Consider the following 71,368-nt stretch of genomic DNA (forward strand, 5'->3'; position numbering starts at 1 on the left):
GATTTTGCAGGCACCTACACCTCTTCCGTCCCATCGAGGTGGGACTTCTGTTTCTGCAAAAAGTATGGGAAGCAATGGTTTATCAAACGACTCTGAGTCCTTTTCAAACCAAGGTCCTTGGTACTCTTCTAGTGCAAAGTTGGCTGTTCATCGTCCTAGGAGGACAGTGATCCTAAGCAAATACAAGTTGAGCCCTTATACGATGCCTCATTCGAAGATAACAGTCTCCAGACTTGAAACTGACATATATGAGGTTGTTTTGAAGATGGCAGAAATTGAACATTCCAAGTAAGTTTTCAATGTTTACAATGTCCTTACCGTTTTCACCACTCTTGAGTACACTTGAATCAAGTAATTATAAATTGTTTTCATTTGTCTCAGTCTTGCAGTAATCGATTATGGGCAAGTGGTTGTGAAATTAAGTGCACTTGCAAGTTCTCTTAAGCCTCAAGGAAAGGTCCATTACTTTGTAGTGAATGTTTTGTGCAGATTGTTATTCCATAGGAAACACCCTAAGAATTCTTACAAGCATTATTTCTTCTCTAAAGTTGGTGTAAGTGTCATTTGTTTCTCTTTTTTTTCTCAATTACGTGTGGTAACTATATCAAATAAAATAATATTAACCAATCTATTTTTGTAGGACTATTTTATTGGAAATCACGGCCCTAATGATAGCAAGGAGAAGGAGCTATATGATAATGCAGTGAAATGCTTTAAGGGTGCTGGTCGTGCAAGGTCATTAGCATACAGCCAATATGTGAGTAACACATCCTTTTAATATTGACCAATATGTTGTGTGCATTACAGTTGTGCTAATAATCCCTTCTTTTTCATTTTGTGTTATTTTGTTAGCTTTATTTTTCAATTCTCTTCCATGATCGGTGGTATGTGGTTGTTGTGTATATCACTCGAAGATTGATTGTAATCTTGGATTCCTGTACTCTACATTTTGAAGCAGACTCACATTTCCATAAAGCTGTCCATGATGAATTTGTAAGTGGCAGCAGCACATGGATTCACATCATTTTGTTTGAATGCAATGTGAAATTTTGTTCAAATAAGAAAAAAATATATATCTGCACTCTAATTATTTCCTCTACCTGCTTTTAGATACCAAACTTGACCACAGTCTAGAGTGAAGTTGTTCAAATTGACTTTGGGTTCCATGGATATGAAGTTATCTATGCAGATGTACCTCAGCAGACTGAGAAGTAGGTAGTGTACGGTCTTTTTTTATTTTTTTTAGATCATATCATTTTGTGTGGTGCTTATAATATTTTGTCTTGTCTTTCTCATATCTTGTTTCAGCTTTAGCAATGATAGTGGTATCTTTGCGATAAAGAATCTAGAGCTTTGGGAGCTAAATGTCTATTTGATGGATAAGTTTTGTGAAGCTGATATTGGGCATCTTCGTATCAAGTATGTCAATGACATGATTTTCAATGAATACAATAGTTTTGAAGATGGTCGATCTAAAGTGATGAAATATGATGCTGAGGTAGTACTAGTTGCAATGTCACTTTGTGTATTGTTCCATCATGTACTCAATTGATTTTTGTTTCTAATATTTTTTTCTCAGGTCTACGAACAGTACTATAAGAGAGCATGACCTGCGTGTTTTGTTTGGATCTTGTGTTTAGGTTCCTGTCATGTAGTGTGTAGGTTCATGCTATGAGTGCATGGTACTTTGTAAAGAAGCAGCTACGTTGATGAGAATAGTTGGTGCTGAAATGGTTGTAAATATTAATCTACAGTCAAGAGGCTAAACTAAAGTGGATGATAATATTTGGTTGGATGGTTTGTTTGGATGCTTGATGTTAACTGTTTTTTGAACCATTATTCTAAGTTTATGTGCTTCTTTGTTTGTTTGTTATTTTTGTCCACTATGTGTCAGTGTAGTAACCTTTGATAGCGAAGACAAGGACAAGCTTGAGATTTGTGGAGGTCCCTCTTGTTGTTCTAAAGATGATGTCTGATCCGGTTAGTGTGTGGTTTCTCTGTTATTGTGTGCTCCAAATTATCTCTTGTGACTTGTTTGTGCTAACACATCTTGAAATCTGTTAATTGTGATTTCTGTCAACACACACCGCCATGCTCGGTGCTGTCCCAGAGCGCTACTCATGGACTGGAGAAGAGATTGGGTTTGACACCTACTTCTCCATGGCCAGGGGCAATGCCACTGTCCCTGCTATGGAGATGACCAAGTGGTTCGACACCAACTAGTAAGTCCTTTGCCTGCTACTAATGGTAATTTCAGTTTTAGATTTTATATTGAATATTTTTTCTAACAAACTTTGTTCTACTTTTACAGCCATTATATTGTCCCTGAATTGGGCCCTAACACCAAGTTCTCCTACACTTCTCACAAGGCTGTTAACGAATACAAGGAGGCTAAGGTGGTACGATACACTCATTATATTTATGTTATCTTAGTTTAATGTGCTAACCTATTCTCCTAATGTTAATTTCCTACTTGTGTACTTGATTGTCTGATGGTTGCTAATACATTCGTATTTCTTTTGGCATCATAATTACCCGATAAAGTCATTTGATAGTTTAGCATGCTGGCTTCAGCTAATTGAACCTCAAACTAGTAGCTAATGGTTTTGGATAGGTGGGCTGTCTTGTGGCTGTTGTAGTAGAATATCATGAACTCACATCTTTTAACTCTATTATACTATACAAGAAAGCTATGTTTAGTATCCATTTCTTGATTGCACATTTATAAGTAGTAAATTGCAATAAGCTATAAATGTAAATTGCAAGTATCGGGCACCGCAATTGTAATTCTGAACGTATGCAATATGCTAGCGTTGAACTATTTGCCTCCTCATTTTGTCTTTTTCTGCTAGCTGATCTATGCCGACACATTTTAGATATTTGTGCTAGAACACACCATATTTTTGTGATTCTGTTTTATTGTAATTTATGCAAATAAAGACCCCAGAAGCTAAGCTCGTCCTTGTTTGTTCTATAGAAGTTTTTATGTTTTTGTGCATGATATTTTCTGTACAGTGTTCTCATCTGCGCTTGTGTTGGGCTGTGTGCGAGGTTATATTCAAAGACGAGCTAAACTATAGGAGTATGTATGCTGCTACTACTCCCCACTCATTCCTAGCCACCTCTGTCCCTGCACAAACACCATAGTCCACAACACTAGTAGGGCTTTTGTACCTTGGAGGAGGCTGGTGAGCAGAACCCACCAGAATTGAGGAAATAGGACACAGGAGGAAGATAAGAGAGAGAGAGAGAGATAGAGCAAGGAGTGCTGCTATGGGCTGTGGCTGAAGGCCCTAGGCCCTGCAGGTGTGGCCCTTGTTTCTTTCTTGTGAGGAAATGCTAGACAGGAACTGAGATTGTGGCAGCGGGGGCAGGATTGAGGAATTTATGGTTGATTAGATAATTGGGGCTCTTGAGATTGCATGTGCATATGTGACAGAGAGTGACAAGAGAGGAGGGGCCGTGCCTGCTTTGAATTTGATGCCGAACTGAAGCTTATAATGATGGAGGGGATTGTTAATTCGTGAGCACATGTGAATGTGATTATGTTAGTGGATGATGATGATGTACTGATGAGGCTAGAGCGAAGTCTTCATTGTCTTGTCATTCTATCTTTGTTGATGCTGATAAACAAGTCATGCTTGCTGGCTTTCCCTGTGTTGTGCATGTCTGCTTCATTTCCCAAGATATTTTGTGTTTTTTCCATAGTAAATTTTCAGGGAAAGACAGCACTAGTTTTTGTCATTTTTGTGTTTTCTAATATGGTCTCTAGTAACTTTGATTGGACTATTTGCAGGAGGATTTTTTGAAGGTCGAGTTATTCTTGCCTGAAGAATATCCAATGGCTCCACCAAAGGTATTTTGTTCTTACTCTATTCTTCAGTAGGATTTCAGTGCTATACTTCTATGGTTCTTCAAATTGGTAATAAGTACTAAAATAGGTCAGTGTCCTAGTTTGTGAATCCTGATTGTCTTTTGTTGTATTTGTGAAATGTCGCTAAAACTACTAGTTGTAATGATAGTGCCACGGGTAGCAATCCTTAAACAACTTTATTCTCAGCAGGTTTCACTTGCATGAGCCAGATTTTTTAATTATATACATGTATAGTATAATTGCATTAACAGAAAGTACTAATTGCACTATTTCAATTGTGCAATTTTGTTTTTACTCGGTTTTTTTGACCCGAACAATTGTGCAATTCTTCATTAAGCACTTCTCGCCTTCTCTTTCTCACCATCTCATTAGCTCGCTTTATTCATTATTTCTGCACACACTGTCACTACTCTCACAGCCATACTATTGTATTTGTGTTTTTGTGTATATATTAGTTTTTTTTGCCATTTCTTGTTCACATTTTAGTGTCTAAAGGAGAGGGCTGGGTATGGAAATATGTGTGGCTAGTTATGTCAAGCCCCTACCTTTCATGATTTATATGATGAGGAGGTGGATACTACCTTCCATGGTTTCTCAATGTCTAGGTGGAAGCTTTGTACAGGACATGGAACAGTCAAGGTGTTACAGAAGATAATAGGTGATGATTTTACCATGCTTGTCATTCTCTATAGTACATATTAGGGGTGTGTTGTCTTCTTCCACCTTCTAGACCTTTGGTTTTATTATTTTCAGGTTAACTACATCGTTTGATGAAGTTAGAGTTTACCCCATTCCTGCAATGCTTTACCTGGTGAAGAACTTATTGTAGGTATGCCCAGTTGCCCAGTCCTTCGGACGTAGGATTTTTGTCCTTATTTCGTTTGCCCATATTTTTGTCCTTTATTTATTGTGATTTGTGCCAGCACACAACACATTTTTGTCCTTGTCCTTTCATAAAAAAAATTGTTAGTTGTGATTTGTGCAACACACACAAAACAGATTTGTCCTTGTCCTTTGTTTATTGTGATTTGTGCTAGCACACACCGCATTTTTGTCTTTGTCCTTCCATAGAAAAAAATAGTTTTTGTGATTTGTGTAACACATTTCAAATATTTGTCTTTATTTTTCTGTAGTAAAAATTGTATTATGTTAATTGTGATTGTGCCAGCACACACCTAGGACCTTCCTTGTTCTAAAATATAGCTAATAATGGCATAAATGATCCTGTGATTTCAAATAGATGTTCTCCATCTCTTTGTTTTGCAGACTAACTCTTAAATATTAAGTCTTAAGTCACCACAGTCACCATTTATCTTTATACACAAAACCAACTCTTAAGTCTTACCTTCTATTTTTGCTTACCCAGATTAGAGCTCTATACATTTGTATGCTGGCTTTGGGGTATGTGTGTGAGTGGGGTTGTGTTTGATTTTTGTGGGTGCTAGATTTGGCTTTGGGGTATGTGTTTGATTTCTGTACAAATGTTGGATCAAGAGGTATCAAATTTCTTTTCTTGTGGTAGCAGTATTACCAGAAACAATTTGGAAGCAATGTCACATACTTATGGCCTAGTCTCTTTGTAGCACATTCTTATATGTGGAGTGTCTTCATTTTAATGTTTGGTTGATAGATGCCAGTAGGCAGTAGCACACATGTCCTCTCCCTATCCAGTAGTAGATGGATCTTTTCCAAGAGTTCACTGAATTTTTCAAGTGCTCTGTTACTATTATTACTTGTTGTTGATGAAAACAAGACAAATATAAAATTCGGTTACACAATTGCAATCACCGATAATGTAAATTACAAATATTGGGCACTGCAATTGTAGTTCTTAGCATATGTAATTTTAGATCTAGGCATAATTTAATTTAATGTTTGTAACATCCTACTCATTACTTAAATTACATAAATATATTGGCTACTTAAATTTTGCTTCTATCTACTGATCATCGTGAATTGCTGCATGTCTTTGATCACCGTGTCCTTAGTGTGTTGTGGCTTCGGGATCAGTGCTACCATTTGATGTTTCCTTCCTCTTCTTTCTTTTTGGCTTCACCGGGGAGCCTACAAAACATTATTAGTTAACATAAATAAGAATTTTTGCATTTGGATTCAAATTGTATTTGTATGTACTTAAATTCTATTTGTATGTCCTTAAATTTTATACCTGCACTGTCTGTGTCATTTATTTTTTTCTTTTTCTTCTTTTCTACTGCCACCAGTTTCTTCTTTATTTCTTCTATATGCGTCTTCATTCTGACAGGTTTAGGTGGCCTTCCCTTTCTCTGAATTCTTTTTGGATCATCTATTTCAGTCTGTGGATCTCCAGCTTGTGCTGCTGTAGTTTGTCCTTCTTCATTTCCTTGCTGGTCATTTTGTGCTTCACCTATTTGCTGAGCACATAGCATTCTATCTAAATTGATTTCCATCTTGTCGAATTCTGCCATAAGGTATTCCATGGCTTTCTCATTTTTTGATCCTTTTGAATTTAGTTTTGTTGATCTCCTAGATAATATGTTGAATCTCAACAATGAGCTTGTTTCAACTATTTCTTCTTCTTGTCTTTCAACATGTACCTTCATATCCTTTTTTCTCCACCTGTCTAAGAAGTATTTGTCTGGAATTGTGCTGATTTCCTTTTCAATGACTATTTTTAGGATATGAGAGCAGAGTATGCCATCTTTGCTGAATTTTGTACATATGCAGGTAAATTCTTCTTCGCCTTGTGTTAGTTCAGTGTTTACTATATATCTCCTGAACCTATGAACCTCCTGAATCTGGTCACTTTTTTGCCACACCTCAAATTTTTTTCCATCTTCAGTTTCCCTATAGTTCAGCCTTGATGTTGCCTTCAATTGTAGCTGGAACTTTTTGAATATGTTTCTGTTGTATAGTTGTTGTGCCTGCTGCTCTATTCTGTAGCCGAATATAAATTCCTTTGGCCTTTTCTACTTGCTATAGCTGTCCTCTAGCCTTTCTGCTCGATTTATGGTATCAACAATCCGATTGTACTCTTTCAGAAAGGTGATGATACTATAGGTTGGCCCTACATTGTCTTTGAACCTCGCATTTGTTGCCTCACTCCTGGATGTGGTCTGTACGAAAGGGAAAAGTCATTTTTGTAGTAGACTGGGATAAACCTTTTCCTCATTTCCCACATCTTGGAAAAGTAGTGATTCCCTTGAAGGTTTCTTTCCTCAATCATTCTCTTCCAAAGTCGCTCAAATTCTTCCACCGTTAGACTATTGTTCACTATATCTTCGAAGTCTTCATATAGTCCTTCGTTTGCTGCAAAGACCTTGACATTCTTATTGTAGCATTTGGTCTTTATGTGGAACAAGCAATTTCTGTGCTTTGTGTTTATGAAGACTTGCTCTATTGCTGATTTCATCACCATGTCTTGGTCTGTGATGATTGTTTGAGGCTGTTTTCCTCATATTGTTTCAAGGAAAGTTTGAAATACCCACTTAAAAGTGTCCACTGTCTCATCATGCAGGAAAGCACATCCGAAAAGGCAACTTTGCCCATGTCCGGTGATTCCAACAAATGGTGCAAAAGGTAAGTTGTATCGGTTGGTCATATATGTCGTGTCAAAACTTACACATTCTCCATAATCTGCATAATATTTCATAGAAGAACAGTCTGTCCAGAACAAGTTTCTTACTCTCTTGTCCTCATCTAAATCAAACTTGTAAAAGAAAGACGGATTCTCAGTTTGTTTCTTTCTGAAATAATCCAGTACTTGTGTCATATTTGATCCTTTAACTTCTCTATTCAGCCTTGTCCTGTAGTTGCTGATATCTTTCTTTTTCATCGGTAGAGCTGTAAGCCCCCCTCTAAGATACGATAGAATAGAAACCATCTTCCTAGTTGGGATATTGTTATCGTTCAGAGTCTTGATAAGTCCTTTTTCCATTTCTATCATATACTTGTGAGCAGAAAATAGCTGATCCCTGTCTCCGGGACATAGCTCATGATTATGCTCTAAATCAAGAGTTTTAACCTTCCATACACCTCCTTCTTCTTTCACCATCATAACACAAGGACAATCTAACTTCTGCTGAACATTTGTTTTCCTTCTTCTTACCGGTTTCTTTCCAACATCCTTGTCTACTTCAGCTTCTTCTTGCTCTAAACACTTTGGTTCCTTTTCTTTTCCTTGACGAGTGCATCTCATTGTCACTTTGACTACCTCATTATTTCTCTTCTTACTTTGAGTTCTTGTATGTGTTATGGCAACTTGAAATCTAGCTAGGAACGCATAGAAGTTGAAGAAATGGTGAGCATCATCCCTACTTTTAAATTCCATCGATAGCTGTGGGGTGTACTTGCTGTTGATTGGTGCATTGTTGCCTTCAGATGCTGCAACCTGCTCATTTTTTATGAATTCTTCAATCTCTTTGTCCGTCAGTTCCTGGCTGCCATTAACATGTTCATTATCATCTGTTACTGTTGATGTAATATCTGAACTTGTTGGTTCTACTGCTATGATCCTCAAGTCATTTTCTCCTATTGTTGGTTGGTCATCTTAATTTTTATGCTGCACCTGTAAATATATTAGCAGCAGTCTTAGTTTCTGAGTAATGCGATTTATAATACAAATATTTTTTTAGTGTGGACTGAAATAGTTGAAGAGATCATTTTTTATGTACCTCATCAATGTCCATGTTATTGAATACATCAGTTTGCCAATGGTATTATTGAATTTTAGATCTATCATCATAAGCTATGCTTGTCATTGCTCCATCATCATCAGCGACGATTGCCATTTCTCCATCCTGTTTTTGCAAAGATAAGTTTTACTTTGATGCTAGTACATATTTGTATTGCTTATAAATGTAATCAAATTGGCTCAGCTGTCTGTATGTACCTCATATGACAGCCTTGACTCTGATATTGACCAGTCAGTTTGTGGTCCAAAGATTCCATCTAGATCTTCAAGTCTCATATTTTGTTTTATTTGTTTGATAATGAGAATGGTTACCATTTATAATATAAAACAACTAGTCTGACAAGCATATATAATATAGTTTTACCTCATTCCTGTCATTTCCAAGTATCATCTTTGTAAATGATCCTTGCATCTCTTCATGTTGCTGCACAGTTTATAATGAAGCATTGAAATTAAAGTACTGTTATGCTGAAATTACATTGCACATATGTGTGTAATTTACATATGTCTGAATTGTAATTTTTGTGTACTAGTATTATAAAATTTTACCTACGTATTCCAGTCAGTCTGATTATCTTCCTGAGAGTTCCTGATCTGTTCCATTATCAGTTCAGTGTAGCCTCCCTGCATTGAAATATATTCTAGTCGAAAAACAACCTTCTTATGTTGGCATTTTTTGATTCTAAGCAATGATTTTGCTCACCTTTTTGTATCTGTAGGTATTTGAAAGGTCACTAGAACAATTTGTGCCTGCAAATATTTGGTAAGGAGCTGACTGCACTTCCTTAATTGCTTCTTGTGACTTCACTGATGTTGGATAATCATCACATCTACTTGTTGTGACATACATATTATTCTGCTTCATAAAAAAAGCAAGCAGGTGAGTACTTACATAGCTTTTCATTGCATCATTGAATTGTGTTTCTTACCTCAAGTAGTTGATCAAACTCGACTGGTGCTTGTATTAGTTGCATAAGGGAAGCAATTGAAACCTGCAAGAAAATGAAGAAGCCATTAGTTCTCATTTATTTATTGTTTGTGTCAACTATTTTGAATTAGGAGTAATTTTACATCATTGTTGCTTTCTTCTTGACGAATCATATCCTCATAATTGTGAATCTGATATTGTGCCTCTGACATTTCCTGCAGCCTTGTTCTTCTTTCTAGATTCATGTTCTGTTAAAACATCTAGATTTCATATTTTGACAGTTAGAAGGTTTGTCATCATTACATATTCCATGCATCTAACACACAGTAGGGCTATTGTAAGTAGTTAGAATCAGCTATAAATAGAAAGCATAGTTTGTAGTGTTATTCATGCTACCATCATTGGCTTGCATATTTGTTTTTGAACACAATAAATGTATAGCACTAAAGGAATTACTAACTAAACTTGCAGAAGCTGTTGAACTTGATTCTACGATGCATAAAGCCTACTACCAGAAATGGTTAGTGGCACTCTTCTTTTTTCAATAAAAGTTATATATGAACACTCGCATAATTCCCTCTGCTACATTTTTTGTCTATGTACTAAGTTATTTCTTGCTTACAGTGCTGCATGCATTAAGCTTGAAGAATACCAAACTGCAAAGGCTGCTGTTGAGTTGGGTTCTTCCTATGCATCAGGTGATTCAAGGTTTACTCGTCTATTGAAGGAACATGAAGAGCGTATCGCTGGTGAGCAAAATAAACTTCAGCTAGTGTTAACAAGAAATAACAGTGTGCATGTGGTGACGGGGGGGTTTAAATTGGGAATGCAATGTGGCATATGCTATTTTCTAATGATATTTGTCCACTTAGCTGCCTTGCCTAAGAAATGTTTGCAGCAGCCTTGTGCACTGGAGAATAATTATGTTTCAGTTCAATCTCATACTGTCTGCCCTGTTATTTGGTTTATGTGTCCAGAGGAATCTAGCCAGGCACCAGTAAAGAATATTGAGCCTCCTGTGGCTCCTACTGTTGAGGACAAGGAGGATGTCGCAAATATAGAGAATACACCGCCAGTGGTAGAACCGCCAAGCAAACGTAAATACAGGTAACTAGTGTAAATTCGTAGAACTCTTTGAATGCTATTTTGTTTCTGTTACTACCTTGTTGGTGAGGCACTTATGGATTTGCTGGGCCATAGCCTTTACTGCCATAAGGGAAGTGTTTCTCTACGACCTCGTGAGGTTTGTAGCTTTTGCTGGAATCTAAAAATGTTGCTTTAGCGACGAGGAAACATATTTTATTTGGCTTCCTTTCATCCTTCAACCTAACATATCTAGATGAAGTAATATCTAGATGAAGTAATTGGTGTGACAAGAAGATAATCTCTTCTTGCCTTGTCATCAAATGTCAGATGCATTAGGTACATTAGTCTTCTGATTAGTGTGAGCATAGGATTACAGGATCAGGTTAATATATTAGGCACCTGTGATTTGGGGTTTTGCATATATAAACCCATGTCTTCATCTAAAAAAATGAACCTGATCCAGATGGTACTTATTGTCTTGCAGTTATGAAGCAGATGGCATGGCTAAAGATTTTATGCCTCTCTATTCACTAAGAGGTAATTACTGTCCATTCTATGTTGATGTTGCTTTTCATACTTGTTTTCTGTTACTAAGGTGTAAGTCAACCTATAGCTAGCACCTTGCCTTCAAGACAAGGGTCAGATACAGAATATAAATTTATTTATGATTTCTAGCTGCTGAGTCTCAATCAAAAGGTCAAGAGTGGAAAATTTAAATAACTTTAGAGAAACAAAACAAAAACACATATAAGCTTCACTTTACCTTTTTTCAAAAATGCTTGTTTAATCAGTATAATTACATTAGCAGCAAATACCAGTTGCAGTATTTGAAATATGCAATTTGTTTTTAGGTATTCTGTATTTTTGTTTCCTGAGTTCCTTAATTTGTGAATCTGTATTTCTGATTCCTGAATTTGGTTGCAGCAAATACTAGCAATATTGGATTACATCTTTACGAGGAAGTCGGTGTGCTTACCTTGGCTGTTGAGGTTAGTGGTTCCCCTTCAATCTGTTGGTTGGTTGCCCCTTTCCTCTGGTCTGCTTGCCCCCACGCAGAGGAGATCTTCATCTTTGATCTGCCAGTTGTTTTCTCCTTTCTCCTGCTCTGATCTGATCTCATCTCCACGCAGAGCAGTGCTTTGCTTGCCCCCACGAAGAGATCTGTTCTCCACAGAGGGCAGAGGCTTCCCCTGTTTGTCTGGCTTGTTTCTCAAGTATATAGATTGTTGTTTTTTGGTTTATGTGCTGGCATGTCTTTAGTGGGCCTCTCTGTCTTCTTAGTTATTGGGCTCTGGGCTGAACTACTCTTTGCTGATATTGGGCCCCTCTGTCTTCTTAGTTAGTGGGCCTCTCTGGCATGTCTTTATTGGGCTGAACAACAATTGTTGGCCTTGTTTGCCTGATGAAATTTGTGTGTTGCATTCTCTTAAAACACACGTTTTTTTTCCAGTGTTTCAATTCGTGTGTTTCTTAGGCATCTAACAACCATGTGCTAACTAGTCCAAAAACACATGATTTTTCCTATGTTGAAATCTATGTGTTTTACATACAGCCAACAACCATGTGTTGACTTATGTTAAAACACACGTGTGTACAGTAGACAGACTCTTTCAGTATTCGTATACAATTCCAGCTAAGACTGCTAGGAGTACAATTTTTGTGTACGATTCAGATTCTTGTGATAGGGCATGAATACACGTTCAGAGCATATCGGACTAGCTCAGTAGGCTTCGATGGACATATCATTGCATGAATACACATCTTTCTGTTGTCAAGTTGGCAACGCAAGCAGCTATGTTTAGGGGGAGGCTAAATAAAACCAAGGTGAGAGACCATGGCGGGGAACCACGAAACCCAAGGAAAAGCCGAAAAGCCATGGTCAAACCTGTGGCCTCGCCCATTCGCCTCTCCTATATAAACTACACGCCGTTTGGAAGTAGAACCATCAGCCTGTACATTCTCTCGGCCTTCGCGTCTGTTTCTTAGACCACCGCCCTCTACACTTCTCGTCATAACAATCGAGGGCGGTCAAGATAAACGAGAACGGCAGACACCATGGAGAGCTCGAGGATCATCGTCGCCTCCCTCCTCCTCCTGGCCTTCGCGACCACCGCCGAGGCCCGCGTGGTCCGCGAGCTGATTGGCGAGGACGCATGCCAGCAGACATGCAATCAGGTAAGCACCGCCGCACCACATCCCCTTTTTATTGTGCTGTGCAATGCATGAGAATTTTTGCATAGGTCGATCGATCTGTCTGTCAGTCTGTGGATGGCACGGGATTTGCTGATCGATGCTCCGGTTTCTTTTGGGCCGCATCGCGCGCATGTAGGTGCGCTTCAAGAAGATGTGCCAGAGCTTGACGAAGCTCCCGAAGGTGACCACGCCGCGCGAGCTCCTGCTGGCGTCGATGCGCGTCGCGGCGGAGAAGGCGAAGGAGGCCAAGAGCCGGGTGGACGTGTACGCGGCGAGGTCCCACGAGGGCCGGCCGATGGAGTCCATCCTCGGGGCCTGCAGCACCGGGTACGACAACGTGGTGCAGACGCTCGAGGAGACGCAGAAGATCGTCGCCAAGCAGGGCACCCAGGTCGACATGAACACCCAGCTGTCGGACGCCGTCACGAGCGCCGGCGACTGCGACAACGCCTTCCAGGACTTCCCGGAGATGAAGGACCCCTTCTTGGCCATGCAACGGAACGTCTGGCGCCTCGTGGACAACGTCCTCAACATCGCCGTCGTCGTCAAGCAGTCGGGGGATGCGCACGCGCACGGGCACTAGCCGCGTCCGCGTGCGCGCTGGCCGGCCGGCCGGTTGTAAAAGCAGGGGTGGTGTTGTATCGATCTCCCGCACTTGAATATATATGAACAAGGCTTGGGAAAAATCTGTATTACTAGTAGTGTAACACGGAATTACAGGTTGAGCTTCTATATCATGTACTTCTTGTTCTTGGTTCCAAAAAAAAAAAAAACAGTCCGCATCTTGCTTTTTTAAGTCAACTAATTTCAAATTTAACCAAACCTATATAAAAAATGCTAGAATTTATGATATACTGATCTGCCTTCCTCATCCTCCTGTCCGTGCGCATTTTAGAGGCTTGTGAGCACCATGGTGATTTCTTGATTACGACTTGTTGGGCATTTGTTTACTCGATCCATTGTTGGTGCTGATTGTCCAATCCTTGGATTGTTCTCACCTTGTTGTTGATCGATTTCTTGCTCGTCTCGGTGGTGATCCTTGTAGGTGGATGGTGCGCGGTATGTGGAGCGGTGGGAGGGGAAAGTGGACCCTCGACCGGAGGAACTGACCCTGATCGGTGACCAGGGGCCAACACGGTGTGGCATGCTTGCCGCCTTGGTGCTTGGCGAGAGAGCGGTTGGGGGAGACAAGAGCTCGAGGAGAAACAAAGAGGAAGAGGGAAGAGAGTAGAGAGGCACCACTGCCTTTTACCATGCTCCGATCTATGTCAAGCCACGCAAACAAGCAAGGATGTAGCAACGTCTTCTTGTTGGCACCCAAAATAGGTATGCTCGGGACTAATGCTTACTTTTCTCTTTAAATTTGGCATGCCAACATGTTTTGCATGTCATATTCAAGGTACTAAATAGCGTACAGTGGGTCGGTAGCAAATTAGTGCTAAGGTAGCGGATCACGGATAACGGGTGCTATTGTAGACACTAAGTTTCAATAGCGGCATATGATAATTACATGTAAATTTAAGCATATATATCATAAATAATGGGTATAAATGGACATTTAATTGTACAAAGAAGTAGATTATAAGAGTCATACATAGTTCGTAAGACCATCATTTGTTATTATTGTTAAAAAATACCAATCTCATTAATCTCATGACCACTTAAAACATCTGCATATCGTAAACAAGCTAGGATTATTTATTTATTGCATACCATACCATACTACTGCGGCCACTACAAAGAATGGACTGCTACTAACCTTTTACACACATGTTAGAAATGCCCCATTGCAGGAACCAAACCAATTCAAGTGAATATTTCTCACAAACCTATAATGCTTAACAATTTTTTTCTTGTGATTTATTTTATCACAACTCTCGAGGCAAATTTCAAAAATTAACCTTCGCTCAAAACAAGTCACCAAGGTGACTAGAAAAGCTGTTGCAACCGCCAATACACCAAAAGCGTGACCTAAGCGACTATACATGCTTGTCCTCAATTGGCTAACTAAAACACCTATATTTTTTTTATGTTGAATCTCTTTTTGTTACTAACATGCTGGTTACCACCATTGTGAGTGTTTCATACTCTCCCAAGCTAACCATCCGATAGAATATATTTGCCTTGTTGTATGCAGGTTTCCACCTCCTAGTCAGTGGTTCTCGTTAGTTAGTGGATTTCACCAGTGAGTTGATCTCATCAGTCAGTGGTTTTCATCAGTCAATGGTTTTCATTAGTCGATGGCATTTGTTAGTAAGTGGCTTTCACCAATTAGTGGATTTTCACCCGTCAGTGGTTTTCATGAGTTAGTGGATCTCATCAGTCAATGGTCTTGATCAATCAATGGTTTTCATCACTGTAGTTTTCATCGGTCAGTGGTTTATCATTAGTCAGTGGTCTTCATAGAATATTTGGTCTTCGCTATATCTTTCTCAAATGGCTCTGAGGTTTTCATCACTCAAGTTACCTTCATTGGGCAGTTGGTCTCAGATTTTGGTCTAATGGCATTCAGATTTCACAAATATTGGCCTTCGCATTGGGTTTTCATCAAGTGCCAAGTCGTTGGAAATTATCAGAATCTGTCAGTGATTGCTCTTCAGTGCAACGGTCGCTAGTGTTCTTCATGAACCATCAAACTCCATCAACTATCAACCATTGGTAGGTATCAAACCTCTCATCCCTCTAACACTAACACTTTGTATCTTTTTTTCAGGATGTATTGTTTAATAATTTTACACTTTCATAATACGCAATTAGCCAAAGCTTATTGATTTAAGCTAACCTTTGTAGAAAACTAATATTTATTACTTTCAATACTATAAGTCATATCTAAAATCATGCAGGTTCTTAAATAACAGCCTTCACCAACCATCCGAAACTATGACCCTTTTATTTGAGGGTATTATTCTTTATGTGCATAGTTTATCTTTTGCACAAGCACAACCATCATTTCTTGCAGAGTGCGTGGTATGTTTAATCTTCTTAATATTTTCATGCAAATGCATTCATTTGCATCATCACATACATACATACACTACATACATGCATTGCACTGCATGGCCTGAGCCACCTGGAAGAAATCCTGAGTATACATAGGCACCACCTGGAAGAAATCCTGAGTATACATAGGCACCAGGACTCAACAGAAACCTGGAAGAAGTCCCGAACATACATGGGCACCAGGAGGTGAAGCTAAAACCTTTGCACTACCCTCACATATTATATGAAACGATTAACCATCTTTTGCAGCAAGTAGAAAGCCAGTGTCTTTTTGAGTGTTGACAAACTTACCAGCAAGTTGATATTCGATAAAGCTATAGCGCTCAACTTAAGTCCCTAAAAAATGCACCCTATCAACTCAGGCGTGGTGCAGTTTCATGCTACTTATCCATCCTTGGCAAGAGGAACTTCAACGACACCTTCGCCAAACCGAAACAACTTGCCTCCTTCAACACATTGGGCACGAGGGGCTTTGTCGACACCTTCAGCGTCTACGCCAACATCGCCTCCGCCAAACACCTTTGCATGAGGGACTTTGCCAACACCTTTGGTGAAGCATTATGACTCAACTCTGCCAACACTTTGCAGCATGGGCTTCGACATCATCTTCGACCACTACAACGGCTCAAGACCTTTGTCGACATGATGAGTACAGGCCCGATCTTCCGAGAGGTAGCCGGTAAGTTCGATTTGTGGAGATCTCGACGTTGGTGATCCGGCTTCAAATCAGACACGATTCGAACCCTGCAACCGTTACACCACCGCTCCGTTGGTTATCAACCAAGCACAACTTGATTGACCTCGCCAAGAAGGCTTTTCCTGCAAGCGAATCGAAGAGCACAAGCAAGAAGGTAAAACACGCAATCTGAAATTGCAAATATGAATGACGCGAATATCAATAGAGGATTCTAGAACTCGGTTCCAAAGGACTAATCGACACAGTGGAGGAGATCAAGAACGGGGGCCCTGGATCACTGTAAAAGGATTTGTCACCACAGTTACAATGAACGATTCAGTTTCTCGATGGAAAACTAAACTCTAAACAAAACCCAATTGTGTAGCAGCGGCGGCGGCTGTGTTTATAGTCTAAGACTCGACCTAGGGTTGGGGACGGCCAGGGGTTGGGCGCCCACAACTTGGGCTTAAGGCCCGACACGATACATGGCCAAGTTGGCCTAAATAGGTGACGCAGCACCTTGCCGTGGTCACACAGAATGATCCACGGACCTTCTAGAGCTGGGACCAGATCCAAAACGACGGTGTCGTCGTCCCCTTTCCAACGCATCCAAGAACGGCCCGTTTCGACGTCGTATGAGGAAGTTATGACCGAAACAGTGACGACGTGTCTGCTGAATCCGAGGGTGACGTGGCAGCTGAGTTGGGAACGAATTGCAACTTGGGGAAGACCATGGCGTCGGTGTGTCCAGCGTGGCGATGTCCACATCATCCTCCCCTTCTCGAATTGGAGTCGTCCTCGACTCCAGCGTGGCGATGTCCTCATCATCCCCTCCTTGTAGAATTGGAGTCGTCCTCGACTCCATCCCATCATCAGCGAACTCCTGCAAAAGATTAGTGACAGCAGGCAATGCACCAGACATAAAAGGTTGACAAAACATAGTATAACATGGTGCATCAGGATTATCACATAACTCAGCAGTAGCAGGAGTTGTAGCAAGAAAAGCACCTCCTTTTAACTTAATCCCATTATTTTTAGCAATGTCTGTTGGAGGTTTATTTTTGATCTCATTAGCATGTTTAATAATATCCGTAGGAGACAAAGGCAGCAATGTAATTTTCTTGTCCTTATGTATGATAGTGTATGCATTAGTTCTACCATGGTGTAAAGCATCATTATCAAATTCCCATGGGCGACCTAACAAAATGGAATAAGCTTGCATAGGGACAACATCAAAATCAGCAGTATCATGATAAGAGCCTGTGAAAAAGCTAATGCGTGCTGATTTAATTACCTTAGTCTTACCACTATTATTGAACCATTGAAGTTTATATGGATACGAATGTTGTCGTGTGGTCAAGCCAAGCTTGTCAACCAAATCTAAACTCACCAAGTTGTTGCAACTCCCGCTATCAATGATAGTGAGAACACGACAACCCTGCATAATGAGATACATGTGGAATAAATTGTGGCGTTGGATCTTCATCTTTTCTTCATGTCCCACATGTGTACTCAACACACGCTGCACAAGAAGGCTAGGGTAGTCCGCGGCAGCAGCCACTGAGTCAATGGTGATGGTCTCCTTGTCTTGATCGCCCTCGGTGGGATCTGCATCAATGTTAGCAGCAAGGGCTAAATCATCTTCAACATCACTAGCACTTACATATCCATCCTCGGTAGCAATGAAAGCGCGACGACTGGGGCACTCCTTCATGACATGTCCCATGCCTTTGCATCGGTGGCAAATGATTTTAGAGCTGGACGAGGAGGAGCTAGTAGAAGCACCCGGAGTTCCACCTTTCTTCAGCTGTGGAAACTGCACATTAGACAATTTACTTACCCCGGAAGAAAATGGAGGTGTAGATGGCTGTGGTGCAACAGGAAGCTTGGGCGTCTCCGGCTCGGAACACTGCTAAAAATTCCTCCCATTGTGAGACCTGAAAGGCTGGTGTTGTTTGCGTCCCTGTACTTCTCGTTCTGCCTTAATAGCAAGATGATACAATTGGGAAAAATTGCGCCATTCTTTGTAATCAAGTATGTTCTGTATATCATGGTTTAAACCACCAAAAAATCTAGCACTAGCATCATCATCATCTTCATTTATACCACAACGTGCTAAACCAATAAGCAATTCTTGATAGTATGCTTCCACTCCTTTATCACCTTGTTTTAAAGTTTGTAATTTCAAACGTAAATCACGTTGGTAATAAGGAGGAACAAAACGAGATTTCATACGTTGCTTTAAAACATTCCAAGTTTGAGACACAGCAGCAGCATTATTAGCATTGCAAAGATCACTCCACCAGAACAAAGCAAAATTAGTAAACTCACTAGTAGCAAGTCTAACTCTATGCTCAGGAGGAACATTATGAGAATCAAATTTTTGTTGAACAGCAAGCTCCCAATCTAAATATGCCTCTGGATCAACATTACCAGCAAAAGGAGGTAGACTAAATTTAATTTTAGCAAAAGGATCATTATTACCATGATTATTACCTCCCATGCCGCGACGATTGAAGTTGAGGCGGCGACGGGCACCACCGTCAGCATACGCATCTTCATCACCAAAAGCATCCGCATCTTCATCATCAGCACGATAAGGCGGAGGGCGTTGCTCAAGCTGTTCAATGCGGGTGACCAGATTGTTCACGTTGCGCGTCAGCTCAGTCATAAGATTGCGTTGTTCAGTCATGAACGTTGCAAGCTCGCCCTTGGACACGCACTCATTGAAGTCCGTCGGAGTTCCTGCCATGGTTAGAAGATAAAAAAAGACAACACCAAAGTATTATCCCTATCAACTAAAAGGAAACAAGTGGTGGTGATGCTGGTGAAAGTGGAATGCAAAATCACAAGCGGCTTACCACCGTCTTGCCTGTATTCTTACCAACGCCAAACAGGAGCAAAACCAAAGTGGCGAAGCAATCTGTTGTTGAGCGTGGGTAACAGTTGCAAGATGAACCTGTGCTGACAGAAGAATATGTGGAGTTATGGGTAGGCACACAATATGACAGCAAGGATTAGCAATTAACGAGTGCAGAGTAGCGATTGTTCAATCTGGATCCAAAGTACAAGTCACAGGTGCTGGCTAAGACATGTCGACACGTAGCGCAACAAGGTGAAAACAAAGGACGATCGAAAGAACTCACAGAACAAGCAAATAGCCCGGATTTCTCCTTTTCCCAGATTTTTCCAAAAGGCACAAACTTTTTTTTTATTTTTTTTCACTAATTTTTTATACTTTTCTCTGAACAAGGATCACAAAAGATGCAACCACAAAAATTGGCACCTACAACTGAGGTGGGATGTGGTCTACAGAAATTCAGCACGTTCTCTGAAAAGCGTGCAAAAACTTTGACAATTTTTTTTCTTTATTTTCCTGAATTTTTTTGGCAATTTTGACGAAACCAAACAGGGCGAAGCCGAGTTTGGGTCGGCTCCAAATGGTGTCAAGAAGCTGCTCAAAAAATTTCAGATTTTTCTGATAAACGAGCGAAAAGTTATGCCTGTTTTACCGAAGGTATCTCAAAGTATGTTTTCCGGGAGGCACAACACGGCGGCGGCAGTTAGGGCAAAGCGTCCCTAAACTCTAACACCGATCACAGTAGTAGGTATTCGCCTGATGATGTAAGGAGGGCTGCGATGCAGGCAAAATAAGAGCGGCTGGCAACCTATCTAGGATTTGTGCGGCGGCGAGAAGTTACACAAGGCGGCTAGCGGGGCAAATCGAGTAATGTGGTGGCTTCGACTTGTTGTTTGGGAACGGTGGATGGGATAGCGGCGGAAAACAAAATCACAGCAACGGGCGATTGAACTACGACCACGAACACAATCCTAAACCAGCAACAAGACTCGACCACGGACACAAACTCAACAACACGAATCTGAAACGGAATTGCAAAGGCACAAAGGGTGATAGGACAGCGGAAATTAAAATATTTTTGGGCTTTTTGTGGACTCTAGGTAATGAACAAATATGAATCTAAGGCAAACGAGATTATACCTCGCGGTAAACCTGAAAGCTCTGATACCAATTGATGAGTACAGGCCCGATCTTTCGAGAGGTAGCCGGTAAGTTCGATTTGTGGAGATCTCGACGTTGGCGATCCGGCTTCAAATCAGACACGATTCGAACCCTGCAACCGTTACACCACCGCTCCGTTGGTTATCAACCAAGCACAACTTGATTGACCTCGCCAAGAAGGCTTTTCCTGCAAGCGAATCGAAGAGCACAAGCAAGAAGGTAAAACACGCAATCTGAAATTGCAAATATGAATGACGCGAATATCAATAGAGGATTCTAGAACTCGGTTCCAAAGGACTAATCGACACAGTGGAGGAGATCAAGAACGGGGGCCCTGGATCACTGTAAAAGGATTTGTCACCACAGTTACAATGAACGATTCAGTTTCTCGATGAAAAACTAAACTCTAAACAAAACCCAATTGTGTAGCAGCGGCGGCGGCTGTGTTTATAGTCTAAGACTCGACCTAGGGTTGGGGACGGCCAGGGGTTGGGCGCTCACAACTTGGGCTTAAGGCCCGACACGATACATGGCCAAGTTGGCCCAAATAGGTGACGCAGCACCTTGCCGTGGTCACACAGAATGATCCACGGACCTTCTGGAGCTGGGACCAGATCCAAAACGACGGCGTCGTCGTCCCCTTTCCAACGCATCCAAGAACGGCCCGTTTCGACGTCGTATGAGGAAGTTATGACCGAAACAGTGACGACGTGTCTGCTGAATCCGAGGGTGACGTAGCAGCTGAGTTGGGAACGAATTGCAACTTGAGGAAGACCATGGCGTCGGTGTGTCCAGCGTGGCGATGTCCACATCACGACACCTTCGACATCTGTTGGTATTTGTAAGTACAAATTAGAAAAATAAGAATTCTACAAGCATACAGATTACCATTGTAGCATTTCACCAGGAGTATTCTAGGTATCATTATTTATATTTTTATCATGCTAAGATCATACCCGTGCGTTGCAACGGAAACAAACTAATTTTAAGTTTAAACTTGTATTAACCTGTGAACGCCATTTTTTGTGCAATTGCGGCACTTGTCCTGATTACATTGGTAAGTGGGTTACCTGACACTAAGGATACACTTGCAATTCCAGACTCTTGCGGCACTTCGCCGGGTACAAAAGTCGTTAACATGATGAAGAATAAAAAGGTACACGAAAGATCATCCATTGTCATCGAGGAACAAAATATTGCTCCAAAACTTTGCTAAGTGCAAGTAAAATTCGAATGAGAAATAGTGGAACAGAACATACATTTCAGTGGATACGGTTTCAGGGGAAAAAAAAAAGGCAAAGATGATGGAAATAAGAGGTATGTCATATTTTGTAAAGTCCATGTACATCACGTTTTACCTTCAGTTTTTTATCTTAAAAAACAAATGTTATAGGGTACAATAATGCAAGAGATGGAGCCAAAATGATCAGCTTGTTCAGAACCCCTTCCATGTAAGACTGCACCCAAAACTCGCAACAAAAATTGTAATGACATCAATTTTGTAGTGACAGTAACTCTCAAAAAAAAATCTGCAGTAACTGTTTGATAAACTCCCTATGCCAAATCCTTCCCAATCAACCAACTGCCACAGCTGGTATCCATCATCACACTTTGTGGTTTTGGAGTTCAGACTGCTGCTCTGCAGCCAGTCTATGAACTTCTACCTTGATCCTGCAATCGCTGCCCAATTCTTTGTCTTGCTCTGTCGTACAAGATCCCTCTAGAGATATGTTTGGTGTCATCATCCACAACCAAAATCACCTAGAAATCAATTAAATAGTCTAGAGTTGTGCAAATATTTTGACAGAATTTGATGAGTCGTATAGGTTAGGAGCACACACCCCTTTTCGGGGGCGAAGCTAGCCGAAAGAATCGATGGAGTCTTCAGCATTACAGCATTAGTGTTGTTAACAATGCAAAACAGTATTTTTTCACTAATTTTGGTAAATTCCATCGGGGTCGGCTGACCCCAACAAAGTGGCCTAGCTCCACCCCTGTTTTCTTCCTGCTCTGGGGATGTGTTTTCCAACAGGCATTGTATCCAGCATCCCAGTATTGACAAAGGGTATTACAACTGGAGTGCTGTCAGTCTGTCAGCATCTGGTAAAACAAGAGGCAATCAAACTGAGTATAACTCAGAACTGATCAATAAGTAAGAACCTTAAAACTCAAGTCTATAACGCATATGCATAAGCAGAGCGGAGGTTTTGCCATGCAGACAGAAACAAACTGATGGCGACCAGTTGTCTAGTATTCTTTAGAAAAAGGACAGTATGAGAGGAAAATAATTTTCTAACCTTGCAACACCTCTCTTGGCAGGAGCAATGATTTTCCCTTCATCCGTTGAATGACTTCCTTCAGGAAATATATGAACCCATCCACCACTATTAAGCTTTGAAAGTGCCATATCCATTCCCTGAACAAAGAAAAAAATAGCTACAAGTGAAGAGTGAATCTGGTGATGCATCCAATTCAATAGTCAAATGTAATCAAACATACCCATGATTTTTTATCAGAAAAAGATGAAATATTCAAAGCATGAAGGCATTAACATTGTACAAATGGGAAGAGGGCAAAAGGAAGTATGTAAACCCATGCAGCAAGGAATTCATTTAGAATAATTCACAACTGCACATGTGCTAATCTCTTTGTTTAAAAAATAGCACAGCTCCACCTGTTGCAATAATTCTCTAAGCCTGGTGTTGAATTTCATTATGTATTGCCACCATTATTCCCCAGAAGTATAGCAGGGAAAAATGACAAGTGAAGACACATAAGAGTATCTCTGCCCTTTATAATTCCCAAGATGACACTACAAATCTGCTTGTACTGCAAGTCTGACGCAAGGGAGAACATACAATACCTGAGTTCTTGGACCAAAGATAAAAGATATTGAACTGCTTGCTGAAGCATCTTCCACTTTCCAGTGGTGCCTAAAGAAATTGGAAACAGACAACTATATATGGAACCCAAAATGATTGGAATAATAGAAAATCTCTGAACATATGTGCCAAACCATATGGGCCACAGAAACTTAATATTTCAGATTTTGGTGTAGCCTCTGCTCTTAGCAGCTCAAACAACTCTCTGGAACAGTTACCTACTGCATTGAATGGATGCTGTTAGTGATTAGTTTCTATTAGAAGGGATTAGTACTGCTGTAACAGCTTTGAATTGAATATATTTTTAAATCTAGGAGAAAGCTAGCTGCACAAAAATATAGAGACAATTCGAAGGTCCAGGAAGGAACTTCATCACATACTCAGACTGAACAATGTATTGATGTGCAGCTAGCTTTCTCCTAGATTTAGAAATATATTCAATTCAAAGCCTATAAATAATCAAGGAGTGAATCACTGGGTTAATGAAATAACCTGAAATTTAGAAATGCTACCAATAAAAGCAATGTCTTGAAAACATAAGTCATGACTGGTCGATCACCTCTTGCCAGCAACACTCTGTGAAGTTGCAGATTAAGCCATCTACCACAACAGACAATTGTTGACGCTGAATACAAAGATCAACTAAAAATATAGTCCTGTTCAAGAATCAAAATGCAAAAGAAAAAAGGTGACTGGTCGGCATCAACTTTCGCTGAAATAAAAATACCTTCTCTCACTTGGAACCTCAATTATACCTCTCAACATGTTACCTCTGTCAACGGTTCCATCTCCTGAATGCGAGATAGCTTAAAAACATGGATAAGAGAACATCCTTGTTGACTGATGAGTCAGATTGGATGACGCCCCAAGATCCATCGTCATGCTGGTTCTACAATATCCAGTCAACACATTTGGGAGGCAGGGAGTCTGATGAGAGCCCCCATATGGCACCACAGAAACCCATGTTGTGTGGTATGAAGAAGGTGGCAATTCAGGTCTCTGGAGCTCATTCCTGACTCCAGTTCCTCATTGTGCTGCAATTTATTTGTATGCTTGTATTTAATAGAAACCCACAGTAGATGCACACGTATAATAATCAGTAATTAGGCTCATACCACGTTCTCTGCTACAAACCACCTCTCTGCATATGCTGTTCGAAGAAAGAAATCGGACAACAATTAGGACACCATCCACTTATTTAGGACACCAGTCATACTGCATACAAAGATGAAGTAAAATACCGGCCTTTGCAACATCCAAGTGAGTGACTAACAACGAGTATAAGACCAAAAAAAATACAATCCTTTTTAGCCTGAACCAAACATAGCCGCCAAAGGCAAGGCATCGATAGGATTCCAATAGGTGGAAACAAGAAGACGGCGTGAACGTACCTAGTGAGTAGTGACCCGTGGAAGAGATGCTCTGCTCGATCATGCCATACGAACTGTCAATGATCTCGACACCATGGAGGTAATCCCCGCCCATGTCGACGTCCTCGTCATCGCCACCGCCACCTGCACGCCCAGCTAGCGCGAGAGAAGCGCGGAGGGGAAGAAGGACACACGGACAAACTCGTCGGGATTCATCCAGGAGAAGCCCAGATCCGGCATGGAGAGCGAGGGCATAGTCGGCAGCAGGTGGCATCATCCGCGGTTGCTGGCGAGGGAGTCGGAGGAGGGCATTGGCGGCACCTCCCCTGCCCCTACCCCCACCCATCTCCTGTCCCCACCTGCGGTCCCCTGTCCCGGGCGGATTGGAGAGGTGGCGGCGGTGGTGGTGAGGCCATGGATTGGATGTCGAGGGGCAGCCGCGGCAGGCGGCGCCGGAGGACGCGCGGGCGGTCTCGGGCGGGGCGCTCGGCGCGGCAGGAGCGAGGGATAGGGGGAAGGGGATTCACGGACTGGGAGGCGTGCGGGGTTAGTGGGCGCGGGGCCACATGTCGGCGTAAAAAGTATCGCCGGGGAGCTTTGGCGCTCGGCTTCACCACGGGTGGTAGACGGGTCCATTGGACGTTTTTTAGCTGTAGAAGAGAAGAGAGAACGATGGCAAGGGAAAGATTGATAATATATACTTATTATAAATCACTAACTAAACACTTACTCTGAGCAGAGGTAAACAAAAAAAAATGTATATGACAATTCAGAGGTAGAGATAGATGCTCATAAATGTAGCATAGCTAGACTAAGTAACAATCAAGAGAGAAAGATTCCTAAGTTATTTCTACTCAACATAATGTCAAAGCATACACAAGCATATATATACTCTTTACAGCTATAGTTAACTCTCCATCTATGCATAAGGGACATCTCTAAGGCATAACATAGCAAAATATACTTTCTCCGTCGTGACACATGTCCTACTAAGCCTACAGACGGGAGATGTACTACAGAGGACCAACGAGACGGTCACTCCCGCGATCTACCACACGTTCGGAATGCAGGGTGCATCCACATGCAAAACAATGTAAAAGCACCACACTTACATAAGGTTTGGCTACTCAACCCACTCGAGTACTCAGTTGAGCGCTCTGTGATCCTATACATAAACTTAAAGATAACTATGACTATATCAAATACATACTTAGAGTAAACTATAAGCATGATAAATAGAAACATAATATAAATTAAGGTCAAAGTCGTAGTAAATATATGAAAATGCATCAAGCCCCTTAGTGGGTTTTGGATAATTGAATGATAACGTGATTAAAGGTCTAACCTATATGCTAAGTGTTGGACAGGAAATGGGTTATCTCACAGGTACTTGATGAAAGCCAAAATGATGTGTTGTTGTATAAACAATCTATTTCAAACACAAGACAACAATGTAAATGTAACTCATGCAAGGCTTATTCATTGTGGGATTTTGATGATTCATATGAAAGCAAGCACGTTGAAAAATAATTAATGAGACATGAGGAATTACATATGGAATGGTCTCACTTTCTAGAGCTTGCTACATTGAAAGACAATTATACAAATGATCTTAATGAATGATTCAACACCAAGTGTGACTTGATGGTTTGAGATGGTGAAGATAGCAAGGAAAGACTTCGAGGTACTAAGCAAGGGTGAAGGGCAAGCGACGGCTTAACGACTGAGGAACCTAGCTAGGGTGAAGAAGAAAGTACTTGCATTTAGTTGAGGTACCAATCAAACTACATTGGTCACATTGAAGTGAAGGATCAAACCTTAGATGAATTGTTGAAGTGACTTGATACATTTGAAGTCAACTCATATTTGTTGAATGGAATCATGTCACATGCTCAATATGGCTTTGCTCAAGGAGAAAATCAAAGTTAACATGATTGGCACCCTCACTTGTCGAAGATTGAAAGCTATGGCATGTGGTTCAAAGGAAATCAACTCAAGCGGTTCAAACTCCGTTTTTCATTTGATCTTGAGTTAATAGGTTCGCCGTACTATTAAGAGAGATGCATTATGTCGATAGATGATTATTCATAAGTGCTCAAGCCAATCCATGTGAGGACTGAGTGAAAGAGTGATACAAGTGCTAACTCGCTTTCCTGCAGCTAGAGATACCGGACGTGTCCGGTATTGGCTGGCTCGTAGCGACTTCTTCGTTGTTCTCAGGTTGGTTCGTCGAGAGTTTCGACAAGTATCGGGAGTTCCAGGAGTCAGAAGTTCCAGCAATCGTCGAGAGTTCCGAAGCCTCGCAACGCCACTGACTTAGTGACCATTGGGGTTGTACGGGCAATACCGAATACTACATCCCAATGGCTCTATAATGACTAGTTTTTCAAAGGGGCTATAAATACCCTCTTAGCCTCCACTTTTGGATGCTGCTGATTCTGCTGACATTCATCCACATTTTTTAGCCTTGAGAACACTCTCCAACCCTCTCTTAGTGAGTGATTGATCCAATTTGCAAAATCCATCTTGTGGGTTGAGTGAGATTCAAAATTGAGAGCAAGCCACCCTTGAACATTTGTGCATATTTGTCGATCTCATGATTTGCATTTGTTACTCTTAGACTCTTCGATCCTAGACGGCTAGGCGTCGTTAGAGAGCACCCAAGAGATTGTGGTGTGCCTCGGGAAGTTTATAACGGTTCGATTCTACTACCGTAAGGGAAGGGATCAACTAGTAGAAGGAGGAAAAAGAGTTAGAAAAGACTTCGGCTAGGGTGACCTTTATGGTCCTCTAGAGCTGACTTTCGTTGGGTCGCTCGTAGCCCCCTCAACGGAGAGTAGGACTCGACGAAGAGCACCCAAGAGATTGTGGTGTGCCTCGGGAAGTTTGTAATGGTTCGATTCCACTGCTGTAAGGAAAGGGATCAACTAGTGAAAGGAGGAAAAGGGGTTAGAAAAGACTCCGACTAGGGTGACCTTTGTGGTCCTCTAGAGCTGACCTTCGTTGGGTCGCTCGTAGCCCCCTCAACGGAGAGTAGGACTCAACAGAGAGCACCCAAGAGATTATGGTGTACCTTGGTGAAAGCTCTAGTTTGGTTTTGATTAATTGATGAAATCCTAAGTGCTAACCTAGTTTATCAAAGTGATTATGAGATAGGTAGCACTACTCCAAGTGATGAAGCAATGGCGAAGATCATGACGATGGTGATGGCATGGTGATGATCAAATGCTTAAACTTGGAAAAGAAGAAAGAGAAAAAACAAAAGGCTCAAGGCAAAGGTAAAAAATTATAGGAGCCATTTTGTTTTAGTGATCGAGACACTTAGTGAGTGTGATCATATTTAGGATCGATAGCCGTACTATTAAGAGGGGTGAAACTCACATTGAAATGTGGTTATCAAAGTGCCACTAGATGCTCTAACTCATTGCATATGCATTTAGGATCTAGTGGAGTGCTAACACCCTTGAAAATATTTGTGAAAATAAGCTAACACATGTGTACAAGGTGATACACTTGGTGGTTAGCACATTTGAGCAAGGGTAGGAAACTTCATCGGCGCCCTAGACAGAAAAGGCGGAGGTCACTATAAGTGACCGGACGCTGGTCTCTGTTAGACCAGCACGTCCGGTCAGTAGCAGCAGTGAGCGCGTGTTTTGGTCTTCAACCGGACACTGGCGCTAAATGTGACCAGACGCTGGCAGGGTGCATCCGGCCAGTGCTGACGTACGCTGACGTGGGACGCACAGAAGAGACATTGAGTGACCGGACACTGGGTGAGTCCGGTCGAGCATGACCGGACGCGTCTGGTCGTGAAAATTCACGTTTGGAACCTTACTGGAAATGACCGGACGCTGAGGTCCAACATCCGGTCACTTTCTAACTGATGCGTCCGGTCATCATTTGACCGTTGAAATTGGGTGATCGGCATTTGAAGCCGATGACACGTGGCGCACATCGCACGACCGGACACTGAGGTCCAGCGTCCGGTCAATCTGACCGGAGCGTCCGGTCGGCCCGTGTTCAGTGCAGTAAGGAGCCCAATGGCTCTATTTCATAGGGGCTTCTATTTAAGCCCCATAGCCAGCTCAAGCTCACTCTCTTGGCCATTTGCATTGACATAGCAACCTTGTGAGCTTAGCCAAAGCCCTCCCACTCATCTCCATCATTGATTCATCATCATTGTGAGATTGGGAGAGAATCCAAGTGCATTGCTTGAGTGATTGCATCTAGAGGCACTTGGTATTCGTGTTTCACTGCGGGATTTGCTTGTTGCTCTTGGTGGTTGCCACCACCTAGATGGCTTGGTGCAGCGGTGGAGAATTGGCACGAGTTGGTGATTGTTCGTGGCCATCTCCAGTGATTGTGAGGGGATTTGTACCTTCCCCGGCGGAACGTCAAAAGGTAACTCTAGTGGATTGCTCATGTCATTGAGTTACCTCACTTGTGGGTAGGTTCTTGCAGTGTCCAATCGTGTGGACGAGGTTTGTGCAACACCTCTTAGCCACCGAACCACCAAGTGTTGGTCGACACAACGGGGACATAGCGTGTTGGCAAGCACGTGAACCTCGGGAGAAAATCGGTTGTCTCTTGCTATTTGGTATTCTCTCGGTGATTGATTTAATCTTCATCTTATGATTGGTTCATCCCTCTACACGATGGTATAATCACCCTACTCACTCTTTTATATTCTTGTAAACTAGTAGTGGCAAGCTCTTTAGTGTAATTAGAATTGAGGGCTTGATTTGTTATTTAAGTTCATCTAGTGAAGCTCTTTAGTGTAGCAAGATTGAGAGCTCTTAGTGAGTAGTATCATAGCAAGTTGTGTGTCTAGTAATCATTGCAACTAGAATTGTTGGATAGGTGGCTTGCAACCCTCGTAGAGCTAGAGCAAGCTTGCATTTCGCTATTTGTCTTACTAATCAAATTGCTCTAGTTGGTTTGTAGAATTTAAATAGGCTATTCACCCCCCCTCTAGCCATATTAGGACCTTTCACTTGGGAAGTTTGTAACGATTCGATTCCACTGCCGCAAGGGAAGGGATCAACTAGTGGAAGGAGGAAAAGGAGTTAGAAAAGACTCTGGCTAGGGTGACCTTTGTGGTCCTCTAGAGCTGACCTTCATTGGGTCGCTCGCAACCCCCTCAATGGAGAGTAGGACTCGACGGAGTCTGAACTTCGGTAAAACAAATACCGTGTCTCGATCTCTCTTTTCATTTGGTATTTGTGATACTTTTGTGTTGCTTGAGCTTGTAAATAGGTTACCAAAAGGTGCCAGCAACTTGGTGCAAAAGGAGAAATTGAAAGGAAGAAGTTGGGAGCTGATTTGCACAACACGTGTATACCGGACACGTCTGGTATTGATACCGGAGACGTCCGATATTGGGGGACAGAGTTGTTTTTGTTTAACTATTAGTCTAACTTTGTGTTGTAGGGTTGTAGCTCCTATATATATATTCTATACACCTTGTTTATTCTATTGGCTAACTCATGAGAGGTTATTTCTCTGATTTGGAATTCCTGAGTCATCGAAAATTCCACTACTAATCGTTTCCGTATTTTAAAGGGTTGATTTTTTAGAAACGCCTATTCACCCCCCTCTAGGCGACATCCTCGGTTCTTTCAATTGGTATCAAAACAAGGACTCACTAAAAGCTTCACCGTCGTGAGAAAAGGATGTCGACGCCTACGAGTCGGAGCCGGTGCTTCTCCAAAATGATGGTTCAAAGTTTCTATCTTGGTCAATTCATGTACTCAATGCTTTTAGGGCTATTAGTCCTCTAGTTGAGCATATTGTGGATGCAAGCATCCCTCTTCCTATAGTTGATTGGAGCAACTACAAAAATATTCGAAAAGAGGAAGAGAGATGTGTGCAACTCAATGCTCAAGCAATTAATGTCATGTTGAGTACATTGAGTGCAGAGGTTCTAGATGAGGCAATTTTCAATGGACAAACACCTCCAGAGAGTGCTCATCTCATTTGGAGTAAACTTGTTGATTTGTATGGAAAGTCCAAATGTGATGAGGCATATGAGTACGAGTCAATGGAAGACATGTCCATTGAATCTTCATAGAGTGGAGAAACCTCAAGGAACCAACGAAGCATCGAGCCTCTATCAAGTTCACAAACAACCTTGCTCACCTTTGTTTGATAGGTGTCTGATCACGCATCTACGACATCATTAGGAGGAGAAGACAAAGAACCAACTAACAGTGGAGAGGAGGGACACAACAGAGATGCTAATGAAGAGGAGGAAGAGAGAGATGCGGATGCAAAAGACCAAGAGGGAGATGCTACTATAGAGGATGAAGAGAGAGATGCTAATGCAGAGGCGCAGCAATCTGAACCTCCTCATCAACCCTAGAGAAGAAAGAGCATAGTCACCCGGTGGCCAGAGGACAAGCTAGTTGTCACCTAGATAAGAATGAGGAGGTTGGTTGGTCTGATTGCTAGACAAAGGATCTCTTTGGTCCTGCCTTCATTTAATTCACTAAGTGAACAAGACAAGATGACTTTATTTGATGAGTGTGTCCAGCCTTGGTTGGAGTTTCTAGAAGAATTGAAGGCTATTGCGTGTAAGAAGATAATGCATATGGTAGCCAAGAGTTGGAGAACCCACAAAAGCGACCTTACATGCAATTTCGTCAACAAAGGGTTGGATGCCACGGTGAAGCACACATACATTCCAAAAAGAAGATTGGGCAGCGTTTGTGAAACTGAAGGACAACGAAGAAGCAAACGCAACAAGTGAGAAGTACAAGAAGCTTCGGGAGAGGAACTTGCATGACCACTGCTTGGGGACAGCATGGTATGAAGGAAAGGCTACAAAGTGGGAGCAGGAGGACGAGAGTTAGCCGCCCAAAGCATCAATAATCCTTGGGACAAGTTTCCAAGTGGCCGCCCAAGGAATTGGCTACGTGCATGGAGTACTTTGGTTAAGTCAGAAGGGTGTTGAGATTCATTGGGTGAAAGATTCAGCTGAAAGTGTATCTAAGCAAATTTTAGAGAAGTAAGGAGCCCTTGAGTCTTCAGGGCTCACTTTGGTTAGGGAAAAGGATGTGCTCACAAAGGTCTTGGGCAGCCCATAACAGACAGGGCACGGGCGTGGTGTGTCTAGTTACAGTGGTTGGAAGCATTGGCCGGACTACGGCGGTATGTACTGAAAGAGGAAGAAATCAACAAGTGATGTGGATGTGGAAGCCATCAAAGAAGAAGTTAGAAGCCAAGTGATAGAAGAAGTTACTAAGAAGTCACACATGATATCATGGCCATGCTATGTGACCAAGGAGTGCATTTGAGGTCGCCTTCCAACACCCCTAGCCCTGTAGGTGGTAGGAAGAGCAGCTGTGCCTCAGCCTCGGATGTAGTCGACAGAGATTACCTCGATGGACTTGAGGCAACTCCAGATCCAGATATTGTTGACCTTCTGACAGAGCCAACACCTTGTACCCTTGTAATCAACCCTATGTCGTGATGCTTGTGACGACCACAAACAGGGACAGCTAATGTGTTTGGTGCCACCCAACCAGCTCGCGTGGATTATGGCCTAGGCTTTCAGGACTCTGGTCAATAAACCACCTTGCGTATGGATGCATACTTATTTATCACTTTAAACATATTACTCATTTTAAAATATTTTAAATCTTACTACGTGACAAAAAATTTCAAACAAACCCATATATTTTAGTATATATAATATCATCACAGTAGTATATAAAAAAATATGACCACATACTCTATGCATACTTACACATATAACATTATAACATAATACTACTTCGGGTGATCTAATATGATCATATACTGAGTATACATATATTTTATTAGGTCATATATACTCTAAATCTTGAGATACACATGTATGAGAATAGCTACTTGTTGCTTCTCCTGTAGTCAAGGCCAGGTGCCCAGACCTAGAGCATTCCTTCTCTGTCCTCAATGAGGAAGGGCATGTATGTCCCAAAAATCTTGTCCCACACCACGAAGAAGAGCTTAGAGTAGTTATACTTGCCACCACGCAACTGGTGGTGCACGTCGTGACACGCCGTGTTGTTCCAGAAGCTCAGGCGATCCCAGCTGGGTAGCAGCGACATGCCGCAGTGGTTGTCAATGACCTTGACGCTGTAGAGTGAGAAGAAGATAGAAGCCCTCGGCGACATGCCGGACACCAGGAAGGCGGCCGTGCCACCGATGGTGTCAGTGATGAAGCTCTCGAGGGGGTGTTCGTACAAGGCTCCAAACGAGTAGGGAACCACGAGACGGTGGTGCCACGAGTGGAGGTTCCGGTAGAGGAACCTGTTGGCGTGTGTAGGGCTCGGTGCCATGCGTACCGCCACAAGTCGAACCAGACCATAGCCACTACGATTTGGCTGGCTAACTTCAGATAGGAGGTCTTCGTACTTATGGCGCTCTCTGCTTCTTTGACCTGCTGTATCCCAATTAAATTCAACGAGATAGCTAACTCATTATCATTGTCACAAGCACCGCATAATAAATTGTACGTCCCATTGCAACGTATTATATGTAGCAAGGAACCGTACAAAAAAGAGCCATACAATTAATCTTGCATGCTGGCACACGCAATGCAATAATAATGATCTTAAAGCATATATACTAGGCACGTACCTTGAACATCATCACCATGGTCACCATGGCAACCTGCACGAGCTGCTGCTTGAGGACGTTGCTGATGACTTGTCGCTTCGACACATGGTTCTTGCTATCTTCATGAGTGCTTGGGTGCAACCTGTATTTGTCCATATACATGGACTGGCCAAGCGTTGCATGCAGGCCACAATACGCCCAGTGCACCACAATGGGCACAAGGACGGCCAAACCTTCGTCAGAGTAGTAGCTCCATTTGTGTTCTCTAGTTTATTTTGCTTGCTGTTCGATCGATCGATGTACGTACAGTGCAGTGTGCTATGCAGGTACTGATGTGTGTCGATCTTACTACCGGAACGTCTCTATATATAGTCTTGCTCTCTTGACTTTTATACGCATACCAGGGAGGGCTGACGACGATTATTTTCATGCAGCAACGACTCACGACTGGGTACGTTGCTGCTGCTTACCTGTGTCGTCGTGATGTGACCACAGGGAGGGACTTGGCTCACTTGACCTTTATGCGTACCAGGTAGGACTTTGGTCCGTATACACATGCGTTTTAGACTTAAGAAAAGGCTAGTAGTAGTGTAGACTAACTTACCTTGCTGGACTTGGACTATGTCGATCACAATTAAAGGTGACACATTTTCATTGCAGTTTTTGCTTTGTTACTTCTAAATAACTGTGAGCCGTTCATTTAATTAGATCGAATGGTTAGTGTGTTCCAACGGTCTGTGAGAGGCTACATTTATTGTGTTTTAGAAGCCCCTTTTAATTATGTGACTTAGTTTTAATCGAGTTAGCATAACTTACAAACTTGATTACGTTAAATCATTGAAGTTCACGTCTCAATTAACTTGTTAGCCATCGAACTTTTTTTTTGTACATATAACATGTTTTTAATTGAGTATATAATGTGATCGTTGTACAATTTTAATGTAATTGGGTATCATAAATTTTTTATCACTTTTAAGAAAAAATATAGAGATAGACTAAAGTAGTAAAGTAATAAAATTTAATATGATTAGTCATATTAAGGGTGCAGCAATTAAGAGGATCGCGTCATAAGAGGGATTTCAAAATATTCTTTATTTTTCTTTTCTTAGATTAATTCCAGAGGCGGTTGGGCCTGGGGGGGGGGGGGTTTGTACCGTTTTGGTGTTATGCTTGCTCACACATGCACTGATTAGGCGACGTAGCGACCGTCCCTCCAACGGACGTCGAATGAGGCTAGAGGGCTGTGGGGGCTCAAGCCCTCCCACCTTCTCGCTAGAGCTACATATAGTTAATAGAGAGGGAGGAGATCGAGAGGTAAGCTCCACGTGTTGCCACTGCTCCAACACCTGCTGCAGAAAGCCGTCTACCAGCAGTGGCGGTAGGTCCTCCATTTCTACCAGCGGTGGGTCCTCCACAAACAGCAGCGAAAGCAATGCACCCAATGGGATGTTAGGGCCCCTCCCCTGCATGCGAGCAGAGCATTCCGACAGATTAGATCTTTGTGGAGGCACTGATGTTTGCGTAACACCACCAAGAGTTCAGATGGCTATGGCCTCTGTCGGCATAGCACCTTCGTGGGCACCGACGCCAACATCATCAAGAACGACGCCAACATCATCATCATCCACCGCGGCCTTGCCGACTAAGGCATTTAATGATCTACCTCCTAAAACAGAAAATAGTTGGCTATAGCGACAGGTAAGTGTTCAATTGTACATTAGAACAAATAGCTAGATCCTTCTCAAACAGCTATTGCTGGAGGTAGTGGCAGCTATAACGGAAGATTTAAAATCTTTAGAATTATCATGAAGAAATGAGATTGAATCACATGGAATTGACATGTAATTCTATTTTGTTGACTTCTCAACCACGATGTTTAATTTCTAGAGCATCTCTAGGAGTTTAATATAATTTATTTGCTAAACTAATAGATCTAGCAAGTTAACATAAAAATAACGACATTAAATTTTGTCCTAAGCTTTCTAAACGATTTTGCATTGGGACCCCAAACTATTTGTAACTAAGAGCATCTCCAAGAGTTTTCAAAACAATCTCCCAATCCATGATTTTGGAAAGATTGAAAAAAAATACATCTCCAACAACTCCCAATCTCACCTCCAAATCTTTTGGCACTTGAAAAAATCGACCCCTTCACGCGGATAGTTACGTGCGTGTATCCACCGTGCCAATCCAAGGTGGAAGGACGTGAGAAAGGATAAGAAGTAGGACAGGGTTCCTAATGCAAATGTACAAGAGAAAAAATATATAAAAATGGTTAGGGTGATTTAGAAATAGTTTAGAATTCCTGATGTAAAATTACCTTCTACCCTTTAGGAGTGATTTTTTAGAAACTGTTGGAGAAACCTCTCTTTTGGTGCTCCCAATATTTTTTTGGCCACTTGGAAAACTCAATGGTTTTGGAAAGAATTTTTGGTACTCTTGGAGATGCTCTAACCAAATCTTTTTAATAGTTTCTTTGTCTCTTATCGCTATCTCATCTGGAGTCCTTTATTTTCTTAATTTACACATACATCCAGTTTACTCATATCTTGAGAGAAAAATGTCGGGTATAGGAAGTGGATACAGAGTTCCTCTCGACGATGGAAATTTATGAGTTAGAGGATATTTGACAACTTTTCATTTCTAAGAAGCTCTTTTACCAAATTTTTGAGGGACGCTCTTTTCTCTTTTTGCTAAAACATCGAATAGAGAGTAGTTTTATAAAAACTGCCGGAGATGCTCGGCTAGCAATGGATCGGAGTCTACTGCTCCAAACATAGGTCTTTATGGGAGGCAGTTGGAGGAGGGCACATGGCAAGCGAGGAATGGTTGAGATCGAGTTGTTGGTGCTGTGTCAAACTAGTACTCCTTTATTATCAAAAATAGGATTTGTGTGCGCTGAGCTTCTAATAGTGAGGTGTATGTAAGATTTTATTTTCAGCTAATTAAGTACTCACTATGTTCAAAAAAAAATTCATTCTCATTTTTAGGAGTCACTACATCTTAATTTTAACCAAATATATATAAATATATTAATATTTATGATGCTTATAAGTATCATTAGATTAATTATAAAATATATTTTTATAATAAATCTATTTGGAGATACCATCGTTGATAATATTTATATAAACCTAGTCAAATTTAAAAACATTTAATTTAGCTCAAATTTAGAATAACATTTTTCTTGGAGAGAGGGTACCCTGTCCTGCACGTCTCGTTTCTCGAGAAAGCAAACCTTTAAGAATATAGTTAGATATATAGAAAGTAGCATCAATATATGCATCTCTAAATAAGTTTTATTGTAAAAGTGTATGATGCGATCAATCTCATCATACTTACTACGTAGTATTAGCATTTTTTTTGTATATATCTGATCAAATTTAAAATAATTTGACTTCTCGAGAAGTGTGTGTTACCACCTCCCCGACCAGAGGATCATCACACAATGGGGAAAATTAAAAAGGAGAATCACACATCGATCCATCTATTCATGAAGACACCGATTATTATTGTTTTTTGAGGGAAGACACCGATTATTATTTTACTTGGAGTACATGCATAGAGTAGAGGCCGGCACAAGCAGGTGTGGATTTGTCAAGTGGTGCAGCAATAGCAGCTACCGTGCACGCACTTGCCGCTGACGAAGCCCGCTTTCTTGCAGCACTTGTTGCAGAGGCCCGGCCGTATTATGCACCTATAAAGGCATTTGATCTCTGGATTGTTGTCATCGCCGTAACAAAACAATTCAGTTTCAGTGCCCACCCCAATTCTGGCCGCCTCATCTGCATCGCCGTTATTAATATATCATCATATGATCATATCCATGTCGACCATGATCCATGCATATGGAGGAATTTGCTACTCATTCCATTACAAGTTGACTTTCCTCCTAAAAAGCCACAATGACTTATAGAGCTAATTACAAGGAAGACAGCGATTTATTCTGAAGGTACTGAAGAAAAGAAAAGCCTGGCATCATCTTTCCTTCTGGCATTGAAAGGGAGCAGACTTGAATCTATCTTGGACAGAAATATATTGGGTGTCCGAATGGAGCTGCTAAAAGAAGTCGCTCAAATTGCAAAGAGTTGCTTGAGTATGAAAGGGGAAGAACGGCCATTAATGTCAGAAGTGGCTGAAAGGTGAGCCTGTTCATTTGGCTGTGGCTTGTCGTAAACGATCGTAAATTTTCAGCTGGAACAGTATTTTTCTCTCACACAAACCAGCCAGCAGTACTTCTTCACGAACCAGCAACGATACGAACCAGCCAACCGAACAGGCTTGAATGCTTGCTTGAAAACTCATCGAACTACGACCCTTCTAGTACTGGACGGCATGTCGTCTCGTCCCCGCGTCGCCCCTCCCACGCGGGCGACTCGGGTGGCCCGACCACAGCCGCCGCCCCCCTCCCCTCCCCCCCTCCCTTGCCGCGCCGCCGCCGGAGCAGGCCGCTGGCAAGGCCGTGCAGCTCGCCGGGATGGCGGCGGCGGGGCCTCTCATCCTCGCGTCTTGGCAGAGCAGTGGCGCAGGCTGCAGCGGGCCGGCTGGACACGGCCTCGCCTGAGCCGCATGGGGCTCGGGGGAGCCGCCTGGCCGCGGCTGCGGCAGTGCCGGCCGGAGCCCAAGCAGGCGCTCGATGGTGGCGGCTGCGGGATCTCCTTCTTCCCCTCCGCCGTCCCCTTCCTCCTCGTATGGCAGCGTCGGCAGCGACGTTCTGGGCTGCTCTTGGGCCTGGGCGGCTAGATCCGGTGCACTGAAAGCCGGATCCGGCGACCCATGGCTGGGGGCGGCAGCGATAGCTTGGGGCACCGGGTTCTCTGCCCTAGCGGCTGGATCCGGCGCCCTTTGGGCTGGGGGCGGTGCCCACCGTGGTGGGACACTCGCGACCGGCGGTGCCCGGCAGCATCGGCTGCGGGTGCCAAAGCCGGCGACGTCGTTCAGCAACGGGCTTCGGTGTGCGGCAATGTGACGCACGCGGCAGGGTAAACCCGATCCCGTGTTGCCTGACCAGAGGTGGTGGCGGCCGATGCAGCTATGCGGCTGCTGTGTGCAGCTGGCGCGTCGATGCCTCTCTGGAAGGGTTTCGTTGGGATGGCGGGGCAGTGACGACGGTGGCGACAACAGGATAGGGTCCGGGTCTTGGTCGGACGTTTGTGCTGGGGAACCCTTGGGCGAAAGCCTTGACGACGGCGATGTCTGTGGGCGCCGCATCCCCTGCTGAGGGCGTCGTGTTCTCCAGCACTGCCTTCCACGGGTGAAAACCCGGTCCATCTTGGACGAGCGATAGTGGCGTTCTCGACGTCATGCCCTTATTGAAGGCATCGCTGAATGGATCTCGTCTCAACCACGACGTTGCCTTCGGTTGATGCTCTTAGCTTCTCAGCACCCGGTCTGCGTGTGAAGGGAGGACTTGCAGCGTGAAGTCAGAACTGCTACGTCAAGGGATGTGGCTCGGCAACGATGAGATGAGGCGAACCACCCCCTCTTTCGTCTACTGGGAGGCTTTGAAGGTGTGGCAAATGCCGGGGGCGGGGCGGAGGGTCAAGATAGGAAGTCGGAGCTGCTCTTTGTTTTGAGCTTGGCAACGATGACCTGTTGCGACCTCTCGCTTTGGGCCATCTTTTTTTCTTCATTAGGTTCGTCCGTGTCTGCCTTGGGAAGTCGGAGCTGCTGGTTGCTTTGTAACCACGCTCGACAACGATGACTCATGACAGTTTTGTTTCCCTTCTGCATCGCGTGGGTGGGTCAGCCATTCGTGTGGTGTGTGTTGGCACCACGTTTTGCTACCCTTCTTGTACATAATTTTCTTTCGTCTTAATTGAGCGGCAGAGCTCCTGCCTTTGTTTCAAAAAAAAGTTTGATGGGACTAGATTTAGAAATTGGTAGATGATAAATGTGTAAGTACCAAAATTATAGATTGAAACAGAATTTGAAGTTATTTTTTCCTGACATAAACACACTGTAAACAAGTACTATCATTTGCTTTTGGCATCAAGCTTGTCACCACGAATGGCCAACTTGTCAGATTTGAAGGTACTCCATAATAGCAGTATGTTTAGCAACACAATTTTGCCATGAAATTGCTTATTGCAATTTACACCGCGGAAGTTGGGACTTAAATCCACTTAGATTAGCATCATCTAATACTAACTAATAATACAACATTATACTAGTAGCTTCCATAAACCTAACTCCAAGCTATGAACACTCTACTCTTGAAATGGGCTTTCAGAAATAGAAGGAAAAGGTATACACTGATAGAAAGCTTAACAATCAATAACAAATAGGATTGGTTAGTGTCAAACTGTCAATACCTTATCATGAGGCCAAAAAAGTGGAACCCCTTTCCATAAAAAAATTGATCCTTGTAATATATGCTTCAACTCAGTGAGACACTAGTAATGAACAATACAAACAAATAAAATGCTAGGATGTTTTGAGACCTGGTCATGCCACAATTGATCAGATAAAACCTGCATTTGGTCAGACAGGTAAATCATGGGACATTAACATTAAGTTCTATTTGCAACATCATAAAAGGTGAAAACAAGGTCCATCAACTCACCATGTTACTTCATGAAGTGAGACACAAGACAAATTATTCATCAATCTATTGACTAAAAGGGAGCAGAAGCAACAAATAGTTGTTGATTGTACTACCATGAAACATGATGTATAACAATTTGGGGTAAATTCACAAAGAAATGAGACTGGAGATACCAATGAATCAGATTAGTTGATATGGAGAAAATGGTGGACCTTGTGCTTCCCAAGCAGATACAACAAAACTCTCACGGTCTCTAACTATATGTAAATAAGAACATAATTTGTGGAAGATATCTTGTCAACATGTCACTCCGCCTCACCTATGCTGTGAACTAGTGAAGGAGAGTTGTGATATATAGGCTTAGTGATCCAACGGAAAAAGAACAACCACCCAATTTTGAAAATATTGTGATCCTTTCTTTAGCCTACCCCAACTTGCTTGGACTAAAAGGCTTTGTTGTTGTTGTTGTTGTGATCCTTTCTTTATTATGCTCATAGCAAATATTTGAAAGTGAACAAAGAAATGAATGAGCCAGCACACCTCAATCAAGCACAGCGCCAGCGTGGCGTGAGTAGAGACGGCAATGGGTACATGGAACCTGATACCCGGTGGACTTTATTCTATTAAGACATGGGTCTGGGTCAATTTCCTAACCCATGGGTCTGTTAATGGGCAAAAGGCCTAACCCATCGGGTCTACCAAGTTGGGGTACGTTCCTATAGTACCCATACCCATAAACCCATGGGTAATATAAACCCAGTCTATCCAGAAAAAGAGCCCATACCTTGCCCCATAATACCCTAAACCTGGTTTATTTTACCATCCCAGAAAGCTAATGTTGTGACCTGCTATCCCAGAAAGTTTATGTTGTGATGACCTGGTAAAGTGGTGTAGGGGGAGAGTTGTGATAGGGTTGGTTATCCAATGGAAAAAAGATAACCAAACGCTATTATGAAGTGGAACCCAACTTTAGAGTTTTGTCAATTTGTGTGGATATTTGAGCAAGTGAACAAAGAAATGAATGAACCAACACACCTCAATAATACTATCCCTTTCTGTCATTTGACGTTAGGAAAGGCTGCTCTTCCTACGTTTTAGTTAAATATAAAAATCATTAAAGCTGCAAATTTATCTTAGAAGCACAGATCATGGACATAGAGACTCAATGGAAGCTGTGAATTGTTATGCCGTCATAAAGCACCTGAGTACAAGTAATATAACTTCTCGTTTCAAGGGGTCAAGATATCAGAAGTATCCAACAGTGTTACAGCTCATTTATCAAATGAAAAACTAAAACATGAAACACGTGGAGATTGTTAGACGAGCTAACAGGCCTTTTCTGCCACATCAATACTAAATCATAACACATCCCTCCGTGAATAAACCACAACAGACGACTGAAGGTCTCTGTCAACCTTGAAATGGGAGTGGAAAAATCTCCTCACCTGCCAACCATAACAATTATTGATGAGTTTGAGTACTACTGTTACGAAACAAGAAATCCTATCATTATTGCCGTGTGCTCCCTCTGAATCAAGCATATGGCATATTTTTTTGTCATCTTCTTTCAAAATACTAGGTATGTATTTCTAATGAAATAGCAGGGCAATCAAAAGCATTTTTCTGTTAAGGCATCCAAATATTTGCATTTGTAAGCAATTTAAGATTCAAAATGACAAATCAGAAAATTTCTTATGTTAATCCGGACTCCATATAAAAATTGTAGAGTTGCGCTATGTGGTAAACAATGTCCTAGAGGGCTAGAATACTGCCAAATTCATGGAAATTCCTACACTAGTTAGTAACAGATACTGCTTGGCAAATAATGACGCTGGAAAGCAGTATAATGCGTGTCTATTGAACCCTGAAGCGAAAAAGAAGCCACGTGATATCTAAGGTACAATGGCATATTACCTCAAGAAAGGAATTGTGCAGAAGCAACTGGAGAACATGTCTTTCTTCGGACTCAAATAATACAATGTGACTGAATGTAGATAAATTTCCAAAAACCCCGCCCACAAACTCAGATGGACTTGTAAGGAAACGATCTGACTCATCCAAGGTCCCTTTGTTATCACTGAGTGCAGTAGAAAGTCAGCAGGGACGTATGTATTCAAGAACAAGTATAGATATGAAAGGTTAAATATTTTTGCATTCAAAAGAACAAAGAAAATAACCACCTAGGAGTGCAGTCCAAAAAGCGCATAGGTAGATCGTAATGTAAGGTTGAGTAGTAAGGTGTTGAATGACAAGGCATGAGAAAGAGGACACTCTTCACTCTTCCATCATGGGCTTCTTTTGACAAATAATACATAACATCCTCTGTTCCCCTCTGCCACAATGAGTGTTGAATATGGGATATAAATGGAAATAATGGAGAAGCTGTAATCCCTAGATGCATAGAGCAATACAACAATATTGAAGTATGGAAAACTTACTTGATGGAATAAGGACATGTATAAGGCCATGGGAACATTGGTTATGACAAGAAGAATAACAGAAAGTTGCAACCTTGAAAGGCTTCTTTTCCCATGCTGATTTTTGCCCTTGAATTGTGACATGGCAGCTAAGCAGTAACCTGAGAACATCAATGCTAAAGGTAGCACCGGAAGAACAAATCTGCAGTATTCAATCTATTTGTATCACATCATGTGAATAACGAGAAGAGGTTACTTGACTACAAGGGCACTGTAAACTTCCAAGAAAAGGTGAATACCTAAATTCTTTGTGTCCAAGTATGCTGTAAACCCCTAATACCCAAGCAATTAGACCTGAAAGTCTCCATTCCCAAGACTTTACAATACCACACATTGCAAATGGTAAGAATGTCCAAATCATGGACGGAAAACCCTGTGTAAAGTACCAGTGGAAGACATGTGTTCCGTAGTAGTCTCCTCCCGAAGAGAAGAGGTTGAATTTCAAAAAATTAAGTGGCACTATGACCCGGGAACCATACATCCACCAATCAAGGAGTGTTGTTACTGCAAGGACAATGGCCCTGCAGAAAGATTAAACAAGTAACTTATATAGAATATTCATACATCGGGAAAGATAAAAAATGGCATCACAACAGAATCAACGGATAAGCAACATATGTTCTCCCAGGAAAGAAACAAAAAACAAAGAATTGAGGGTGGGGGTAGAACTTAACATGGTCAACTTTAAAAAATGTCAGCATTGTGCATATGTCCATTGTGCGAAATCAAGAAACAATAAAGATAAGCCAGTGTAGTGAAATTCACAGATCTCAAACAACGAAAGATAGAAAGTTGCCATGAATTTTAACAATAACTTACCCTACTGGAATGACATCAAGAAAGACAAAACGAAATTTTGATTTCATCTGAATAAAATCCAAAAGACCAACATATATCCATGTTACAGCACTTGTTGGCCGAATCGCACAGGACAAGGCTGCTATCAGAAGAGCCATTTTTCTTGATGAGACACTTTGTTCACAGGCAGCATGCTGCTTTGAAACGACTGAGGTTGCCTTGGAAGACTCTATTGCAGTAAACCAGTAATAGAGTCCAGCTACAGTCAAAACAGTCTCCAAGCTGTTTGATAGAGTCCGCGTGATACAGAAAAACATGAACCAGTTAACCAATTGGGAAAATAACTGCAAACAGTTTGTTAAGGCCGACATCCAAGGTTATTGAAGTTATATACTCATGAAGGAAATCGTATAGATACATAGATGAGTTTAAGGATACTGTCCACTGGGCAACCTGACCATTGAAAATAAGTTTGGAAAATTTATACAAGTATAGATCTCCAAAAGCTGCAAACACAGATTGTAGCAGACGTGGAGCCATCACCTACAGGAAAATAGAGAAACAGCTAAGCAAATGCTCCCCCTCAGAATGTGAGAAGGATGAAGCTGACTAGCTGAGTAGAGAGCTAAGGACGAATGTACTGAGTTATGATACACATGGCATTTGTTGGAGCAAAAGGCCATGGTTCTCATGAGCTTGATGTTCAAATAAAGCTGGCAACTTGGCAGTTTATACTTTATAATTAAGATTAAACTATGTTTTCACATGTTTATTAAGATGCTGGTATCACAAGGCCAACACAATGGCTCAAACTGAGTTCCAATTCATATGTCAGAATAATTATTGATCCTGAATCTTTCTTACAATAAAAAGGGACAAGCCATTGGTACTGATTAGAGAAGCTCTGTTCCTGGTAGTACTGTCATATAACCTACCACTAGAACATAGAAATCATGATCCATGACAATTCTAGCCCCACGAGCTCGTGACTATTCACCATCCTCCTGGCAATTGAATTGATGCTCTGCTATAGCTGACATAAATTGCTTAGGCTATTACCATAACCCATGGAGTGTCTAGGTGGAGTAGCGCCAGGATCTTGTAGAGAGCAGCAAAGATCAACGGGTGGAGGTAACTTCGCAGGCCCCGCTTCCACTCCCATGTAAGGTGACCATACCTGCACCCACCCGCAAGAGAACAAAAACTTTTAGCAATTGGGCATCAAATTTCCATGAAAAACAATGCTACGCAGCCCCCATTTCGCAGAGAAACCATCTCATTCCCTCGAGCTAAGCAATGGTGAGCAGCAAGCCGATCCAAACTAACACCAGCAAAACAGGCAGCGGCGGCAAGGCGAGGGAGAGGTTACCCAAAGGCTACGCGGTGGGCGACCTCAAGGCACTGCCAGTGCTCGTCAGGGTTGAAGTAGGTGCGCACGAGCAGCGCGTTGACCGCGCGGAACGCCAGCGCGAGCGCCAGCACCCTCCGGTCCGAACCCAGCACCGCCCACGGCCGGATCCATCCCGACTTCTCCGGCGTAGGGGCCGGACCGGCGTCGCCATGCGGCGAGCCGGCAGCGCGAGATCGCCTCCGGTGGCTCATCACCAGGGACCGCCGGCCGGAGGGGAAGCCGCGGAGAAGGCGGCTTGTTCGTTTGGCCGGTTCCTCGTTGTTGCGTTGGCTAGTTTGTCTCAGACAAAAATACTATTTCGGTTGAACAGGCTGAAGAAGGATAGGAAGGGGTGCCGGTGAGGCTCGGGTCCAATCGTTCCCGAAGGAAGAGGACCCCGACCGACGGCAGCTCGGTGCTACGTCTATCGGACACGCTCGCGCACATCCTCTCACAAAGAGATATGACCAAGCCGGACTCGACCGTAGCTTCCGCCTAGGGGTCACGTTGTAGCTTTCTGCCTGGAGCTCGGGGGTAGGATCAAGTCCGGTCCTTGGCTCTTGCTCGGCTCACGACGCCAGCCAAGGTCCGAACACAAGAAGACAGACCTCGGGCTACCGATGCTCGGGTGTTCCTCGGCGTCGTTTTCTAGGCGTGGCCCTGCTAACTGCTCCTCCGATAGGGTTATGTCCGGGATGTGACATAAGAAGACAAAGCTTCCCATGGCCTCCGGAAGCTCACGGGCTTTCGGGCCCACACGTCAGCCCCTGTAGTCGACCTCCTTCGCCATCAAGAAGACTCTAGAAAGTCTCACCCGGGGGAGGCCGATCAAGCTGACACCGCCTGCCACGCAGAGTGTTAGAACAGAGCAGCCAGACGACGCCTAAGGCTTCTTCAGCTCCAAGACACCGCGATGGTCCACGACGCACCGCTGCAAGACCTTCCTGGACTCCGATGCACGTAGACCATAGACTACACCCCCAAACCGCCATGTACCCGACCTATCTCGTTATATAAGGGATAATATTGGACCTAGAGGGGGATACGATTATTCGATCACCAAACACTTCATTCCATCGGCCTCCCCTCTGCACAGAGAGCGGGGCAACCCGGAGAGGGGCACCGAGAGCCTCTCCTCCACCGTATTCCGTCGTCTTTCTCCTCTTCGATGAGGGGGAAGGCTCCACCGGCGGCGAGGCAACCTTAGAATTAGCACCAAGCTCCCTACCAAATTTTCTTCCTTTACACTCTATTATAACCCCTTGATTTTAGATGCTCTTAATTATAAGGATCATCAGCTGTTGGGCGTAGGGACCGAATTGGCCCGAACTAGGATAAACTGTTGCGTCTCCCCTGCGTGATTCTTGTATTCCTGAGTCCACCCGAGCCACCGGAGGCCCGTACTCTGACACCGACTAGAACAACATGCTCGTCGCGGTTGCGACCCCGTGATAGCTGGCACGCCAGATAGGGGCAGTGTCAAGTGCGATTCTGGCTCTACAGTGGCTAGAGCCACCCGCCTCATCGCCGGAGCAGGCGGCACCGCCCCAGACAGCGGTGGCCGATTCCCCGATGAGCTTTCTGTCACGGTCGGCGCCTTCGCTCAACTTTGGGACCCTAGTGTCGGGGACCAATACTAGGGTACCCGAAGAGTAGGATATAATAACCATCAGTGATTGATTCATCCGAGCGGTCAAGGGCATGACTACACCTCTTGCTGGGTTTCGCCTCGTCTGACCACCGAGGACAGGGTCTTCGCCTCGTCCGACCCCCTAGGGTTGGCTCCGCCTCAGTGGACACTAAGGCCACGGGCTCCGCCTCGCCCGACCCTCGAGGGTTGGCTCCACCTCAGTGGACACTAAGGCTGCAGGCTCCGCCTCGTCCGACCCCCTAGGGTCGGCTCCACCTCAACTGACTCACAAGGGCTGACTCTATCTCATCCGACCCCCGAAGGTTGGCTCCGCCTCGCCCGACGTCTAAGAGCCAGCTCCGCCTCGCCCGACGTCCGAGGGCTGGCTCCGCTTCGGCTAACTCCCGAAGGTAGGCTCCGCCTCGGTCGACCCCTGAGGGTTAGCCCTGCCTCGGTCGATCCCTCGAACACGGTTCTTAATAGAAGCTCATGTCGCCACCAACCACTATGGGCCAGAAGTACCACTCAAGGTCAAACTTCTGGCATTGTGCAGGGAGCGGTCACATCTCAGCATGACCCGTCCCCACGACATGTCATTTTGGGGAACTCACATCGCCCACAGTGATGGACACATGGTCACTGTACTGCCAACTCCCCACATGGCTTTCTGTTAGGGAACCCTCTGACCATTCCGTCCGCTTGGATGAGACGAAAGACAAGAATGGCGCACGACGCCCACACGTAAGTTGCAGCGACCAACAGGACCCCGGTACGACGCCACTGCCACCACAATCTACAGGGTCAGCGGGACCCACGCAAATAGGGGGACGGCGCACCTCCAGAAACCAGATGGAAATTTCTTTACCAACATCATCCGTGGCGACCTAGCTTCCGGCGGCGGTAGTTTCTTCAACAACGTAGATGCGTTCTTGCTATGAGTTCAGGGTTGGGCGCTGCGGTATCGGCGTCAGGCGGCGTTGATACTCTATGCCAAACGAAAAGATGGAAGCATCTACGTGGTATCTACGTGGTCGTGCAAGCTATCGTCACGGCGGCTTCAGAAAGCTAAGTCATATTCTTTGTTTTCAATGAAATATCCTTTGGTTCTTTATGTTCGAGTCGCCTTGTGAATATTATTGAAAATAATCTCATAGCACGTGATGATCTTTTGCGTCATCTCGTGGCAGCGCTCGTTGCTTGCCACCGCAGCCATCATCAACAGCATCCCTCGGTTTTCAGCGGCGGCACGTAAGGAACGCGGGATCAAGCAGTGGCTCAATACTTTGTGGCCTGATCGACTCGATGGCAGGGTGCAAAGGAACCATCTCGATGCCCTCCCAAGATTCAGCTGTAACACGACATGCCAGGCCCATGCCAGGTCTGTGATCTACAGTAACATGCAAGGCTGAGTATGCATGTACGGGCGTCTGCACACATACAACGTATGCATGTACGAAGGATGCAAGCCCACACACGCACAGTTGCTTGATGACAAGCTAAGTCGTGTTTCTTTTTTCTGATTAAGCATTCTATTGCATGTATGCTTCTTCATCTGCCTTCATGATTTTCCATAACTTCCATGGCGACATGATGTCTTGGTGCATCTCATCCTAAACTCGTGGTAGCATATACATGATATCGACGCCGCTACGATTCCACGCACAGCTATCGAGCGAGCCATCTGAGCTATCGAAGCGAGCCACCCGAGCCACCAAGCGAGCCGCTAAGCAAGCTGCCCAAGTCGCTAACCAGTAATAGAAGGACAACATCCCCCGGACTACTCGCTCCGATCGCCTGCCGCGTCGCACTGATGATCACCGTGGAGAACGACACTATGACGACCGCGATCGCCGCCATGATGACAGGCCGAAAAGCTCGAGGGCCGGGCAATTTCATCGATGCCGACCAGATAACGTCATACGCCACCTATCAGACGTTATGTCTAAAGATAAGTACCTTTTTATACATGAATATTTAATAAAGTTTTCGCCATGATGTTTCTTCGTACTATTATCTATATGATTATTCTCCAAACGACTTTTCTCCATGTATACCATCTTAAAGATGGCATACGTTTTCGCCTCAACGGCTCCCCGAACAGCCACATTTACGCATGTGCTCTCTAGAGACGGCCCTGTCTCTGGCTTCTCCCTACACATGCACGAGCGCCTGCCCTCTACGTTATGGGTGATCGGCAGTAGCTCCTCAATGATGCCTATATGGAATCAGAGATAGAGACCCTGATGGTTGCACTTGCTTCTCATGCCACTCCAATTTAGAACATTGTTACGGTCTTGGTTTGAAAGCGAACCGTTCTTCCATCCCCTTGATATGGCATCAGATTTCTCTGGCTCTGACATCAATGTGTGTATTTGTAGTGCTTAAGAAAGGTCTCCCAAGAATGACATGTGTCTTCATGTCTTCCTGTATGTCAAGTACTACAAAATCCGCTACAACAAAGAAGTTTCTTATTTTTATCGGAATATTTTCGTCGATTCCTGCAGGGTAGCAAACCGACTAGTTGGCTAGTTGCAGTCACATCGATGTTGGTGTGAGTGTTGAATAGCTAAGCTTGTTAAAGACCGTCTTGGGCATGACACTGACGCTAGCTCCAAGGTCGCATAGCGCATGTTCAAAATTCTGGTTTCCAATCGAACAATCAATAATGGGACATCCTGGATCCTTCTTCTTAGTAGGTGATGTATTGAGGATGACCACACTACACTCCTCCGTTAGCTTGATTACTTTAGTGGTGGGCAGTGGCCTTTTATTGTTGAGAATGTCTTAGAGATACTTTGCATAGGTCGGTGTAACACCCTGGGTGTTTGGCTTCCACTAAATTGCATGTCATTTTATAAACATGTGCATTATCTATGTCATCATGTCATTGTTACTGAAACGTGCATATGCAACATTTTCAACTGTGTATGTTTCATGCTTGATTGTTGTGAATGGTAGTAGTGCAACATGTGAATGTTACATGAAACTCTCATACTTGGAAACATGGCAATATGGTAGTAATGTGACAAGTATAGGATAACAACAAGGTCATGCAACATGTGAAACATTGTATTGAAACATATGTATGAATTGCTTGTTTTACTTTCTTTATCACATGTGATCAGTAGAAGTGGTATAACAACTTTGTAAAATGGTTGATCATGGTCTAATACACCTTAACTACATTTAGTTTACTTGTTGGAACATTGTTCATGTAGACCAAAATGACCAAAATGTCCTCAAGTGCAAGTTTGACTTAAATTGACCCATGGAGTGTCATCGTTTGACTGATTCAAAAGTCCAACTTAGAAGCTTTGCATGGCTGTGCACTCTTTACAAAATTTGTAGCTAATTTATCAAGGAACAAAAGTTGTTTTATGACCATCTCATGAAAATGGCTAGAACATGCTCTAACATGGCCCACAAGTCAGAAGTACATGCTGATTCCATACTTAGCAAATTTTTCTAAGTCCTAAAGTGAGTTACAGTTTCGGGTACCAATGTTTGGAGCCGTGTATCTCCCTAACAAAGCCAAACCAGCACGAGCTCCAATGGACAGAGTTGTAGTTCACATATAGATGATCAACTTTGTTAACTATGGCGTAGTCTAGATCGTCACGGATTAGGAGTTAATCGTCGTCAAACATGCTCTGTCAGTCGGGGCAATGAGCGACTGAATCGCGTTTCTGAAAAACGATTCAGTGACCGTCATGGCCGACCGGCGCAGAAGCTTGACGCCGCGTGTCCTCCACCCGTCGCCGGCCTTCTGTCGCGCAGGCCACGCGCCGTGGACGTCCTGGCGACGCAGCAGCGCCTTGAAGCCGCCCCGTGCCTGCCCGAGCGCACTCGCCGCGCCATTTTCATTTCTTCGCCCCCTCTGCTCGCCGTCGCTCTGCTGGAACGCCAAAGCCGCCGAGCCAAAAATCCAGCCCCACCGCGCTCCTTGGTCCGATTGCTCCCAGCCAAAGCACCGCCGTGTGTTCCTCCACATCAGAGACCTCACCGTCGTCGCTTTTTCTCGCCAGGTAGAGCTCACCGCGTAGGCGGCTCCACCGGGTCACCATGACCGCCACCGCCGAGCACGCGCATGGCCATGCTGCTCAAGCCCTTTCCCTCTCTTTCTCCCCCTTGCGCTGGTTTCTGTGGACCCTACTGAAACTCGTGGAGCCGGCCATTAGGGCCGAGACGCCATGGCCTCGCCAGAGCCGGCCGTGCAGTGACTGAGCGCCGCCGTGGCCATCGCCACCTCTCTTAGTTGCGTTAATCGCTGCGAGTAAGGGTTCCCCTAGGTCCGCTAGGATGAGACAAGCACGTAGACACCGTTTCCTTCGCCGGAGAAGCCACCGGCGGCGAGCTACGCCACCGGCCGTCGCTTCTCCCCTGCTTCTCTCGCTGACACGCGGGTCCGCCCTGTCAGCCAGTTGACGCGCGCGGCGGGAGCACGCTAGGCCGCGCCATCGTCTTGGGCCATGACTGTGCGCTCACGGGCCGCCGTTACGTGGGCTAGCCCAACTGTGGCTGAGTTGTTTTCTGATTTGTTTTGTTTATTTTGTTTTCACAGATTTATGTGCATGATTCTAAAATATGTATTTCCTAGTATATAGATCCAAATGATGTGGTTCTAATTTTGTTAAGTTCCTGGTCATGTCTAGTATTTAATAAAAATATAATATGAGCACATGTTTTAGAAAAATTGGATGAATTAAATAGGAGTTTGAAATGTGTTTTTAGAAGCATGCAAACTTGTTTGAATTTTATCTTGAGTTTCTATGGTCCAAAAATTATGAAATTTTGTGGGTCCTCTATTTTGGTTTATTAGAAGCTCTGGTAAAAATTTCAGAGCTAGTGCATGTGTAGTTTTTAAGTTATAGAATTTCCTTTTATTAATAGGTGGATCTTGTGTGAATTTTCATAATTTTTCTATAGATCCAGTGAAGGTGAAATTTGATGGGTGCTAATCTTATGCTAGAAGGATGCTAGGAAAAATGGGAAATCTGTTGCTTGACACTTTTCATTAGGATTTCTTAATTATGCCATTTTAAGCCAGTATGCCTTATCATTTTTGTGTAGACTGTTATACTTACTCAATGGCTTTGAAATTTTTATGGTAGTCTATGTGAAGCATGAGATAGCTACTGTAATTTTTGTAGATTTTTATGAATAGTTTTACTATATATTGCTTTAATCACCTAATTAATTAAATAAATTAGAAAAGGGTATTAAATAATTTATTTAGAAGTTGACACTATACTTTCTAGTGTTCCTCTGGTGTGTGAAACAAGTTGGTAAACTTTGTTTGGTCAAATTAGGCTTTTGCATCATCATTAAATAATTAAGTTAGTAACCCTGTCAATTCTGGATAGATTCTAGATTTATTGGAATTCAGTTTGGTTAACGTAAGAATCATGCTTTGATGTTTACAAATAAATTGTAGAGAATTTCATAAGCTTTCCAGAATGTCCTCTTGCAAGTCATTTGGAGTTATAGAACTCTGGTTATGATAGAATTAAGTTACTACTTGTTGCATATGAAGCTTTAACTGTTATTTTAGGTATGTCTTTACTATTCTAAGTTCATGGTACTGTTCCTAGGTGTTAGGCCTTTAACTGAAGATGAGCATCTTTATCTTAGGTTATGCAAGTTAGGTAAGTTGCTCTTGTTATTTAAGTTAAGTTGGATATATGCTTAAAGTGATTTGAATAGAGCTAATTACTCGGTAAACGAGTGTCCAGTGATGTTTTCATAAACACCCATTGTGATTCATTCATCATGAGCATCATGTCATTCCTTATGCATCCATGATATTTATCTTGTGCATCAGCATGCAATAGGTGTACCGGAAGGAGTAACCCTGCTGGAATTCGAGGAACTGAGCGAGCAGCAGCAGCCGACACCGGAGATTCAGGAGGAGCAGCCTTCAGGAGAAGTGCCAGACGAGGTCGCCGTTGAGTGCCCTGACCACCGTCCTTGCAACTTTGTGAAAGGCAAGCCCCGGAGCATATTAAGCCTCCTAATTTCTGAAATGCAGTTACAGTATTATTATTACATATATTGTTGCATTAAGTTTAGGTGTTGGATGCAAACACTTGCTGCATTGGTTACCCATTCCTTGTCCAGATATTGATACCCTGAATCCTATGTAGCTTAGGCTCGTGTAGTGCTTAGCCCTGCTTAAACACGGTAGAAGTCAGGTGATTTCCTGTCACCTGCGAGATATAGGAAGATACATGTGGCACGGTTGGCTATATTTGCTATCGTGGAAAAGAACCAGTCTTAATTTGAAATGAAGACCGGGCGGAGGCTTGCCGGTTTGCAGTGACTCTGTCTGTGTCGATTAAGGACTGGATCTTAGAGCCTTTCCTGTTCATGTTGAACGCATGCCTCTCTCTTAGTTGGCCGGCCTGAAGACCGACCGCGAAGCCGAGTAGCTCACCTCAGGCCGGGAGTCGATAAGTATAAAGTGCGCCTCGGAAGGGAGCCGTAGGCGTGAGTCCAATGGCAGGTGATTTAAAAGTCCTGGTCGTCCTGGCAGAAGGGTAATCCCTGAGAGTGCTGGCGCTGATCGAACCCGCGAATTTGGTTCCTGAGATGTTCCAAAGGTGACCCACGGCTACCCTTGCAAAGTATGCCAGGGTGAGAGTTAGGAATATCCCCTCAGCTGAGTTGTAATTCGATTCGAATCGCCGTCTCTCCCGGTTAGTGAGAACTTGACGGGCTTATCTCCAATGTAGATACACTTAATACTTAATGGTTCAGAAATGATGATATGATGATGACAGCCTTATTATACCTGCTATGGTTAATATTGTTTGCTCCTAATAAGTGAGTGCTCTAGTACAGGTGCTAATCTAGTGGACAAGTAATTAATGATAAGCTTGATAATAAGTTTAAATTGGTTATTATAATCATAAGCTCTTTTATGCAACTGTGTCAAGCTAGCCCACCTGAAAAGACTTGCATGATCCTTGGTGTCTTTTATTTCTGATTTTTGTCGGGTAAGTCTAGCTGAGTACCTTCTCGTACTCAGGGTTTATTTCCCACCTGTTGCAGATGACCAGTTCTACTTTGGTTGCTGCAAGTACTGCCTTCTCCCAGCTGGGGATGAAGACTAGACCGTTGGGCGCGGTCTCTACTAGTTCTCGTACCTGATAATGCTTTTGTGGGACATGACTCAGACTTGGCAATGTATTTGAAAACCGTGATATTTTGTACTAAACTATGTTGCTTCCGCGCACTCAAACTTGGTTTGTAATATTCTATTTCAACTCTGATGGATGTAATCCGAATGCTATTTGTGAAATGTTGTAACAGATGATGTGTTGTGTTGAATCACTATGATCTTGGTTTGTATGTCGAGAGTTGGTTGAAATCCTTCGTGATTTCCGGACTACCGGGATTATGGGAGCTTAAGTACAGGAATTTGATCGCTTCGGTGATTGTTTTTGTACTTACGTTCTTATGATTTGGTCGGTTCTGTTACAGTCGGTACCTGTATGGCATCTAGCAGAGGGATATTGATATATAACTTTTGAATTACCTCCACATACTTACCAAACTGCTCATCCATTTTATCTTTTTTATTTCTACATGGAAATGGTAGGAGGGTGGTCCAGATTCTTCGTCTTCTTCTTTTTCTTCCTCTTGTATTGCTACCGGTGTCTTACTCGTGTGTGTCAGATATGGAGGATCACGAGTAGACTTGCCACCTCTTGTGGTTATGGTGTTGACCTTTTCAAGGTTAGTGGCAAAAGGCAGAGCAGCGGCCAACTAGGCTAACTGTGACTCTATCTTTTTATTATAGCTAAGTTGGTCTTTGATGGTAGAAAAAAACTATCCATTTTAGTATTTATATTTTCTAGGACCTTATCATTAAAAGCAAGCTTCTTAGAAATATTCTCATTAATCTTAGCCTATTCTAAGATCAAGTCTCTCAAGGATGGTTGTTTAAGATTAGAAGAATAATTACCTAGGTACTTATCTTGGTAATTTGACTGTTGTTGTTGTTGCCTCCTGTGGCAGAACCGCCTAATCTAATGCCTCATAGGAGTGCTTGCCTTCCATTAGACACTAAGCACTCGAGGGAGAACACTAAATTACTCGGTTCCGTCGGGCACACCCTAGGGGAGAACCCGAAAATCCACATTTTTGCCATCAGGATCACAAATAAGAGAACAAAGCTTACATCATTCTTAACCATTTCATGTATCCCTTTTAGTACAACATCAGAGTATAATAGTTATTGTATAACAGCGGAATGTAATCATATTATCAGAGTTATAAATAATTTAATGTACAGCAGAATTTAAACATGTGATCAGAATTATAGCGGAAATAAACATCTATTAATGATATGATGAAGTATTGATATATAAACTACTACAACAGATTATGAAACTTTTATTTATAAAAACATTTGGTGAGAGTTATAAATAAAAACTACGATCGCGACGTAAAGGAATCCTCGCTGAGCCCACTAGGAGAAATCCACACACAAGGGTCAGCTCTAGCATCAACCTGTCACCTGCAACAGGGGGAAGAAAACCCTGAGTACTCAATTGTACTCAGCAAGACTTACCCGACAGGAGAAAAGAAAAGACTCCAAGGATATGCAAGGCTATCTGGCTTGTGGGTTGCATTTACAGGAAGCATTACTAAGCGTGCGTCCTTATATTCGATTTTTATTAAAAGCCGCATTGGTTTATTAACTAACCATTCTATGTAAGCACCTGTGCTACTTTCAAGCAAGTGGTAAGCAATCAGATTTCCTTTTCCATATTTCATCTTTCATCTTCAGTTCTTACTACGATGCTAAACCGCAGACAAGCCGTACCGGATAGCCCGGCGATTCGCGAATCAATGCCCCCAGCTGGGTACCCCGAAAACACACGCCCCGCTTGTACCCCAGGCACAAGTAGGACCAACCCATCACTCTCCTGTCCCGGGTGTCCAGGTCCCCATCCAAACTGGGACTCCAAGCCCCCGCGCCTGAGTCCCAGACTTAGTGCGGTGCAAGGACCTCCTCCACCAAAATAAACCCTAACAGTCGGTCCGGAAAGAGCCAGATCCGCGACAAGAGAGCAACAAGTCTTTCAAGCGCCCATACACAAGTATGTGCTCGGGATAATAGTCTGTGACCTGCCTAGAGTCATATGCAACGATCGGTCCTTAACCGACCAGACAGGAAAAAATAGTGTAACCAAGCTATGCCCCGTGTCCACGGCGACACAACTCCTTACACTCACCAATACCCAAACCATATCCCTGCCCGGTCACCATTTTCCTTTCCACCATTTTGATATTTTCCAAGTGATAGTAATCCAATAATATATTTCCTATCTCTCGCGAGTGACAGGCAATCACTCGACTTCTACCGGAGTCCTGTAGCATAGCATTCTACACGATCCTGTCATACTAGTAAGACTCATAGGAATAAAGATATATATGCAAGTGGGTTTCATTCGACTCCTTAAACTTAATGCACAAATATAATTTAAAATGCAGAAAAGTAGAGGTTATGCACCGGGGCTTGCCTTGGTAAACATCATTATAACTAAGTTAGCATTTCCATCCGCGGGGTGTGGTCACCATCACACCTTCTTTTGGTTACTCCAGTTAATCCACCATCGCACCTAAATGGTATACATCGTTGCAATATGCTTATCTAAGCGAAACATATATAAACAAGATATTTAAAAGACAAAAGAGATAAGTTGGAGCTTAGCCAGGGCAACAGGTCGACAGTGCGGGCGTCGCTATGCCGCGGGCGGGCGGAGGCAACTAGAGCGTGGTCACGCCGGTGTGCTGCGGCAGTAGCATGAGCGCGCTGGGATACCGGGCACGGACGCCGGGGTGCCGGCCGCAGTTGGAGACGAGAAACAAGGGTCTACTACAGCTTGGACTGCTCAGCCGCCCTGGTGCTGCAAAGAGCGCACTCTCTACTCAGCTGCTGGTACTCCCTTTAAAAGATGTGCTGGCTGCTAGTGCTAGTGTCATGTACGAACCCTGCATGCCTGCCTCCTCTCTCAATTGCTCGGTCAAAAAAAAATGGACGCCCTGCACACGGTCCATCTCTCTCATGATCGGCAGCCACATGCGACTGGAAACATAGAAAAACGCTAGCATCGCATTAACTCTCCGCTGGCCTTCTCGTCAAAAATTTCGACCAAGACAACAGGCTGAGTCACCTGGCGTGTCAGCCGGTTCTTGACTTCGTGCTACAGTAATTTTCACGGCTACAGTGCTTTTCCATGGTGCTACAGTGTTTTCCTGCGAGGCTGCTGTACTTCCACGCTGCAGTGCTCTACGTGACCTGTGCGCTCCGTGCAAGACCGAATGTGCTGACTCCGTGATGCAGTGATTTTCATGGTGCTACATCCCCCACGTGCAAGACATGCAAGACGCAGTGAACCTTTTGGTGATGGACTTGAGTGGTTTTTGTCTTTCGACGTGTCAACTGGGCTAGTTGATCAGAGTAGTCTGGAATTGTCCATGCTCGACGAACACTACACTTAAATACTGCCACTTGACCAGCATGTCATTTTCATCAGTGCACTGATCATCATTCGCACAGACAACAAGCAAATAATTGAAGCTGTTCAAAACTCCTTTTGCATCCGTCCATGACTTTGGAAGTCTTGTGCTGAGTCATATTATTAGCTCCATTGTTGCACTTCACTTAGACATACCGAGCCACAGGCCACATCCTATAGTTGATTCATGATGGACTTGAACTTCAGTGTGTCTTTGTCGTGACAACGGGGCTGATCAGCAATAAAGAGTGTATGTGCTAATTAAATTAAGAAGGGAGAATGAGAAGATCATTCGCAGACTAGCTCAAGACGAACAAGCAAGGAGACGCGTGCGGGCTCGGTTACTTCTCAAATACGACGGCATGACGCCCAGGCCCAACGTGGCCGGCAGGGCGTGCCGGTTGGCACGGACAAGACCGCGGCCGCAGAGACAAACAAAGAGGGAGGGAAAACAAGGAGCGGCTCGACAAATGTAGACAGAAGTAATCAAGTCAGAGACAGAAGCAAAGCAAAAGCCGGAGAGCATGGATGCGGATGGATGAGGAGACTTTGCAATGCAGAGAATTGTAGGGCCACGATGAGAACGAGACAGTGATCAAAAAGTAATGCCAGGCAAGTACGTTGCATGTCGGAAAAAAATAAACGAAGCTGATGCGCTCTCTTTCTCGTCAGTTCGTGCTTAACAAAATAAACCCGTGAGTTTATATATATGTATCGTTCTATTTATTAATGAATTTTATTTTATTTATAAAAGTTGATTTTCATGCTTAATCTAACAGGACAAACCGTTCTCTAGAATCGTCGTCGGACATTCCTGAATATTTCTACGCACTGCGTAATTTATCTTGAGCGTTTATTTGAGTACACGAAACTAAGTCACATGGGATTCACTTATCGCCTCAAGTACGTTTAAATTAAAAACCCAATAAAACTCGATTCGGAAATTTTTCTTAGGCCTAAATCGTGGTGCTAAACAAGTTCGTAACACTAAGGGTGTTACAACCAACCCCCCTTAAAAAGAATCTCGTCCCGAGATTCGAAGCAAGAACCAGAAGAGGGGAAAACGCGTTCACATTTCGTAGATCAGGGATTACACGAAAGATTATACGACTTCGAATACTAAACCCCACGAGGATTTAGGGATATATGGTTAAGAGCAACCTGGTACAACCAAGACTTAATCCAGCAGTCGAGATAGACGAGGACAATGGAGAAACAACAAGATAATGATTATCCAAAACATAGCGTAGCACCAACAGATCCAAAAACAGTCGACTGAGAAGTAAAACATCGCGAACCCTAAGATCGAGCTATCCAAAGGTAGACTTGAACTTCTCCGAAAACCAGATCCCTTCTTCTCTTCAGGTTACACCATCACCTCAGACTGACGAACCTAGCTTCGCAAGGTCAACTGGATTTCGTAGCTCTGCTCCGTATGCGAGGAGAATGGGGATGAAGAAGAAGAGCAAGGACCAAGGGTATCTTATAGTGGCGAACGGAGGTGGAGCGCAAATCACCAGCAGTGGAGGCGGAGTGGATGGGATACATAGACGGTTCATGCTGTGAAGATAAGATCGGACATGATGCGCTTCCTGCGCGAGCGGTAAAGGAGAGGAGAGGGGGTCTGCTTGAGGAGAAAGGCGTGCGGGCGGTCGTGTCACCAAAAGAAGAGAGAAAGGAGAGGGAAGGGGAAATGAGGGGGGGGGTCCGGTACGGGAAATGACGGTGCGAGGTAGAGAGCCGACCGAACGCCAGGAAAAGGAAAAGTGCACAGTGCACCAGGACGGCGAGTGCGGCACAATGCTGCGGCCATGTGAGAAAGGGAAGCTAAAGGGCCTGACACAGACGACGTTCACAGGGCATGCAATGAAATAACCCGGCATACATAGCGTGGTCAACTAAACACAGGGCTTGGGACATGACATCCACTCAGGCTTTTACAAGCACTCCCTACTACTCGAGACTATCCTTCCTTACTACTCTTCTTTTCTTTCCTTTACTCGACCACGTCCGCCTTTCATGTAGACTAATACCATGCCATACTTTCTTCCTCCAAAACCACCTCCTCTTGCTTACTTTGAGAGAATACTAATTCATTGACCCGTTGTGGATTTCCTGTTTAAACACCTGAACATTTTCAAGAAAATTATTTGTAGCAAAAGTGGTATGGCGGTGTAACTTAGTAAAGGTACTTGGTTAACAACCTCGATACCAGCGCGTGCCGAGCAGCGTCACCATGTGGCAGCTGTTCCACAGGGAGCCCTCAGTTTCGTCGCAGCACCATAGGCTTTTAACCAGGCAACTATTACCAACTTACACGCCATGAAGGCGGTGGGGTCATAGACCACAGAGTAAGGGAGTATTGCTAGGGAAAAATTTAAACAACAAAGGTTCCCTCCACAACAAGGAACAAGGAATACAAATCCAACGACGGATTTGTTTTAAAGAGATTCAAGTGTTTTGCTGGGACATCCACAATTAGTCGATACAGTGTCCTATATTATCCAATCACGGCTGATCTGCTGGTATCTGAGTGGCAACTTCTCTTGTAACTCACTTAACATCGCCCTTGAAAACTTGGAGCACGTCTAACGGGACTTTAAAGTAAATGAACGTAATAAACACAGCGAAATAATTAAAATGCATGTTCCAACGACCTTATACGGGTACAACGTACAGGCATTCAGGCTCCCATTCACGATACAGCATTCACCTTCCCTACTGCCGGACGATCTCAATAACTACGGACAAACAACAACAACACGAACACAATACCGGAGGACAGCAACGAAAAACACTACTACTACGGGTACAGCATCCCAAGGCCACTAATCTACATCTTCTCGTGGCAATGGCTGAGTGAGAGGAATTAAGGGCTCTACTTCTGACACTTCTGAGGGTGGAGGTGCTGGCGGCACTGCCACACCGGTTCTCCTTCCTTCTGGCGAGTGGATAGGGATCCCTTCCAAGATCGGGGCATCTTGCCTTTCAGCAGCCAGCGTCCTCCGCTTGGCCCTAGTGACAAGATAGGCCTCACGCAGCTGATGGACATGCCGGTCTTCAGCCTCCTTCAAAGCTTCCGATATGGCAGTCTCTCGGCTCTCAGCAGCTGCCTCACTGGCATGCGCTTCGGCGAGCTGCACCTGGAGCATCCGGTTAAAGACCTCGGCCTCCTCGGCTCGACTGAGGCAGATCCTCAGTTCTAAGGCTTGCCGGTCGTACTGCTCATCCAGAGCAAGCAGGTACGTGGTCAAGTGCACCACGGTGGGACTGTCCTCTTGTGCATCCCTCCCTTGCAAAGCCTCCATGCGAGCCCTCCATGCCTGCCGATTCCTGTCCAAAGGTGGAAAGAATCGCATGGGGGTACGGGCAATGGGCTCCTCATAGATCTGGCAGAGGTACCGCAAGGCTTTGCGGGCCACAACCTGGTAGGTGTCGGTGAAGCGAAACCCGGTTGCGGTCACACTCCAGGCTTCAGTGAGGTCGGGGAACTCCTCACTCTTCCCGATGTAGATGGTAACCTCACACCGCTCGGTGCCATGCTCCTCATACTCACGGCCCTCATACTCGGGACGATCTTTGACCCCGAGCTTTTGCAGGGTGGTATGTAGGATTTTGGGAAAACCCTCAACGTTCAAGCAGTAACTACTAACCCAGGCTCCTGCCATTTCTAGCGGTGGTAGTGAGGAAGGATGAGCAAAAAGCTAGCTCAAGGAAAAGCTAAGCGAGCTAAAGTGCGCTGAGTGGTGATACCAATAGCTAAGTCAGGCTCTGCTTATAAAGGCAGAGCGCTCAGTGGTCCTAGCGTGGTTCACCAGGGTTCCTGTGCGAGATCACTACGATGAATCGACCAAATTCTGCGTGTTCGAGGCGAGCGACGTTCGAGGCCATTACTGACTAGTACGACTGCAGGACAAGGGTCCGACAAGAGCACAGAAAAGGGGTACGGGAAGACGTGGGTCATGACAGGCGTGAAACCATGAGCGAACACAGAACACAGAGCCACAGTGCAGACCTAACTATGGAACAGGAACGAGTCAATCGTGACACCTATGGAGGGTGTATCTACAAGCAATACGAGCGCTACAATGCACAAACATGATATGCATGAATGCACGTCCTATACGTCCTTCCACTGTTGCCAGCATATAGGGCAACCGTTCTCAGATTTTTGGCACATCGTTCTCTCCTTGTAGCTAGTCGATACTATCGGACTATGGTCGAGTCAGTGTACCTGCAGAAAACTTGATTAAGCCTATCTAAGTCAGCAGAGTGCCATCTATCCTGGATACATAACCATAGTAATAGGGCTACTTATATAACTTCGCATGTAAACGTCCTAACTTTTTGCAAAAATAGGTTGTCAAATTTTAGCTTAGAAAAGGTTTTGAAAGCTTTATTTCCTCATTTATGCTCTGATACCACCTGTGGCAGAACCGCCTAATCTAATGCCTCATAGGAGTGCTTGCCTTCCATTAGACACTAAGCACTCGAGGGAGAACACTAAATTACTCGGTTCCGTCGGGCACACCCTAGGGGAGAACCCGAAAATCCACATTTTTGCCATCAGGATCACAAATAAGAGAACAAAGCTTACATCATTCTTAACCATTTCATGCATCCCTTTTAGTACAACATCAGAGTATAATAGTTATTGTATAACAGCGGAATGTAATCATATTATCAGAGTTATAAATAATTTAATGTACAGCGGAATTTAAACATGTGATCAGAATTATAGCGGAAATAAACATCTATTAATGATATGATGAAGTATTGATATATAAACTACTACAACAGATTATGAAACTTTTATTTATAAAAACATTTGGTGAGAGTTATAAATAAAAACTACGATCGCGACGTAAAGGAATCCTCGCTGAGCCCACTAGGAGGAATCCACACATAAGGGTCAGCTCTAGCATCAACCTGTCACCTGCAACAGGGGGAAGAAAACCCTAAGTACTCAATTGTACTCAGCAAGACTTACCCGATAGGAGAAAAGAAAAGACTCCAAGGATATGCAAGGCTATCTGGCTTGTGGGTTGCATTTACAGGAAGCATTACTAAGCGTGCGTCCTTATATTCGATTTTTATTAAAAGCTGCATTGGTTTATTAACTAACCATTCTATGTAAGCACCTATGCTACTTTCAAGCAAGTGGTAAGCAATCAGATTTCCTTTTCCATATTTCATCTTTCATCTTCAGTTCTTACTACGATGCTAAACCGCAGACAAGCCGTACCGGATAGCCCGGCGATTCGCGAATCAATGCCCCCAGCTGGGTACCCCGAAAACACACGCCCCGCTTGTACCCTAGGCACAAGTAGGACCAACCCATCACTCTCCTGTCCTGGGTGTCCAGGTCCCCGTCCAAACTGGGACTCCAAGCCCCCGCGCCTGAGTCCCGGACTTAGTGCGGTGCAAGGACCTCCTCCACCAAAATAAACCCTAACAGTCGGTCCGGAAAGAGCCGGATCCGCGATAAGAGAGCAACAAGTCTTTCAAGCGCCCATACACAAGTATGTGCTCGGGATAATAGTCTGTGACCTGCCTAGAGTCATATGCAACGATCGGTCCTTAACCGACCAGATAGGAAAAAATAGTGTAACCAAGCTATGCCCCGAGTCCACGGCGACACAACTCCTTACACTCACCAATACCCAAACCATATCCCTGCCCGGTCACCATTTTCCTTTCCACCATTTTGATATTTTCCAAGTGATAGTAATCCAATAATATATTTCCTATCTCTCGCGAGTGACAGGCAATCACTCGACTTCTACCGGAGTCCTGTAGCATAGCATTCTACATGATCCTGTCATACTAGTAAGACTCATAGGAATAAAGATATATATGCAAGTGGGTTTCATTCGACTCCTTAAACTTAATGCACAAATATAATTTAAACTGCAGAAAAGTAGAGGTTATGCACCGGGGCTTGCCTTGGTAAACATCATTATAACTAAGTTAGCATTTCCATCCACGGGGTGTGGTCACCATCACACCTTCTTTTGGTTACTCCAGTTAATCCACCATCGCACCTAAATGGTATACATCGTTGCAATATGCTTATCTAAGCGAAACATATATAAACAAGATATTTAAAAGACAAAAGAGATAAGTTGGAGCTTAGCCAGGGCAACAGGTCGACAGTGTGGGCGTCGCTATGCCGCGGGCGGGCGGAGGCAACCAGAGCGTGGTCACGCCGGTGTGCTGCGGCAGTAGCATGAGCGCGCTGGGATACCGGGCACGGACGCCGGGGTGCCGGCCGCAGTTGGAGACGAGAAACAAGGGTCTACTGCAGCTTGGACTGCTCAGCCGCCCTGGTGCTACAAAGAGCGCACTCTCTACTCGGCTGCTGGTACTCCCTTTAAAAGATGTGTTGGCTGCTAGTGCTAGTGTCATGTACGAACCCTGCATGCCTGCCTCCTCTCTCAATTGCTCGGTCCAAAAAAAAATGGACGCCCTGCACACGGTCCATCTCTCTCATGATCGGCAGCCACATGCGACTGGAAACATAGAAAAACGCTAGCATCACATTAACTCTCCGCTGGCCTTCTCGTCAAAAATTTCGACCAAGACAACAGGCTGAGTCACCTGGCGTGTCAGCCGGTTCTTGACTTCGTGCTACAGTAATTTTCACGGCTACAGTGCTTTTCCATGGTGCTACAGTGTTGTCCTGCGAGGCTGCTGTACTTCCACGCTGCAGTGCTCTACGTGACCTGTGCGCTCCGTGCAAGACCGAATGTGCTGACTCCATGATGCAGTGATTTTCATGGTGCTACATCCCCGACGTGCAAGACATGCAAGACGCAGTGAACCTTTTGGTGATGGACTTGAGTGGTTTTTGTCTTTCGACGTGTCAACTGGGCTAGTTGATCAGAGTAGTCTGGAATTGTCCATGCTCGACGAACACTACACTTAAATACTGCCACTTGACCAGCATGTCATTTTCATCAGTGCACTGATCATCATTCGCACAGACAACAAGCAAATAATTGAAGCTGTTCAAAACTCCTTTTGCATCCGTCCATGACTTTGGAAGTCTTGTGCTGAGTCATATTATTAGCTCCATTGTTGCACTTCACTTAGACATACCGAGCCACAGGCCACATCCTATAGTTGATTCATGATGGACTTGAACTTCAGTGTGTCTTTGTCGTGACAACGGGGCTGATCAGCAATAAAGAGTGTATGTGCTAATTAAATTAAGAAGGGAGAATGAGAAGATCATTCGCAGACTAGCTCAAGACGAACAAGCAAGGAGACGCGTGCGGGCTCGGTTACTTCTCAAATACGACGGCATGACGCCCAGGCCCAACGTGGCCGGCAGGGCGTGCCGGTTGGCATGGACAAGACCGCGGCCGCAGAGACAAACAAAGAGGGAGGGAAAACAAGGAGCGGCTCGACAAATGTAGACAGAAGTAATCAAGTCAGAGACAGAAGCAAAGCAAAAGCCGGAGAGCATGGATGCGGATGGATGAGGAGACTTTGCAATGCAGAGAATTGTAGGGCCACGATGAGAACGAGACAGTGATCAAAAAGTAATGCCAGGCAAGTACGTTGCATGTCGGAAAAAAATAAACGAAGCTGATGCGCTCTCTTTCTCGTCAGTTCGTGCTTAACAAAATAAACCCGTGAGTTTATATATATGTATCGTTCTATTTATTAATGAATTTTATTTTATTTATAAAAGTTGATTTTCATGCTTAATCTAACAGGACAAACCGTTCTCTAGAATCGTCGTCGGACATTCCTGAATATTTCTACGCACTGCGTAATTTATCTTGAGCGTTTATTTGAGTACACGAAACTAAGTCACATGGGATTCACTTATCGCCTCAAGTACGTTTAAATTAAAAACCCAATAAAACTCGATTCGGAAATTTTTCTTAGGCCTAAATCGTGGTGCTAAACAAGTTCGTAACACTAAGGGTGTTACACCTCCATCCTTGTTTATGTTGTTGTGGAGCAGAATTGTTGATGACAATGCTAACATCTTCTTGGGATTTAGGGAAATCAACCCACAAATAGTCCCCACATATATTTTGGGAATTATAAGCATCTTGAATGGCCTAATGATCTTTCTTGTAATTGGCTCGCTGTTCAAGCCAATTCAACAAGACATCCATCTTGGTTGAAAGTGCACACACCTCTTCTAGTACTTCTTCGCTCTTATTGCATGTTTGAATGTTACACGAAGACCAACCTTGATTAGAGGCTATCTTCTCCATGAGAGCTTCAGCTTTTCCAAGGGTGAGTGACATAAATGATCCTCCAGCAGTAGTATCCAGTTGTTCATGAGCTTTCTAGGTTAATCCTTGGTAAAAGCTTTGCATGAGCAACCAATCATCCATCCCATGGTGAGGACAATCTAAAATGTATTCTTGGAAATGTTCCCATGCCTCTAGAATGGTTTCTCCTTTCTACTGTTGGAAGTTGTAAATCTTTCCTCTTAAGGCATTAGTCTTGCCTATAGGGAAGAACTTCGCTAGAAAGGCCTTCGAACACTTTGCCCATGTATTGATGTCTTCTTTTGTTGATGTAGAACCACTGCTTTGCCCTTCCCACTAGGGAGAATGGAAATAGGTGAAGTAGTATGATATCTTGAGCAACGTCCTTGATGGTGATTATGCTGCTAATCTCCATAAATTCTGAAGATGAGCACTAGCATCTTCATGTGCCTTTCCGCTGAATGGGGTAGCTTGCACCATGTTGATGAGGCTTGGTTTGAGTTCGAACTCAAGGTTGTTGGTTTTGAGTGTTGGTCCAGTGTGGATGTTCTCGGTGCTTGGTGTAGAGAATTCACGTAGAGTCTTGTCAGCCATAGCTTCAGAAACTGGTGTTGAGCTTCCTCTAGATTGGTTTGATTCTGATTGATGGAGATTGTCGGTGAATCACAACCAATCATGTAATACCATGTATAAGATATGAACAAAGACAAACAAGGGTAAGCTTGCTAAAGCAGAGGTGCTAAAGTTATGATCTCGTCTATATGTATTATTTGATTAATTCTCTTTGCCTTGTGCCCCTCCCTGGCAACGGTGCCAGAAATGCTTGCTGGCATTTCTTAGCATCACTCTTTACTAAGTTGTCATCCCTATCAATGATGCTAGAAATGCATTGTTGGTAATTATTAAGAACACTTATTAATTTATATATATATATATATTAAGTAATCCACAAGCGCACAGATAATATACCATTGTAGCATTTCACCCGGAGTATACCAGGTATCGTTATTTATACTTTCTACAGGGAGGAACGATGGGGTGGCTAGAGATATTGACAAATATACTTATGATAAGATCATTAACTCTCATGCTTTAACGGGGGTAAGCCAAATGATAAATGAATGATAAGTGCAAGGCATTGATAGTAATCTAGAGATAGAAATAGATACTCATAAATGTAGTATGGCTAGGTAGGAGATTAATTAAGAGTAAAGATTGCTAAGTCATTTCTTATTTACTAAGTCTTTTATACACCCTAGTATATACACTTTCATCTACAGCATAATTAACTCTGTATCTATACATAAGGAACATTACTAAGAAAGATTAAGAACATAGCTTGACTCCCTTCGCAACCGGGTTGTACTTGTTCTACAAACAGGGAGTGGACTACAAAGGACTCAATGAGAGTGTCACACTCACGATCTACCACATGGCCTAGAGTGTAGAGTGCATCTGTAGGTAAACAATATTTAAGCACCACGCTTACATAATGTCGACCACTTAACTCACTCCAGTACTGAGCTAAGCGCTTTGCGAACATATGCATAAATTCATCATCAATCATGACTATATCAAGTATATTACTAAAGCAAACTAGGAACATAATAAATAGAAATATAGTATTGAAGTAGCACAAAGTCACAAATATAGAGGGATACAATGGCTTTACCAGCCTCTAGATGCCGAATCCGGAATCCTGAGCAAAAGCCCAACTCTACTTGAATCTTGCTAGCTAGTCTATACTAGAATTTGAAGAATTGGAGTTCTATTCTCTTCTCTCTAGAAACCCTAATTTTTGATCTGATCTTGACTTATGATCAGGATTATGCTAGAGGATGGCAGGGGCTAGTATATATAGGGGGATACATTAATTATAGACCCTTGGATCAAACCAACTTGAAAGAACAACATAGATGTAATCTAGGAGGCGGTGGAGAATCGACGTTCGAAGGAGAGGTTGGCCAGTGGGGATAGGGGGTCAGTCGACATAAAGGTGGGGCCAAACGGCCCCACCTGTAATACCCTAGGTGTTAGGCTTGCATAATTTGACTTGCATTGCATGAGCATACTCATCGAGCATTCATATATAAGCTTTTACATATGAAATGTATAATTGAAATATGTGAAACATGCCTTGTTATTTTATGTTTCCCTATGTGTATGCTTACGATCATGTGTGAATAAGTATAAATGGTTGATGTTGGTCACTAAAGCACCTTAGCTACACTTAGGATGACTAATGGAACAATGTTCATATAGATCACTTGATGTAATTAAGCTCCTAAGTGATGATATGCTTGTTGACCTGGGAAGTATTATATGTAACCAATGTATGAAATGCTTGTGTGACCTTAGGAATACCTTAAACATGTTTAGAATGTCACTATGAACAACTTTGGTATTCATGACTAGGGCTAGTTTGGTCTCTAAGTCATAGTTCTAGTGTAAGTCATCATGTGAAAGTGGTATGTTTGACCTAGGTTGAACTATGTCATAGAGCCTTTGCATGGATGTGTACACTAAATCAAAGTTGTAGTATTTGATGAGAGAAACAACTTTTATTTTTGGGTCATGAGCTAATTCGGTGCCTAGATTGGTCATTTGTAGCTCACAAGAATCAACATTTCACTGTTTTTAGCACTTAGGAAATTAAGTCATTTGAACTGACAGTGTTGACGTAGCTGACTTTGTGATGATCTAACTCTATAACTGTTGAGAATTAGACTTTGATTTCTAAATCAAGTTTATAGCTCATATGTAGATCTCCAACTTTTATTCAGGACTTGGTCGCTAACTTGCCACTGTTTAGGATTTAGAAGGGATGGAAAACACGATGTCAGGCTCACCATCGGGTGCTGATGAACGCCGTGTCACGCACCAAGGTGGCTGACCGCGGGCAGAGACATGCCACCCCATGGCCACCACTAGTCGACGTCAGGCCCTCATCGCAGCGCGCTGGCGCACGATATCTACGAAGTCGCGCGCCTCAGTTCGCACTCACGCACTCACTCTCTCCCTCTCCACTGCCCTCTCTCGCTCCCGCCGCGGAAAGCCAAGCGCCACCGAGCAACCGAGCAGCTTAGTCATCGCCTAGCGCCAGCTCCACCATGCCATTGCTACCTCCATCTTGCAGCTAGCTTCGTCTTGTTCCCCTCTACATCCTCGATGCGTTTGCTATGCTAGACGAGCTATGGTGAGGGTGAAATCATCGTTTCTATCCTCGCTGGAGTGCTTGGCTTCCATGGCCGCCTCCACGGTGAGCTCATCGCTGCTTAGCTCTGTCATGTGTTCCTTTGCCTTTGTCACGTTAGGGCTTGGTCAAGGTGTAGTCTAGCCGGTAGCATGACATTACTAAGATTGGTTGCCCCGCCGGCACAGAACACGACACGCAGCGCCGTCGCGCTCTCACCGCCGCACCGCCGCGCATGTGGACACCATCATCGGTGCTTCCACCTGAACCCTAGATAGGTTCGAGTCATCACCGCAGTGCTCGTGCACTCCTCACCTGGCCTTGCCATGGCCGGAGACAGCAGGCGTACTACAGCGCAGCACCACTGTGCCGCCATGGCCGGCGATGAGGTGGCTCCTATGTGTCCGCGCCTCCACTACCTATGTCAGTCGATGCGGTTTAGTGAGTAGGTCACGACGGTGTGGTCAATTTCGACGGAGTGCTCACCGTCGGCGTGATAACACCGGTCAGCCACCGTGGTCTATTTTTGGGTCACTGATCGGTGGACCCCGCTGACCCGTGGGTCCCCTCTGTCAGCGACTGCTATTTAGGGTTTCTGTTATTTCTTTATAGATTTTTGTACTAACTTTGAAAAATCATAAGTTGAGTTGTAGATGTCCATTTTTGGTGAACCAAATTTTGTTGTGTTCCTTATGAAGTGTAGTATTTTATAAAAATATGAAGGTACAGTTTCTAGTATTTTTATTGATGAATAAAATATAGCTAGATAAGTGCTTTTTGAATGTTTACCATTTTGTAAAATGTGTAACTTGAGCTAGGAATGTGATAAAATTATTATTCCAATTTTGCTGGCCTTGTATTGACATGCTCTAGCTAGAAAAAATAATAAGCTTATAGTAAACTTGATTGAAATATGATCTTTTTATTTATCTATTAATAAATGGTGTTTTCTGAAGAAAATTATAGGGATAAAAATATGTAACATTTTACCCTACAAATTTTTGTATAGTATTATGGCACTATTATGATGCTAAGAAAAATATAGAATCTATTGTTTGACACTTTTCTATAGGGTTAACCATTTTCACTAAAATAGACGTTGCTAGCTTATTATTTTTTAGAGAATGTTATACATGTCCAAATGGTATGAAATTTTCACAGTAGCCTATTGTAAGCACTAGTGAGGTACTATAATTTTATGAGAATTTATTGTGCACATTTGTTATGTGTTTGTTATTTCCCCTAATTATCTAATTAAATTAATAAAGGCATTTAAATAAATAGATTGTGCTTGACCATGATGTTTTCTGTGGTGCTTGTGATGCATATGAACTATTGATGTTAATAGTAAGGTTTAGAAGCAATTAGTGGTATGCAACTAATTAATTATTGCTTTATAATTCAAATAAATGGTTGTACGTATAGTTTTGGTTCTGTGGATGATTTCATGTTGATAATGGCCTTTTCTATAAAACTTGTTAATAACATAGTTGTAGATAACTTTCTAATCTACCTTGTGTTAAACTTTCATATTCATAGGCCTTAGGGTTTAAGAGTTTTGGTTGTTGGAAGTTTGTTGTCCAAAATGTTTACTTTCTGGATAGATTTGATTAACTAAATTGTTTGACCTAGATAACTGTTGAATCACCTTAAGGGTATTAAAATAAAGTTGTAGACAATTTCATAAGCTTTCTATAATGTCCACAACCATATTATTTTGATGTATATAACTCTAGTTATGGTTAAAATGAGTTACTATTGTTTTGTAGTTCAGAAAATAAATTGCACAAGTGTTTGCTTAAGTAATAGAGAAGAGATATGCACCTACTCAGTAGAATAGGATGCACTTATTATTACTTTAACACCATGCTATTGAAATTACCTACGAGGATGCATTCATCTTGTTTTATTATATTATATGTGTCATCCTACATGCATTCGTGATATCTTATTCCATGATCATGCATATAGGGTCGACCGAGGAGATAACATTGCTAGAATTCAACGAAGAAGAGAAAGGGGATCAGTAGGAGACTCCTCAAGCCACAGCTCTAGGAGAAGAGGAGCAGACTCCCAAAGAGCTCCCTGAGTGTCCAGATCACCGCCCCACCTCTTTCCTCAAAGGCAAGCCCTGGAGCATTCTAAGTCTCCCAGTGTTTTATCAAATACTGCTTGAGTCCTTTATGTTTGATGCATTAGGTTATAAGAGTTGACTGGAACCACTTGATGCATAGAACTACCTTGTCTAGATACATATACCTTTAACCCTATGTAGGTCTAGGATCGAATATATGCTTAGCCATGCTTAGATCGGTAGAAGTCAGGTGATTTCCTGTCACCTATGAGATATAGGTGGATATCGAAGCACGGTTGGCTATATTTGCTATCGTGGAAAAGAACCATGGGGTAATGTAAATGAAGGCCGGGTAGAGTCTATGGGTAGGTTGACTCATGTGATTCCATCTGTGCCAATTAAGGACTGTACCATTGTTGGCACTTCTGACAAGATTGAACGCATGCCTATCACTTAGATGGCCGGATAACTTGTTCCAACCACGAAGCTGAGTAGCTCAACTCAAATTGGGCCTCGCTCTATTAGAGTGCTCACTTTGGATGGTAGTAAGGATGTGCAGGGAGCCAGATGTGAGCCTAAGGGTAGGCCAGGCCTGAACGTCCTGGCAGCTGGTTGTCTCTGATTGTATGGCGCTAGGCGAACCCACAAAATGTGGACTTGAGTTGTACCAAAGGTGACCTAAGGTGACCGTTGATCTAGTCTACCTGGGTTTGTGTTAGGAATAAATTCCCAGCTAGTTGAAATCGATTCGAATCGCCGTCTCTAGCGGATAGTGAGAAACTTGGCTAGCTCCAACATCGTAGTAACTGTATTATGGAATGTGATGGTTCGGATAAGCATGGAATTACTACACCGGCTATGGTTACTATTGTATGCTCTTAAATGATATATCACATGTTTGGCACAGGATAGTTGCTAATCTAGAAATAAATAGCTATAATTAACTTGATGACCTAAGTGCAATTGTATAACTAAGTTAATCGCTTTTTATGCAAAATGTTGTCAAGCTACCTCCACTTGTAAAGCCTTGCATGATCCTTGGAGTCAATTTATTTCTGGTTTATGATAGGAAAGTCTAGCTGAGTACCTTCTCGTACTCAGGGTTTATTTTCATTGTTGCAGATGGTACTGTCTATCACGGCTATTGCAAGAACTGCTTCTATCCCGCCGTGGATAAGGAGTGAGCCTTG

At 43.3% G+C, this 71,368-nt stretch overlaps 4 protein-coding genes, 1 long non-coding RNA gene, 1 other non-coding gene and 1 pseudogene across 13 annotated transcripts; 3 read left to right on the forward strand and 4 right to left on the reverse strand.

Annotated features, from left to right (window-relative positions):
- Positions 1-7,471: 7,471 nt before the first annotated feature.
- On the reverse strand, positions 7,472-8,915 carry LOC136516036 (protein FAR1-RELATED SEQUENCE 5-like). The gene is made up of 3 exons (XM_066509452.1): positions 8,911-8,915; positions 7,539-8,292; positions 7,472-7,489 (listed from the first exon to the last, which is right to left on the reverse strand). The coding sequence occupies exons 1-3, from the start codon at positions 8,913-8,915 to the stop codon at positions 7,472-7,474; spliced, it is 777 nt and encodes a 258-aa protein (XP_066365549.1).
- A 1,053-nt stretch (positions 8,916-9,968) lies between these two features.
- Positions 9,969-11,669, forward strand: LOC136516038 (protein SGT1 homolog). Its single transcript, XM_066509453.1, has 5 exons — positions 9,969-9,994; positions 10,099-10,223; positions 10,452-10,581; positions 11,045-11,097; positions 11,485-11,669. Exons 1-5 carry the CDS (start codon positions 9,969-9,971, stop codon positions 11,667-11,669), a joined length of 519 nt encoding a protein of 172 aa, XP_066365550.1.
- An 814-nt stretch (positions 11,670-12,483) lies between these two features.
- On the forward strand, positions 12,484-13,483 carry LOC136518801 (uncharacterized). The gene is made up of 2 exons (XM_066512487.1): positions 12,484-12,735; positions 12,890-13,483. Exons 1-2 carry the CDS (start codon positions 12,616-12,618, stop codon positions 13,334-13,336), a joined length of 567 nt encoding a protein of 188 aa, XP_066368584.1. The 5' UTR covers positions 12,484-12,615; the 3' UTR covers positions 13,337-13,483.
- Positions 13,484-21,731: 8,248 nt separating this feature from the next.
- Positions 21,732-25,342, reverse strand: LOC136516404 (uncharacterized). Of its 8 annotated transcripts, none has more exons than XR_010774048.1 (8): positions 24,724-25,342; positions 24,448-24,547; positions 24,088-24,366; positions 23,825-23,988; positions 23,467-23,553; positions 23,314-23,383; positions 22,748-22,866; positions 21,732-22,550 (listed from the first exon to the last, which is right to left on the reverse strand). It is a non-coding gene; the product is annotated as an uncharacterized lncRNA (long non-coding RNA). The 8 variants fall into 8 exon arrangements; XR_010774044.1 differs by having other exon boundaries at positions 21,739-22,211; positions 22,292-22,550; positions 23,314-23,553; XR_010774045.1 differs by having other exon boundaries at positions 21,741-22,170; positions 22,292-22,550; positions 23,314-23,553.
- Positions 25,343-32,570: 7,228 nt separating this feature from the next.
- LOC136516039 (sphinganine C4-monooxygenase 1-like) lies at positions 32,571-33,465 on the reverse strand (annotated as a pseudogene).
- Positions 33,466-41,056: 7,591 nt separating this feature from the next.
- Positions 41,057-44,944, reverse strand: LOC136517139 (mannosyltransferase APTG1-like). The gene is made up of 9 exons (XM_066510657.1): positions 44,495-44,944; positions 44,185-44,302; positions 43,564-43,668; positions 43,147-43,469; positions 42,567-42,848; positions 42,289-42,469; positions 42,031-42,182; positions 41,765-41,927; positions 41,057-41,295 (listed from the first exon to the last, which is right to left on the reverse strand). Exons 1-9 carry the CDS (start codon positions 44,725-44,727, stop codon positions 41,209-41,211), a joined length of 1,644 nt encoding a protein of 547 aa, XP_066366754.1. The 5' UTR covers positions 44,728-44,944; the 3' UTR covers positions 41,057-41,208.
- Positions 44,945-65,032: 20,088 nt separating this feature from the next.
- LOC136519343 (small nucleolar RNA R71) lies at positions 65,033-65,139 on the forward strand. Its single transcript, XR_010774895.1, has one exon. It is a non-coding gene; the product is annotated as a small nucleolar RNA R71 (small nucleolar RNA).
- Positions 65,140-71,368: the final 6,229 nt, after the last annotated feature.

The sequence above is a fragment of the Miscanthus floridulus genome, chromosome 17, assembly GCF_019320115.1.
Source record: "Miscanthus floridulus cultivar M001 chromosome 17, ASM1932011v1, whole genome shotgun sequence".
Taxonomy (NCBI): Eukaryota; Viridiplantae; Streptophyta; class Magnoliopsida; order Poales; family Poaceae; genus Miscanthus; species Miscanthus floridulus.

What these genes read in the sequence shown, in the direction of transcription:
- LOC136516038 (XM_066509453.1), top strand. Translation starts at nt 9,969, where the DNA reads ATGCATAAAGCCTACTACCAGAAATG. An exon ending in CCAAGCAAACGTAAATACAG is followed by an intron (nt 10,582 to 11,044) that starts GTAACTAGTGTA and finishes ATTGTCTTGCAG; the next exon opens with TTATGAAGCAGATGGCATGG. An exon ending in GCCTCTCTATTCACTAAGAG is followed by an intron (nt 11,098 to 11,484) that starts GTAATTACTGTC and finishes ATTTGGTTGCAG; the next exon opens with CAAATACTAGCAATATTGGA.
- LOC136518801 (XM_066512487.1), top strand. Translation starts at nt 12,616, where the DNA reads ATGGAGAGCTCGAGGATCATCGTCGCCTCCCTCCTCCTCCTGGCCTTC. An exon ending in GCCAGCAGACATGCAATCAG is followed by an intron (nt 12,736 to 12,889) that starts GTAAGCACCGCC and finishes GCGCGCATGTAG; the next exon opens with GTGCGCTTCAAGAAGATGTG.
- LOC136517139 (XM_066510657.1), bottom strand. Translation starts at nt 44,727, where the DNA reads ATGAGCCACCGGAGGCGATCTCGCGCTGCCGGCTCGCCGCATGGCGAC. An exon ending in CTTGATGTCATTCCAGTAGG is followed by an intron (nt 42,849 to 43,146) that starts GTAAGTTATTGT and finishes ATCTTTCTGCAG; the next exon opens with GGCCATTGTCCTTGCAGTAA. An exon ending in TGCACAATTCCTTTCTTGAG is followed by an intron (nt 41,296 to 41,764) that starts GTAATATGCCAT and finishes TATGGTTGGCAG; the next exon opens with GTGAGGAGATTTTTCCACTC.